Source organism: Odocoileus virginianus, chromosome 14 (genome assembly GCF_023699985.2).
Source record: "Odocoileus virginianus isolate 20LAN1187 ecotype Illinois chromosome 14, Ovbor_1.2, whole genome shotgun sequence".
NCBI lineage: Eukaryota > Metazoa > Chordata > Mammalia > Artiodactyla > Cervidae > Odocoileus > Odocoileus virginianus.
Genome location: NC_069687.1, coordinates 5,438,544 through 5,510,632, shown reverse-complemented (window position 1 = coordinate 5,510,632; position 72,089 = coordinate 5,438,544). Strand labels below are relative to the sequence as shown.

At 42.2% G+C, this 72,089-nt stretch overlaps 1 protein-coding gene across 5 annotated transcripts; it reads left to right on the top strand.

Moving 5' to 3' along the window:
- The first annotated feature begins 18,718 nt into the window (after window positions 1-18,718).
- On the top strand, window positions 18,719-70,072 carry LOC110143170 (odorant-binding protein-like). Of its 5 annotated transcripts, XM_070476463.1 has the most exons (11): window positions 18,719-19,361; window positions 39,019-39,113; window positions 50,988-51,070; window positions 51,665-51,765; window positions 62,087-62,185; window positions 62,983-63,122; window positions 66,056-66,126; window positions 66,888-67,004; window positions 68,070-68,171; window positions 68,378-68,425; window positions 69,900-70,072. In XM_070476463.1, coding segments are annotated over exons 5-11 (561 nt in total). In that variant the 5' UTR covers window positions 18,719-19,361; window positions 39,019-39,113; window positions 50,988-51,070; window positions 51,665-51,765; window positions 62,087-62,104; the 3' UTR covers window positions 69,902-70,072. The 5 variants fall into 5 exon arrangements, with proteins under 5 accessions (XP_070332564.1, XP_070332566.1, XP_070332563.1 ...); XM_070476465.1 differs by lacking the exons at window positions 18,719-19,361; window positions 39,019-39,113 and adding an exon at window positions 48,412-48,664 and having other exon boundaries at window positions 50,988-51,066; XM_070476462.1 differs by lacking the exons at window positions 18,719-19,361; window positions 39,019-39,113 and adding an exon at window positions 48,412-48,664.
- Window positions 70,073-72,089: the final 2,017 nt, after the last annotated feature.

Genomic DNA, 72,089 nt, shown 5'->3' with positions numbered 1-72,089 from the left:
TTTTAAAATCCCAATTTTAAGATCCTTACACAGAAACACTACTGCAGAATTCAGAAGTAAACCACTCCCTCATCCCAGCTGGGCCACCTCTTGCTGAACTCAGATTCCATCCCAGGTCAATATTCACTTCTCTATGTGGAATATCCTCACACACAAAGCTCCCCCTTCTCCAGGCTTTTGCCTGCCACCTGGACATTTCCCTAAACATCTATCCCTCTTGAACCCTTTTAGTCATTCCAAATTGCTTTATCAATATAGAAGCTTTGGATATTTCAAAGCTCACCTTCCTTTGGATACTTCAAAGCCCCCTCCTCACCTTCCTTCTATAAGGAATTCTCTGGGCACAAATCAGGTTTCCTTGCCCTCAGCCAGCACCTGAGAGCTCCGGAGAGACCACCCTCCTTCTCTTCACCACGGGCCAACCCAGTTATCCCTCAAATGCTAACCATCCCCAGTGCCATTGCCTTCTCTCCTGCCCTGATGACAGCACCATGGTTCCGTACTGTTGCTCAGAGGTCTTGGCTGCTTAGAGCCCATCTAGCCTCTCCTTGTCTCCCATTCCAGCTCATCCTGTTCTTGAGTCCAAGCTCCCTCTGCTAGCCACATGACAGGCCATTAAGTCGAGAAACGAGGTGTTGAGGCAAGAAACAATGACTTAATTTGGAAAGTAGGCAGATCAGGAAGATAGCAGACTCATGTCTCAAAATAGCCATCTTATCGGAGTCTGGATGCCAGTGTCTTTTATAGAACTGAGAAAGGGAGGAGATGGGGAAACAAAGTAAAAAAGCCATTAGTCTTGCAAATATCCCCTGAAAGACCAGACTCAGGGATAAGATGGACTAATTTCCTTCTTTCTTCTTGCAGCCATCCACAGGTGGACAAGGTCCAGATGTCTCCTTGAACAAAGGCACCTTGGTTTAAGACGCAGGCAGAGGGGCAGGGCTTCCCAAGGCAGGCCACTGTACATGGACAGTATCCTTTCAGTGAACAGAAGCCACGGGAAGCAAAGGTTAAAGCAAAAGAAGCAGATCCAACGCACAGTCAGATTTTGTCCTTCCCTGCAGCAATCCTCTATCATTTTTACCAACACAAAATCTTTAGAAAGTCCTTCAGAGAGATTCCATTGGTCCCATACAAATATTCCGGTCAGGGTCTTTCCTGATCTTTCCACACCCCTGACAGCTGCTCTGCTCCCCTGCCCAAGTGCGTGGATAGGTTCCCATCTCCCTGTCCTGGCCCAAGACGTTCCTATCCCCTTGGTCTGAAATATTCTTCCCCAGCCACTCAGCAGCAGTGGATCCCAATTTCCCCCAATTTTCCACTGAAACAACTCGTCGGGGAAACCGACTCCTTTGGAGCCTCAATGCACCGACATGACCTTCACACAGCACCCACCGCCCTGCACAGAGGTGATTCGTTTTATTTGTTTCCACCACTAAGGCCTTGCAAGGGGGCTTATCTGTCCATCTTCATTACCGTTTCTGAGATGACCATAAACATACGCCAAAGAGTTCTGTGAAATAAAGAAAGGAACACATGGTTCAAATAAGCATAGCTTTACAGCACTACTATACAGTCCGTGGAATTCTCCAGGCCTCAATACTGGAGTGGGCAGCCTTTCCCTTCTCCAGGGAATCTTCTTGACCCAGGGATCGAACCCAGGTCTCCCGCATTACAGGTGGATTCTTTACCAGCTGAGCCACAAGGGAAGCCCAAGAATACTGGAGTGGGGAGCCCACCCCTTTTCCAGCAGATGGTCCCAACCCAGGAATTGAACCAGGGTCTCCTGCATTGCAAGTGGATTCTTTACCATCTGAGCTATCAGGGAAGCCCAAGTGGTAAAGAAACCACTTGTCAATGCAGGAGACTTAAGAGACGTGGGTTTGATCCCTGGCTTGGGAAGATCCCCTGGAGAGGGAAATGACAACCCACTCCAGTATCCTTGCCTGGAGAATCCCATGGACAGAGGAGCCTGGCAGGCTCCAGCCCATAGGGTTGCAAAGAGTCAGACACCACCGAAGCGATTTAATATGCACACACACACAGATAAATCTCATCAGATCATGTCCCGTTTGTGTTTAAGGATAATGAGAAAATGAACCAAGTTAAAAATGATGACATGGTAAAGGGCAGAACGCGTGAGAAATGAGGCAAAAATAAAGAAGCATACTAACAAAAACGAGAAATATCAGACTCATTAAGAGGAGATTGTTAAGACGAAGAGGTCACTTTGTTCTGAAGGCAGTTTCTCTCTCTAGTCAGCGGCCAGAGCAGCATCCTCGATGTCTTCGTGTTAAATGCAAGAGACCGATCCTTGGAAATCAGCGGGAGGTCTGGGAGAGGCACAGTTTCCTCTCCCGAGCAGGTCAGATGACGTGTGCCTGGCTGCAGGCTTCTCACATGAAAGCCATTCTGCTCTTCCCCTAATTAAAAAGGACCCGACTTCCCTCTTGAGTATGCCAGATATACAGCATCCTGACTGCAGTGAATAAAAACGTGTGCTCTTTCCTCCCTCCACAGCCGAGCTGATGGAGAGGCGCCAGCAGGCGCCCAGCAGGCTCGGGAGACACAAGGCTGACAGCGGTTCGGGCAGCGAGAGGCTGCGTTCAACCTACTTTGTGAGCTGCTTGCTGCACTCGAAGCTTTCTCTGGGTTTAATGAGGAAAGGCTTCAAGGGTGAAAGCGTTCAGTTGGCTTGTTTTAACCCTTGCTTCTCATCTTTTTTTTTTTTTTAATGAAACTCACATTTTTTAAAATTTATTTTTATTTATTTATTTTTGGCCGTGCTGCACTGCGTGCGGGATGCTAGTTTCCCCACCGGGGATTGAACCCATGCCCCTGCAATGGAAGCACGCATTCTTAACTACTGGACTTCTGGGGAAGTCCCTGGCTTCTCATCTTTGATGGAGCTCTGTTTGCATTGTCTCACCCATGCCATTAATTTGGAACACAGATGGTTGCCACACACTGCTCTTAGTTATTCTAAGAATCTGCAGTTTATCCTCAAGATCCTAAAAGAAATGGGGCCCACTGGATGTGTCCCAGTGTCTCCTAGTGTATAGACTATGGGAGCTTCGTTGTGAAAATTGTATAAGTTTAATTATGTTGAACTGGTTCATGGTGCTTTTGAGGTCTACTCTATCCTTCTACTTTTCTGTATATTCATTCTATTAATTTTGGAGAGTTGGATACTGAAACTCCAACAGAAAATTTTATTTTTTCAACTTATAAAAAACAACTGTAATATATGGTGGAACTATATGTAACTTGTTCTGTATTTTCCAAGTCTCCTGTAAATGTGCTATCATACTTTTATAATTTAAAAAATAAAAAGGAAAGAGAAAAGGATCAATAAATAAGAGGAAAGAAATGGGGCACAGTATACAAGTGTACACTGAGGATTCTGCTTTAAACACGTAGTCAGCCTCTTCTGTCCACACTCCAGGGGTAGGTCCTGGGCCAGTTTGCATCACCCTCTGGGCAGGCAGTGGAGATTGCCCTTCCCATTCATTTAGGAGTAGAAAGAAAGAGGGCTTTGAGCAGAAAGCCGGTTCTGACAAGCTGCCATGACCCCACGCAGGTGAGCGTTTCCGTGGTGTGAGACGGATGTCCTCCCGTCACGTTATATTTCCAGTTGGTCCTTTTTGGCTGCCCTCATCTTTCTGTTATCCCTACACAACCGCTAATGCAATTTTCAAAATGTCTCCTTTGTTGAATCTTTCTTAGAAGATGGATACTGGCAAGTCAGTAAGTGGTGAACCCAATTTCTGAAATGGCCTGTATAAAGAAAAGGCTTACATTTCTGTCTGTCAGCTTTTCTTCAGTAGAATGTAAGCGATAATGAGAGCATGGGCCATCTCTCCTGCAGCAGCTGACGACAGACACCTGCATGGTTGAGACTCCTTTGCCCGCTTTCCAGAAAGTGCAGAAACCAGCCCCACGGAGACGACAGCCTTGTGCATGCTGTGGCTGTTCAGTTGCTCAGTCGTGTCCAACTCTCTGCGACCCCCTGGGCGGCAGCACGCCAGGCCTCCCTGTCCTTCACCATCTCCCTGAGTTTGCTCAAACTCATGTCCACTGAGTCGATGTTGGCATCCAACCATTTCGCCCCCTTCTCCTGCCCTCAATCTTCCCCAGCATCAGGGTTTTCCCAGTCACTCAACTCTTCACATCAGGTGGCCAAAGTATTGGAGCTCCAGCTTCAGCATCTGTCCTTCCAATAATTAATCAGAGTCAATTTCCTTTTCTCTTTGCAGCAATTTTGACCAACAAATTGCTCCATTATTAAGGTCCCTGCTCTTGTCTTAAGTGGTGATGGTTCTTTGGGGTTATTTAAGCGAATCATTTCACATAAAATGCACACAGCCACGCCTGGCACAGGAGAGCTGGTGGATTGAGAGAAGGCGGAGTCATTCTTTCTGGAAGGACAGAGAGTGACTTGTTAACAAGTCAGTAACATACCCCAAAGCACAGGGGTCCAAAAAGACTGGGTGCAAGCCAAGTTCAGAGAGAGATGGTCCCCAAAACTCCAGAAGCCCAGACATTATATCATCTCTCATAGCCCCAGTTTCTGCACCCACTCAAGATCCACAGCAGTAAGTGTAGCAACAGGAGGTCTTGAAGCTTCCTCTTGCAAAGACAGTTGAGGTTCATGCCACCGTCTGCAGGACTGAACATATCACCATTGTTTGCTCCCTTCCAGGCCATTGCAGAAGGATTATTGATATTCTAAATTAACTTCATAACACCACAGAGCAGAAAGGGCTAGTAAGAAAATTATTTTGTAGAAGGCTTCCCACTGAAGATGTTCTGCCTTGAGGACCCTGGAAGGTAAAAGAGACAGCTAGAAATTTAAACAGTATTTCACCTGAAGTTTAGAGTCTTCTTGCATTTTAATACCAGCATTTCTTTAAATGAAAACATTATTGCTACAAATACTTTTTTATTTTTCTACATTAGGCAATTTCTTAAAATGTATTGTGAATTATTGTTTTCCTTTTCTTCTGATATTAATAAATACCTAGGAATTGCCAGGACCTCAGTGTTCATAGTAGAATTATCAATAGTAGCCAAGATATAGAAGCAACCTAAATGCCCATCTATAAATGAATGGTTAAAGAAGTTGTGGTACATAAACACACACACACACACACACATGCACACACACTCACAATGGAATACTACTTAGACATAAAAAAGGATGAGATCTTGCCATTTGCAACAACTTGGATGGACCTGGAGGGCATTATGCAAAGTGAAATATGTCAGACCAAGAAAGACGAATACCATATGATTTCACTTATATGTGGAATTTAAAAAACAAAACAAATGAACAAATATGACAAAACAGAAACAGACTCACCGATCAGAAGGCAAAATAGTGTTTAAGAGGGGAGGAAGTTTGGGGGAAGAGGTGAAGCTGTTGAAAGGAATTCAGAACTACAAACTTCCAGCTATAAAATAAATGTCACCGGGATATAATGTACAGCAAAGGAAATATAATTACTGCTTTATAATAACTTTCTGTGGAGTGTAAGCTATACAAATATCAAATTACTACCTTGTACACCTGAAAGTAGCATAATATTGTAACTCAATTATATATTAATTAACAATGTATTTCGATATCTTGAAATGCTCTCAGAAATCTGGGCTAGTATTCTTTCCTTCATTAAGTCTTTTACAAAGAACAGCCATTCAAATTATGTGTGTGTACTCAGTTGTGTTCGAATCTCTGCAACCCCATGGACTGCAGCCCTCTAGGCTCCTCTGTCCGTGGAATTTTCCGGGCAAGAATACTGGAGTGGGTTGCCATCTCCTTCTCTAAGGGATCTTCCCAGCCCAGGGAATGAACTCGCGTCTCTCGTATCTCTTGCACTGACAGGAGGTTTCTTTACCACTGTGTCACCTGGGAAGGCCAGTATGCAAACGTGAAAATGAGGCCACACTATGTACTGGTTTTTACATTCATAAACCTTAGAAACAGCATCCCTAGCCCAGGTCGACTGAGTCACGAGGACATCCTCGGAAGTTGGGGGGCATGATTTTATTAGCCCTTTTCACAGAAATTGACTCATCTGCTGTCTCATAGAGATGGCATAATTAATTAAAATAGCTCTTAAGAACTTTGAAAGGAAGTCATGACAAAGACCAGCTATTTCAAAGAGATTCTTTGCTCCTGGCCACGATTCAGTAGAAATGTCACCTGAGTTTACTCCCTTTACTTCATAATTTAAAAGCAGAGTTTGCAAAATTTTTAGCAAATATGCAACCAACTTGTACTATTTTTAAAAAATGACAGAAGACGTTCAAACTGGGACAGGGCTTTTGGTGATAATGAGCTCTTTAAAACAAACAAACAAGCAAACCTTAAATAAAGATGTGTGTGTGCATGTGCTAATTTTGAAGGACTTCGAGCATATCAGTGAAAAAATGCTTGCAAGCCAGAGAATTTGGAATAGAAACAGACCCAGAATCTATTGGGTGCATTATCTGTTGCTAATAACCCATCCATCAAACTCTAGGACAAGAATCATGTGTCATGGATGGATGGTACCTTACATTTACCTTTTGTTTTCAGAAACATCTACCTCACCATGTCTACCTGTGGTGAAAGAGCCTTTCAGAACCAAAGACTTAACGGAAGCAAATGAGGCTTTTTTTACTGAGTTGGCCAAAAAGTTTGTTCAGGTTTCTCCATAAGCTGTTGTGGAAAACCCTAATGAACATTTTGATCAACCCAATACAATGAAACAGAACATGTTCCAAGAAATAGGAATGGTTTTTTACTTGGATTTTTTATTTAGTACCATAGGATAGAAGGTCCACTAGATCATACAATTACAAATATCTTCATGCAAATTATGTGAAAAAGTACAAAAGATGAGAAGGCAAGTTACAGTCAAGAAATCACATGTGGGGGCATGTCCCCAGCTCAAAAAAAGATTCACCCAAATACCCTAGTTGTTCACATGGATAGAACAACCCAGCAACTGATGTTCATAGTCACATCACAGAAGACAAAAGGAGTTAACTGCCTAAAGTATAGAATAATCAGCTTACAAAGTCAAGAAAATTTTTAACATGGTTCACAGAAGTTTCCATAACAGATGCAAAAAAAAGGAGGGAATGGCACATAAAAGGACTCTCAGATTTCAGAAACCCTGTTGTGTGATATGCTTTTTTATTTGGTTTCGCCAGATAACCCAGGAGTTCTTATTTTCATTGACAAGAAAATATTATTCATGGACATTGAAAGAATAAATAGGTGGCATATGAAAACACAATTTGGTGCCCAATCAAAGGTTATTCTTAAGCACCAACTTGAAAACATTTCCCCTCCTTAAATAATATCTGGTTCCCAGAATAAATGAGTGTACTATGTGGATATTGATAGGAGAAAAGATGATGCTTGTAAAATGCTATGACTGGTCCTTGGTGCATTTTCTTGCTGCATCTTTGGAACTTGAACTCCAGAGAGTTCTGCGGCTGCAAAGGGAGCGTGGTGGGAACCTGCCGGTGTGTGTTTTCAGTGTCCTGGGATTGCTAATATTTGAAGTGCCTGCTGCTAAGTGGAGAAATCCATGTGTTGCCTTATGCTTACCTGCTACTACTGCCGATGTGTACATCTGTGTATACTCAGTCGTGTCCAACTCTCTGCAACCCCATGGACTGTAGCCCACCAGGCTCCTCTGTCCATGGGATTCTCCAAGCAAGAATAACGGAATGGGTTGCCATGCCCTCCTCCAGGGGATCTTCCCTACCTGGGGTTTGAACCTGCATCTCTTATGTTTCCTGCATTGGCAGGCGTGTCTTTACCACTAGCGCCACCTGGGAAGCCCACTAATGCTGATAGAAAATCTCTAAACTCCTCTGGATTTTTTAAACATCTGAGATTACAAAATGGAGGCATTTTGCTCTAGTTGAAGAAGGAGTAGTCATGCAATCTCCATGTAACACTGCTCATATTTGCTTGGTAAGTTTCTTCCACTTTGTGAGTGTCTGACTCTGTTCAAATGAGTTCTGATCCAGCTGATGATTCCAGAGCTTTTAATTAAGCTAAGACTCAGGTCTTTACCTCTGACTAATTGAGGTTACTATACCCTTGAGGGCAATGCTTATTTAAATAAACAAGGCAATGCAAACTCAAAAGCCCATTTCCAAATATGATGCAAAAGAGCAGTCCCTAATTGAAGGATGACTGCTTCACATCGCCTAAATGGACATTTGAATTTCTATCATGGAGGCTAAGCACAAAGCAAATGGAGCATGAATAACGAAATGTGGTGAAATATCATGCAACCGAAAGGCAGGTTCTAGGGGAGAAATCAGCGGCTGTCATAGCAAATAGTGCTCAGTGGTAACATGAGAATTGATGCCTCTATGGAATCAACAGGTAACAAATGGTGATCTATTGATTAGGTCATAAATTCTGTCTTTATTATGCGGGCTTCAGTCAGCCTTATACCTCAAAATGAACATTTGTCCTCTTACCACCAGTAGATGATGTGATTACAAATGTCTTTGTGCAAACTTTCTGAAAAACTGCAAATGATGAGAAACTAAGGTGCTGTCAATAAATCACATTTGGTGGGAGGTCCCCAGTTCAGAAATGATTCAGCCAGCTATCCTAATCATCCACATAGACAAAACAACCCAACAAATGATGTTCGTAGTCACATCACAAAAGACAAGAGGAGATAATTGCTTTAAGTACAGAATCATCAGTTTACAAAGTCTAGAAAATATTTAATGCAGGTCACAAAGAATTCTATGCTAGGGACAAAACAACAAAAGAGAGAGAGAGAGAAGGGGATGGCACAGAAGAGGACCGCCTGCTGCTCAGAAACCTTACTGTCTGGTACCCCAGATCTTCCACTTCCTGTGTGGCCTTGGGCAAGTTTCTTTACTTCTTGGAATCTCAGCTTCCTCAACTATTCACTGGAACGACAAGCGCAAATGGAACCAAGACTAGACAGAGTGCTGGCCAGTCATATAAACTATTAGTATTAGTTTAAAAGTCCATTAAATTTTGTGTTTAAAAATCAAGCAGGTTCATCAATAAGTTTTTGTGTCTGTGTGTTTGCATACCTATCTTCATCAGGAAGGCGTAGGGAAGTTATAGTTGCATAGAACAGGTAAGCATATGACAGGTCAGACGTTCCCTTGAAAAGAAAAGAAGTCCTTTGGAAGGAACACATTCAATCTGGCCCTGTTCCCCTCTCTTAAGAAGCTGTCCACGCAGTCCACGCACTCTCACTGAGTTCTCACTCCATTTCTCCCACCCTCCAGTTCAGACGACAGGTCGACCTTCCACAACGTGCCAAGATCTGTGCACTTGATTTCACATTCAACATTTTTTCACTGCTCAGAGAAACGTTCAGGGTATAATAATTCAATGTTAAAACTGATTAAACAGCAACTCAGATCACTGGAGGGGCACCACCAAAGCTGCATCAGAGCAGAAAAAAAGCCAGTGTGGGATCGCATGTGACAACCTTGAAACCTATGGAAATATCCCACGTGGCTGAAGTCCCCAGGCACGAACTGGATGCTGGGGTTTGCATCAGCAACCCCAGGTGCACATGTGTGCACCTTCTCTTTCCCACAGAGGAGACAGTCACCTCTGAAAACCACAAGTCTGGCTGCTTCTCACTCTGCTGACCAGAGCTTTAAGAGCTGGCCACTGCACTCAGGTTGAAATCCCAAAGCTCAGCCCTTCATGGCCAAGCCAACTCTTGGGCCTCACCTTTGCCTACTCCCTCTGCCCCTACTCATCCAACCATCATCATCGCCAGCTTTTCCCTGCTTCTGCCTGAATCCTCCTTCACTTGACTCTCTGCCATACATATTTCAAATGAAATGAACATCAACGTCTTCTTCTCTGACTCATTCTGATTACCCCAGACCCCACCATGTTACTCTCTCATAATAACTCCTATGCTCAGAGTTCAGTTATGTCTGACTCTTTGGGACCCCATGGATTGTAGCCCGCCAGTCTCCTCTGTCCATGGGATTTTTTTTTTTTTCAGGCAAGAACACTGGAGTGGGTTGCCACTTTCTCCTCCAGGGGATCTTCCTGACCCAGGGATTGAACCTGCGTCTCCTGTGTCTCCTGCATTGGCAGGCAGATGCTGTACCACTGAGCCACTTGGGAAGTCCCCATAATATCTCATAATCTTTCTCAACTGCATATGGCACAATTTTTAATTATCTTTGTGTGTGAAAATTACTTAATAAGTCCTTCCACTAGCTGAAAAATATAGGAGCACAGAGTCCATTTCTGCTCACCCAACTGTTTACCTCCCTCTCTGGTCTGGCACATTCCTGGCATACAGTAGGGGCACCATATTGTGTTGAATGCTAGGATGACTGAATGGATGAATGACTGGTTTATTGTAGTGTGTACATGAATTGCAAAAGGCTTCAGAAGAGCTCACGTTTTCTAAATTTGACACATTTTCTTCTTACCTCAATGTTGACACGTCCCTACAACCAATTATACAAACCCAACCCTGGTAACTCAGCTGGTAAACTCAACCCTGGTAACCCTGGTTAATCCACCTACAATGTAGGAGACCTGGCTTTGATCCCTGGGTTGGGAAGATCCCCTGCAGGAGGGCATGGCAGCCCACTCCAGTATTCTGGCCTGGAGAATCCCCATGGACAGAGGAGCCTGGTGGGCGACAGTCCATGGGATGGCAAAGAGTCACACAGATGACTGAAGGTCTACGCACAGCCCAGCGCAGCGCAGCCTGGTGGAGAAATGAGGCAACAGGAACCCAGGAAACTTCACAGAAACCAGAGATGCTGACGTGCAGTTCTTTTTTGCATTTTTTTGCTTGGCTTCTTTATTGTCTCCAGTGCACAGATCTGTACCCTCCCCCCGCCTCAATCCTTTTAAAAGTCACCCAGAAACAGCTTCCAATTAGTGGAAATTTCATTTCCTCTTAACCCTTCTCACAGCTCTTTAGGGAAAATTCAGATAAGTAGCATAGGGCGCAAAGGGCCGGTTATATAATGGTTGATGAGTATCTAAATGTTAAGAGCTTCACAGCATCCCTGAAATTGAAAGCATATGATTTCTCTCATTTTATCTTTAAGGAAACTAAGGCTGAGAGGTTGATTAAAAGCTCAAGATCACAGAGTCAGAGGCGAGCTAGGGCAGGCAGGAGGCGGAGGTCATCATTGACTGAGAGACGCATCTGAGCGTGGTCCGCTGGTGCTCAGTGGTCTTGGGGTATGAGATGCTGCTGCTGCTGGGAAACCGCATCCCTACGGCGGCCACCCAGGCAGCCTGTGCCTGGAGAGCCTGATGCTGCGGCTGTAGCTCCCCACCCGTGTGACTCAGGTTTATATTTAAGAGGGCAGAAAGCATTTCCCTTCCCAACAAATCTCTCTGGGCTGATGACTTGCTCCTTGAACCATGCCAGGAGAAAGAGAACAAGGAGGGAATCTGGAGCTCTTCTGCTTTATTTCCCTTTTTTGTTGTTCTTTTAAAAAATTATTTATTTTTAATTGGAGGGTAATTGCTTTACAATGTTGGGTTGGTTTCTGCCATAAGTCAGCACGAATCAGCCATAGGTGTACACATATCTCCTCCGTCTTGAACCTCCCTCCCACCTCCCACCCCATCTCACCCGTCTGGGTCATCACAGAGCACCGGGCTGGGCCCCCTGTGCTATGCTCAAACTTACCATTGGCTGTCTATTTCACACTCAGCCACATGTACGTATTTTGATGCTGCTCTCTCGATCCGCCCTAGCCTCTTCTTCCCCTGCTATGTCCCTGTGTCTTTTCTCTACATCTGAGTCTATTTCCTCCTTGCTAATAGCTTCAGCAGTGCCAGTTTTTCTAGAGTCCATAAATATGGGTTCATATACAATGCTTGACTTTCTTTCTCTGACTGATTTCGTTCTGTATAACAGGTTCTAGGTTCATCCAGCTCACTAAAACTGACTCAAATTCCTTACTTTTTATCCTGAGTAACAGTCCCTTGTATATATGTCCCACATCTTCTTTATCCCGCCACCTGTCGATGGACAGATGGGAGGTCGCCTCCGTGTGTGGGCACTGTAAAGAGTACTGTAACAGTATCTCTTGCACTGTCTATTCTGGCATTCCCTTTGGAATGACCCGTTGCAGGCGTTCTCAGTCCTGAAAAAACTGTCTACACGAAAGCAAATTAATTGCACATTTGTATCCACATGACTCAGTACATCCTAAAGTCTCTGTTCGAAGCAAAACTGGTGTAATGACAAAAAAACCAAATCAGCCCAACAGATAAAAATGCTTACTTTGGGTCATAATTTAATCACTGTGCTGACCAACATTACATGTCAGCTTTGAGAGGCCAAGCTGTCTGCTGCTGGGTCAAGCACTGGTCTATATGTTGCTGTGAAGGTAGTTTTAGAGAAAATTGCCACTTGTCAGTGAGCTTGGAGTAAACCAGATTACCCTCCATAATGTGCAGGGACCCCATCCAGACACTTGAAGGCCTTAAGAGCAAAGACCAAGGATTCCCAGAGTAGAACAAACTCTCGTTCATGCCGGCAATACAGAAACTCTGCCTGAGTTTCCAGCCGGCTGGACTGCCTAAGGGTTTTGACTTGCCAGTCTTTCTAATGACACAAGGAAATCCCTTAAGATAAACAGATAGACAGACAGATAAAGAAATATGGGGTAGATATACTATAGATAGATATGATGCAGATGGACGATAGGTAGGGAATAGATGGTTTCTTTCTATTCTTTTCTTTTGGCTTATTTTGTTATCCTTCAGTTCAGTTCAGTTGCTCAGTCCTGTCCGATTCTTTTCAACTGCATGGACTGCACCATGTCTCTCGGTCCATCACCAACTCCTGGAGTTTACGCAAGCTCATGTCCATTGAGTCGGTGATGCCATCCAATCATCTCATCCTCTTTCATCCCCCGTCTCCTCCTGTCTTCAACCTTTCCCAGCATCACGGTCTTTTCCAATTAAAAAACTAAAAATAGAGCTACCATATGATCCAGCTATACCACTCTTCATCATATACCCAGAGAAAACCATGGTCTGGAAAGATCCATGCCCCTCAGTGTTCATTACTATACTGTTTGCAACAGCTAAGACGTGGAAGCAACCTCAGTGTTCATCAGCAGATGAAAGGATAAAGATGTGACATATACAATGGAATGTTACTCAGCCGTTACAGAGAATGACTTAATGCCAGCAACATAGATGGACCTGGAGATTATCATACTAAGTGAACAAAGTCAGACAGAGAAGGACAAATGCCATGTGATATTGCTTATATGGAGAATCTAAAAAATTGATACAAATGAATTATTGTACATATGAATATTTATGTACAATAAGAATGTACATACATAATATTGTACAATATTATGTACAATTATGAATACATATGAATTATTTCTAAAACAGAAACAGACTTATAGGCTTAGAGAACAAACTTATGGTTATAAGGGCAGGAGAGGCAAGGAGGGATCATTAGGGAATTTGGGACTGATATATACACACTGCTGTATTTAAAACAGATAACCAACAAGGCCCTACTGTATTGCACAGAGAACTCTGCTCAAGACTCTGTAAAAGCCTGAATGGGAAAAGAATCTGAAAAAGAATAGATACATGTATGAAAGTAAAAGTCGCTCAGTTGTGTCCGATTCTTTGTGATCCCATGGACTGTATAGTCCATGGAATTCTCCAGGCCAGAATACTGGAGTGAGTAGCCTTTCCCCTTTTCCAGGGGATCCTCCCAACCCAGGGATTGAACCCAGGACTCCTACATTGCAGGCAGATTCTTTACCAGCTGAGTCACAGAGGAAGCCCAAGAATACTGGAATGGATAGCCTATCCCTTCTCCAGTGGATCTTCCCTACCCAGGAATCGAACCAGGATCTCCTGCATTGCAGGTGAATTCTTAGCCGGCTGAGTTATTAACTGAATCACTTTGCTGTACAACTGAAACTATTACAACATCATCAATTAACTATCCCGCAATTAAAATAAAATTTTTTTTAAAATGAATTCCTATTTTGTACTTAGTTCATTCATTCTCAGTCTTTTTATCTAATAAATGCTTTTAAATTGATGAATTTCTGGGTTTCATATGTTTTGAATGTGGCATTATTATTATTTTTATTGAATTTTAAATATTTCCTAATTCTATTTTGATTTATTCTTTACATTAGGTTTTTAAAAAGTGTTTCTTAATGAAAATACAAAGGAATTTTTTATTATGTATTTTTATTGATCTCTAACTTACTTGAATTGTGGTCAAACTATTTACTGTGTAATTGTTATGAAGGGGTACCTCTTCAATTCTACTAATCTTTGCCTCAAAACTTACCTTTTTTGATACTACCATGATTATATCTGCTTTATTTTACCCTTTTAACTGTCAGTCTTTCTGTGCCCTTATATTTTAGGTGTTCAAGCAAATAGGTTTGGGTTTTTTAACACAGCCTCATTATCTTTGAATTTACTAAATTATGATATTTATTTGTCTATTTCATCAACCAATTGTGCAAAAGTTTTATTAAAATTTGGTTATTAAAAGATCCATGCTCTATAGTGTCAATTAATTTTTCTTACGCAGTAATCAGAATATGCACCCTTTTTGTGGCTGGCTTTTAACTCATCTCTCAGTGACTTTGAAGTTTCTTCTTCTATCTTAAAAATTCACATGACTTTTAAAATTTTTCACTTTATATTGGAGAATAGTGATGAACAATGCTGTGATAGTCTCAGGTGTACTGCAAAGTGATTCGATACATATACATATCTTTTTTTTTCAAATTCTTTTCCTTTTCAAATTCTTTTCCCTGTGTCTTGTTACATAATATTGATCAGGGTTCCCTGAACTATTCAGTAGGTCCTTGTTGGTTATCCATTCTAAATGTGGAAGTGTACATGGCAATCCCAGACTCGCTAACTATCCCTCCCCCCACCCTTTCCCTCTTCTAACCATCAGTCTGTTCTCTACAAATCTGTGTCTGTTTTTTACTTGCAAATAAGTTTATTTGTGTCATTTCTTTTAAATTCCACATATAAATGATATCATACTTGCTTTCTCTTTCTCTGACTTACTTACTTGGTATGACAATCTCTCAGTTCATCCACGTTGCTGCAAATGATGTTATCGCATGATTTTTAATGGCTGAGTAATAATCCATTGTTTAAATATCACATCTTCTTTCTCCACTCCTCTGTCAGTGGACATTTATTGCCTCCATGTCTTGGTGATTGTAAATAGTGCTGCAATGAATATTGGGGTGCGTGTATCTTTTCAAATTATTGTTTATTCCTGATACATGCCCAGGAGAGGGATTGCTGGATCATATGGTAGCTCTATTTTCAGTTTTGTGAGGCGTTTTCACACTGTTCTCCATAGTTACTGCAGTGATTTACATTCCCACCAACATGTAGGTGGTTCCTCTTAGAAGGCGCACTGTTTTTATGTGTTAAATAGGTTTAAAACCCACTGAAAGTCGTCATTTAGAATATTATTAAATGACAGAAATCGTTTACAACTTTTAAGTGTATGGACATGGATAATTTTAAAGAGGACAATAGCTTCGGCAATGCCATCATATGGCTCCAATTGCAATGAAGGAAACGTTTCCATATGTTTACTTCCCAGTGCTTTTGTCAGAGTGCACGTCTCTTCCAAAATGTAATTGCTTTCTCATGCTTTGCTAAAATGCCGTGTTCACCTGGGAGAAATATATTAGCAGCTTTTTAAAGTTGAAGTACAGTAATTTATCATGATATTAGTTTCAGGTGGACAGCATAGTGAGTCAATATTTTTCCAGATCATATTCCATTCAAAGTATTAAAAATGGCTATAATTTCCCATGCTAGTCAGTGTATCTTTGTTGCTTATTTATTTTATACATAGTTTGTGAAGAAGGAGGGACAAATTCGGGGTATGGGGTTAACAGATACATTAGCTGTTTTTTTTACATTTAGTCACTATCACTCCTGCCATCATTTCTCAGGAAGTAATCTTGTGGGAGGCAGTGGGAAGGCTCTTTCCCCTCTCGAGCCCCGTCCTCTCCCCCCCAACTGAAAAGACTGCGTGCTTTGCTGAAGCAGCCAACTTTTTCCAGGTGTTAGAACACCTGGAGAGAGTCCTCTGGCACAGCACAAAGCTTCCTTATGCTGTGTGGGGGCAGCAAATGTGAGTGCAGATATCCAGAGAAAGAGTTCTAGTTTATCACACCCCGAAGAGATGGATAAGCCCAAGGCCATGTAACACGGAAACTCTGCAGAAAAGATTGTCAGAAAACGTTTTCTCTCCCAAAGGTAAATTATAACTTCAATGGAACAGGTGTCCAAGATCCAGCAATCCATCTCATGAACACCAAAAATTCATTCCCTTTGGCCAGATGGCTGCATGAGCTCCGTCGGCAGAGATGGGGTGAGGGCAGAACCCCATTACAACAACCTGGCTGACAGGTAACGGACACATGGCCTGAGGTTAAGTCCAAATGTCTTCTTCAAGTGTCTGACACACCACAGAGAACTCAGGAATGTTACTGGTTCTTATTGCACCTTGATACCCAGAAAGCCACATGTATCTGAAGTTGAAATGCCATTTGTTGTGTGTTGAATGGTCCTAAGTGTCATCAGTATTCATATTATTTGCAAATAAGATAAATGACAAGCTTACTTTCTCTTTTGATAACTATATTATGCAAAAATGGTATCTACCTAGATTTGAAAATTTCTAAAATGGGGGAGGGGGAGATCGACAAATTCAATGATCTTAGAGTAGTTAAAAATAATGTGTATTCATTATGTGCAAATAAAACATTTTCTCTGGAGATCAGATTCAATTAAAGTATAATGTAAGTTGCTGAAGTTCTGTAAATTCAATTTGTTCTTTGCAAAATAATGCACGTCTGGTTTGAATATTCTCTCTTCCTACATCAGTGCGGCAAATGCTCACTTGGAAGCAGACAGGCTGCAGGTGATGGAAAAGATGAAAACAACTAACGCCCCCCATTCTACTTTAGTCGTGTGTTTCCTTGTCTGCCTTTCCTACTAGAAAATGAGTGCACTGGGGACAGAGCCTGTGGGATTCATGCCTACGTAGCACATGACATATCGTCCCGTGGTATCTCAGATATGCTGGTAGAATCAGCAAAAGAATCAATCCAATTACAGTTTTTTCTTAAACTCAACATCTTGGCTCCAAGTGAACAGTGGTTTCATTTTCATTGGGAGTCAGTGATTCTCAACAAACCCAACAGTTTCTACTCTAAAAGATGAGCCAATTAGCGGCGACACTCTTCTCAAAGTGCTTGCACTGTGATTTCTGTATTCCCAAAGGTGGAGAGCTGTTGTATCCCAGTGCTGACCTGCCTTCACCACGCTTATATGCATGGAATAGTCTCACAGGGTTACAAAAATGGCTTCGTTGTAAAAGATGAAACCCCAGTCTTTGATAATGCCATGTGTGGAATCTGACATTTGTCCCACCCATACCCACCACCAAGGAGTTTATAGAGGGGGACAGGGAACCAGGACAGATAAGCAAATATCCCAAGTGAGGCTGATGCCCTGTACGGCGATTGCCCAGGGAAAGCAGATGCTCTGGGAACACAGAGGAGGAGCAATCCCGCCTGAGCGTCCCGTGAGATGACGAAGGTACGCCGTTTTTGGTCACGCATTTTAGCAATTTGTTACAGCAGCGACGGGAAGCTAAGACGTTAGTCAAGAGAAGCAGATGAGCTCAGTGGGGTCGAATCCAAAACGCAGCTGCCGCCCTGGCTGCCTCCCGACACCAACGAGGTGAGCCAGGAGGCACACGGCGAGGTGTGTGCGTGTGTGTGTGTGTGTGTGTGTGTGTGCGCATGTGTGTGTGCATATGTGTGTGCGTGCGTGTGTGTACATGTGTGTGTGTGTGTGCATGTGTGCATATGTGTGTGGGTGTGGGTGTGTGAGTGTGGGTGTGTGCGTGTGCACATGCTTCAAAACGTGTGTGCCACATAGTGCCTGCCCTGCTCTTCTCAACGCAAAGAGCAAAATGATCACCGCTTCACCACCACCCTCCAAACTTCACACAAGAATGCCTCCCGTGGCTCACCACAAGTGAGAATATACCACGAACAGAATTCTAGGAAACACTTTCCAGCCTGGTCAACAGGACACCTTTGAGTCTGCCACAGTCCACCCCTTGCCCACTTGGCTCTCCTACATATCTCTCGGGCTTCCCTGGGGGCTCAGGCGGTAAAAAATCTGCCCGTGGTGCGGGAGCCCTGGGTTCCATCCCTGGGTCAGGAAGATCCCCTGGAGAAGGAAATGGGTACCCACTCCAGAATTCTTACCTTGAGAATCCCATGGACAGAGGAACCTGCTAGGCTACAGTCTATGGGGTCGCAAAGAGTCAGACAAGACTGAGTGGCTAACTCTCTTTCACACATCTCTCTAAACCTTCATTCATTTTCAAATAAAGATGATAACCAAGTCATGCTTTTCACTAATGTGCCACAATGATCTCATGTATTAATACAGCCGCAAGCACACGAATGCTTTCTGCAGAAGACAGTACACTCAGCTCATCTGTGGACTTAGGGACTATCCTGAACAGTCAGAAAGGAGACGAAAATCCCAAGATGGGTATTGTGGGAAGACTGACTCAGCATGTACGTGCCAGCTGAGAGTAGGTGGCTGCTGACGGCAGCCTCTCTCAAGTACAATCTTGAAAGACAGTGGAGAGGGAATGCCTCCACTGGGCAGAGCTGTGGGCAATGCACTTGGGCATCCACTGTGTATAAAGAGACGGGACCGCCAGGTGGAGGAGATACAGGATTGGTGGGGCCGTGATGAATGGCCTGACGGGCTGGCCAAAAGCCTGGAGAGCAGAATATTGACTGATGGTGTGAAATGAAATATCTCCTGTCACATCAGTGGGCAAAAAAATGTCACAGCTGTCACCAATTCCTGGCCTCCAAATGTGAATGAAGCTTCACTGAAAGGACTGATGTTAAAGCTGGAACTCCAATACTTTGGCCATCTGATGCAATGAACTGATTCATTGGAAAAGACCCTGATGTTGGGAAGGACTGAAGGCAGGAGAAGAGGACAACAGAGGTTGGATGGTATCACCGACTCAATGGACGTGAGTTTGAGCGAGCTCGGGGAGTTGGTGATGGACAGGGAAGCCTGGCGTGCTGCAGTCCATGGGGTCGCAAAGAGTCAGACACGACTGAGCGACTGAACTGAACTGAACTGAAAACAGACACAATGCCCGCAGTCCAGCAGATGCCACCCCCCTCCCACGGTGGCTGCTGAGGATCTCGGGGGGAATGCAAGAAGCAGCCATCTGCTCCATCTGCCACTCCTGAAGGTGAGCAAGGAAACAGGATTTGGCCCCAGAGAGCCAAAGTGCATTTGAAAGGAATGAATTCAGTGAGCCCAGAGGCTTGCATCTTCCTATACATAGACCGCTAAATTCCTTAACTTGATAGTCTGGTTTTCCTTACCTCACCATAAGCTTTGATGTTCAGACTGTCTGCCCCCTTTGTTGCGAACTTATATATAGCCTGACTCCCACTCCCGCCTCCTGGGAGCAGTTTTCTCAGAGCTACTGAGACAGTGTCTCCCAGGCTTGGGGTCCTAAACATTTCCACCAAATAGCTCTCTACTTTGAGGTTGTGACTGTATTTTTTAGTTGACAATGGACACGAAAAAGGTTGGACAGAAGCATGTGGCAGGACATGCAAGAGTGGCTGGGCATTAAGTAGAATAATGTTGTATCACAGAAGAGTGTCCACCACAGAAGATGCATTGAGTAGGCAAAATGGCTCAGCTAGTTGGCATCCGCCAGTCTCTGTCATTAACCTAGAATCACAATAGAGTGCCTTAGAATCTGAACTCCTACAGGGCAGGGACCTGATTGCATCAATTGACCTTTGTGTCCTTGGTATTTTGCACTGTATCATGGAAAAACGAGTGTCTTCATTTATTCAGCATCTTTCTTTGGGTTGTCATTTTATTCTTCCCTTTGCTACTTGGAAATAAGTGGGGGGGGTGGGGTGGGAATGACTCATATAAATCACTGTGCCTTGCACAAATCACTTTCACATCCAAGATCAAAAGAATTTGTCTTTTAAAAAATGTGACAAGAATGACGCTGGTGGTCTTTTCTGTAGCTACCAAGCTTCCCAGATGGCTCAGTAGGTAAAGAATCCTCCTGCAATGCAGGAGACACAGGTTTGATCCCCGGGTCAGGAAGATCCCCTGGAGGAGGAACTGGCAACCCACTCCAGTATTCTGGCCTGGAGAATCCCATGGACAGTGGAACCTGGCGGGCTGCAGTCCGCGGGGTTGCAAAGAGTCAGGCATGACTGAGCACACACACGTGCACGCCTAGTCCTTGAGTCCAGAGAAGTGACAAATGCCTGGCTTGCTTGGTGACAATAAGAGCAATAAATACCTATTTTTCCACAACCATAAACAAAGTTCAGAGACTCCAAGGTACTGAAGTGTGCCATAACAAATTTATACTTGTGCTTTAGCAGGAAGAAAACCTCAGTCTTTTTTTAGCTAATAATTATGTCAACCAGGTTTGCCAGCCCGAGGCTGTTTCTCTTCGCCCCAGACAAGGACTTTCCTACAGTAAGACATAAATAATGGTGCAACTTTTTTAGACCCAATAAGCCCACACACACTGTAAATTTATAGTTGTCCTCCATCTGTGAGGACAATAAGTGCATCTTAGTAAAGAGAAAAAAGAAAACTCGAATTTCTTCTGCTCTAAACCTAGTCTTTTATTAAAAATAAAAAGGTAAATCTTTTCAGTCCAAATAGGTTTAGCTTTACCCTAAAATCTGTACAAAAGTACATTTGAAATTGAGTTTACATTTTCATTGAATAGACCAAAAAAATCACTTCAGTCATACTATAAGTAGTATGGATAATAAACTGGACAGTTCCCATATATTTCTGTGGTTTGGAAAACAGGAAGCTTCAGATATCAGGGGGCAGGATGGAGTAGAGATTATGAGGGTCTCTTGATTGGCATCTATGATGGTAGGCCTTGTGTTGTATCCTTTCAGCCCATGTTGAATCACTTCATCCACACCTGATCCAGACAGATTCTACTGTGACTACCCCACAAGAACTCAGCCCAGTGTCTTGAGCAGTCAAAGGTTATTTGTTACTTGAGCAAATGAATAATAAATGGCATTTGCCACATTTCCATTTAAGTCCAAGGAACTGAACTGACATGTTTTAAAATCCCCTGGAAACACATTTTAATCAAGCAGAAAATCAGAGCTACTGAGAAGAGCAGTTGACCAGTTCACTGGCCATGTTTTCATGCATATGAAGTACCACAGTGATGGTTCCCGTCCACCAGACACATGGCTTGGCAAGTGTTGACATTCACGTTGGGGTATCACTATTCTACAGATCCTTGCAAGATGGGGAGACTGAGGTTAAGAGATGTGCAAGGACCGTAGGAGTCACAAGGCTGGTGATGGGAGAGCAGCCGCTCAAGACCTCATTGCCTGACTCCTGGAACCACACACACTTCAGCGGCTCCAGGGACACGGGTCTCAGGCTAAGTTGGCTAGGTTCTAGGAACCGGAAGAGAAGCCACCCCCACCATTTGCCCTGGAAGTGCCATTGGTGTAACAGCCACAGTCTCCATCACTGCGCAGTTCTTTTTTCATTTTTTATTTTGAGAATAATTGCTTTACGATGTTGTGCTGGCTTCTGCTCTGCAACAGCATAAATCAGCCATGGGTACACACACGTCCCCTCCCTCTTGAGCTTCCCTCCCACCCCCCATCAAACCCCTTTAGGTCATCAGAGCACTGATTACATAGCAACTTCCCCCCAGCTATCTATTTCACACCTGGTGGTGCGCGTCATTGCTAGTCTTCCAATTCATCCCACCCTCCACTTCCCCTGCTGTGTCTACAGGTTGGTTTTCCAATCTGTGTCTCTATTCTTGCCCTGCAAATAGGTTCATCTGTATCATTTTTCTTGATTTGCTATATGTGTGTGTGCATGTGTTAGTATATGATCTGTGCTTTTCTCTTTCTGACTTTCTTCACTCTGTATGACAGACTAGGTTCATCCACATCACCATAAATGACCCGATTTCACTCCTCTTTGTGGTTGAGTAATACTCCATTGTACATATACATACCACATCTTCTTTATCCATTCACCTGTCGATGTCTATCTCAGCTGCTTGCATGTCCTGGCTACTGTAAATAGTGCTGCAGGGAACACTGGGGTGCATGTGCCTTTTTGAATTATGATTTTCTCAGGGCATATGCCCAGGAGTGGGACTGCTGAGTCATGTAATAGTTTTATTCCCAGTTTCTTAAGAAATCTTCATAATATTCTCCACAGTGGTTGTATCAGTTTTCATTTCCACCAACAATGCAAGAGGGTTCCTTTTTCTCCACACCCTCTCTAGCATTTAATGTTTGTTGATTTTTTGATGATTTCCATTCTAGGAGAAAACATAGACAGAACACTCTTTGGGCAGTTTTTTTGATGGCCAAACTCATGCCTTTTTGATGCCCTAAATATATACATATAAATCTTCATTTTCTTATTAGTGAAGCTGGGCACCTAAGGATATGCTGCTTCACCATTTGTCATCCTTCTTTTCATGGCATTTGCCCATCTTTCTGTTGGCTCTTGTTCTCCTCCTTGTGGGCACAGACCGGTCCTTCTGTGTTACATGTCACGCACACTCTCCTGGCCTGTCACTGGCCTTCGACTCTGCCTATGCTGTGTTTTACTCAAAACTCTCTTTTTCCATGTAGTAAAGCAGTCAATTTGCATTATATTATTGCTTTTGGGTTTCATTAGTCAGAGCAAGATTTAAGGTCTCAAGTTATTTTATTAAATGAATCTGGAATTGAAAAAATTTTGGCTGCATTCCAGCAAGCACAACTGCAAATAACATCTCAGCTCAGCTGTCCTAAAGGTACTTATTTTCTCATTTTTAATGCGATGTCTCAGTCTTATTGTGAATGCTTTTGATGATCTGACTTTAACTGGAGAAGGAGTGGAGCATAGAGGTTAGAGCTGCATGAGTAGAACAGCTACCAGCCACATGTGTCTATTGAGGCTTAAATTCAATTAGAAGAGTCCCTCACTTGCACTAGTGACATTTCAAATGCTGAGTAACCATACGCTAGTGGCTACCAAGCAGGGCAGTGTGGATATGAAACAGCCCATTATCTCAGAACGCACCATTGACAATGTTGGGTCAGATCCTGGATTTCAGAGGCTCCTTGCTTTGAACAATATCTCGCCACCATGCTTTGCTAGTGTTTGACCTTGGGTAGGTTACTGAAACTCTGTGCCTCACTTCTCTCATCTGAAAAATGGGTACATAACAGAACTACACTTTCAGATAGTTGTGTGGATTACATTAGTTAATACTGTTAAGAACTGTTAATACATTTTAGAACTCTATCTATTTAGAACTTTGTCTGGAATATAGGTTCTTAGTGAATATTGGCTATTATAATAATCTTATTATATAAACAAATTAATATTATATTACTTATATTGCATATTAACAATACCAATTTTTTTATTCTTCCAGAACAGCTTGAAGCTAGAATATAATCACAATGCCAAAGAAGACCTTTTTCTCAAATCATGTTTAGACTAAAGCAATAAAAGTTCATGTCTATTATTATTAGTCATACTCTGAACAGGTTAACATTTGGACTCACATTAATGAGTTACATCCAATCAACCTAACTCCTTAAGTGTACACTGTATATAATAAACATAAAAGCAATTATGATTTGTTAAAATCTTACTATATAGAATGTTCCATGCTAGGCACTATCATACAATGCTATTTAATCTTCACCAAATTTTTTTACGACATGACTATTTTCATTTCTAATTTTTAACAAATAGGCAGCTCATCTTGGTGTTGTGTGATATCCAAGAGGGGTGGAATGGTGGCACGGGGCAGCCAGACATAAGAGGGAGGGATGTATATGCTTGTAGCTAATTCATGTTGTTGTAGAGCAGAAACTACCACAACATTGTAAACCAATTATCCTGCAATTTAAAAAAAAATAGAAACCAACACTTGGAGAGTAACCTAAATAACCAAGGCCCAAATTATCTGGAAGCCTGGCATGAGGCAGTCCGTGGGCTCGCAGAGTCAGATAAGACTCAGCAACTGAGCAAAAACAAGTTATCCAAGACAGCTATTAGGTGACAGGAAAGCATAGCTAAGATTTGAATACAGCACATCCTGTCTCTGTGAATGCTTATGCGCTTAGTCACTCAGTCCTCTGACTCTGTGTGACTCCATGGGCTGTAGCCTGCCAGGCTCCTGGTGACAGGAAATAGAACTCCTACGTGAAGGTCTATGATCTCAGAATATAAACAAAATTGCATTGTTGCTCCACAGGGGGGAAAAAGCGATATATGTGCCATTCCAGGTAATAATTTACAGTGGCAGCTCAATGTCAGAGAAACAAAGGATTATCAAGTAAAAACCACTGTTCACTCAACAGAAGTTAAAAATGGGATAGAAATAGTAAGAAGCTCATGGGAATAAAACCAGACAAACAATTGAGGCTACCACAGTACCTCAAACAGAGGAAAGTGAGAGTGAAAGTAACTCAGTTGTGTCCGACTCTTTGCAACCCCATGGACTACGCAGTCCATGGAATTCTCCAGGCCAGAATTCTAGAATGGGTAGCCTTTCTCCACTCCAGGGACTCTTCCCAACCCAGGGATCAAACCCAGGTCTCCCACAACGCGGGTAGGTTCTTTACGAGCTGAGCCACAAGGGAAGCCCAACAGAGCAAAGCATCCTAAATATCAGCTTTAAACCTCGTGAAGAGAAGGAAGAGAGGAAGAAAATGACAGAAATAGAGAAGAACAAATGAAGGAAAAGGGAGAAATTGATGATGAAAGAACTTCCTGAAAACACCTGTTTTTTCAGCCGCTATCCTTAAAAATGTTGTTGTTGTCACCAAGCCATGTCCAGCTCTTTGCAAACCATGAACTGCAGCACGCCAGGCTCCCTGTCCTTCACTGTCTTGCGGAGTTTGCTCAAGTTCATGTTCACTGAGTCAGTGATGCCATCCAACCATCTCATCCTCTGTCTCCTCCTGCCTGCCCTTCTCCACGTGCCCTCAGTCTTTCCCAGCATCAGTGTCTTTTCCAGGGAGTTGGCTCTTTGCATCAGGTGGCCGAAGTATTGGAGTTTCAACTTCAGGGTATGTTGGACTTATCCTCACAATAACCCTATGAACTAACACAAGAAGTATTTCCATTCTATAAGTGAATGCAGATTTTTCAAAGACGCGAACCGACCAATGTAGTCACAGTGGGATTAGAATGTAGATCTTTGCTACATCAGCATTGGTGGCAATCTTTTCCTGGTCAGAAAGGAGCTGTCTCCATCTCCCTGTGATTAACTACTGGATATTGATTGTTTACAGATTAAATTACACACCGTGCTTACTTGGGCAACCTGCAACCCTTCACTCATCTGCTCAACCACTGTTTGGTGAACTTTATAAGGGCCATGTCCTGAACTTGACACAAGGAACACAGAGGCAAATGAGGCAGACACAGACTTTGTCCTCATGAATCTTACAACCTGGTGAGAGCAAGTGGCATAAGCCAAGTAATGTTTAGTGTGATGAAAGATGATTCAACAGAAGCACTAACCCAATATATGGAAGAAGGAAATGCTTTCCTGAGAAGGGAATATTAGAGCTAATTATTATGTCCATGTTGGGGAGAAGGGGAGATGGGGAGAGAACTCACACAAAATCTGACAGAGTCACCCAGCCTTGGGGTGATTATATACTCCCCCTGTTGAGTTAAGTATGGTCCTAGGATGTCATCTAGCCAGTGGGATGGGAATGGCAATATCCTGAGTCACTAAGGCAAGAACGTTCGAAATCAGTGTGACGTTTGCTATGTTCTCCTTTGCTGGTTCCTGCAGTTATACAAGCACATGTTAAGATGGAACCTGTCAGTCCGGGTACCTGAGTCACTGTGATACACTGAGTCCCATTACTGACCAATCTGGACACAGGCAGAGAATATTTTTGAAGCATTAATTATGAACATCGGGTTTAGAAGATTCGAGATGTTTGTGATTTGGCCAAAAACAGAAGTAGAGGAGATAGGAAAGAATAGATGTGTTTGAGAGATATTTAGAAGAATTGTCAACTGGATTGGGACAGTGGGTGACACTGTGGAACTCAGAACTGAAAGGGATTAAGAATGTGTAGCTTAGGGAGCGACAGGCGATTTGATCACATTTAGATTGAGATTGCCAAGAAGCATTCAATGTAGAGTTGTTTTAGGTGGGGCTCAGCAGCAGGCTGGAGCTCACAATAAAAGGTCTTTTCTGGAGACATACCTTCAAGAACCATTCACACATGGGTGTTGATGAAGCCACTGCCTGGATGACCTCACTCAGGAAGAGAGTATAACTGTCAGGCGGATGAGGAGACCACGGCAAAGCCCAACGATCAGATGGGAAGGAAGGAAATCAACAGGACATCTTTGAAGGAGAAAAGACAACAGAATCAAATGATTCATATGTTCAAGAAAGTCAAGGACTGAAAATATCCATTGAATGTGGAGTTGGTTGGTGACTTTATACAGGGATGTTCTGGTGGAGGGATAGTGGGAAAACTCAGAATGGGGTGGGTTTAAGAATGAATAGAGGGTGGGCTAGAAAATTTTAACTAAAAGTAACCCTGAGAGCAATCAGAAACCATGGACATGGTCTAAAATGTCTGCTGGACGATATTAGAGCTAATAAGGTTGTGATACATTCAGAAGTTAGATCCAAGAGAAGAAAATTTGTGGTGCAATTTCATTTAATCATCTTCCAAATTCTGGAAAGTATGGAAAAAAGACTAAAATCATGAGTGGTACTTCTGACAGCTTAATAGGACAATGGGGAAAGAATGGACCTCGGGTCCTACAAATAGCAGAATGAGATCCTACTAATTTTTTCTGTTGTTGTTGCTGTTTAGTTGTTAAGTCATGTCTGACTCTGCAGCCTCATGCATGCCAGGCTCACTGTCCTTCACTATCTCCCAGAACTTGCTTAAACTCATGTACGTTGAGTCAGTGATGCCATCCAACCACCCCATTCTCTGCAGCCCCCATTCTCCTTTTGCCCTCACTTTTTCCCAGCATCACGGTCTTTTCCATGAGTCAGCTCTTTGCATCAGGTGGCCAAAGTATTGGAGTTTCAGCTTCAGCATCAGTCCTTCCAATGAATATTCAGAACTGATTTCCTTTAGGATGGACTGGTTGGATCTCCTTGTTGTCCAAGGGACTCTCAAGAGTCTTCTCCAACACCACAGTTCAAAAGCATCAATTCTTTGGCACTCAACTTTCTTTACAGTCCAACTCTCACATCCATACATGACTAATGGAATAGCTTTAACTAGACGGACCTTTGTTGGCAAAGTAATGTCTCTGCTTTTTAATATGCTCTCTAGGTTGGTCATAACTTTTCTTCCAAGGAGTAAGCTTCTTTTAATTTCATGGCTGCAGTCACCATCTGCAGTGATTTTGGAGCACAAAAAAATAAAGTCTGTCACTGTTTCCCCATCTATTTGCCATGAAGTGATGTGGCCAGATGCCATGATCTTAGTTTTCTGAATGTTGAGCTTTAAGCCAACACCTTCACTCTCCTCTTTCACTTTCATCAAGAGACTCTTTAGTTCTTCTTCGCTTTCTGCCATAACGGTGGTGTCATCTGCATATCTGAGGTTATTGATATTTCTCCCGGCAATCTTGATTCCAGCCTGTGCTTTATCCAGCCCAGCATTTCTCATGATGTACTCTGCATGTAAGTTAAATAAGCAGGGTGACAATATACAGCCTTGACATACTTCTTTCCCAATTTGGAACCAGTTGTAGTTCCATGTCCAGTTCCAACTGTTCCTTCTCGACCTGAACACAGATTTTGCAAGAGGCAGATCAGGTGGTCTGACCTCAACTTTAAGAATTTCCATCTCTTTCAGATTTTTCCAGATTTGTTGTGATCAACAGAGTCAAAGGCTTTGGCATAGTCAATAAAGCAGAAATACATGTTTTTCTGGAACTCTCTTGTTTTTTTGATGATCCAGTGGATGTTGGCAATTTGATCTCTGATTGCTCTGCCTTCTCTAAATCCAGCATAAACATCTCGAAATTCACAGTTCACACACTGTTGAAGCCTGGCTTGGAGAATTTTGAGCATTACTTTACTAGCACGTGAGATGAGTGTAGTTGTGTGGTAGTTTGAGCATTCTTTGGCATTGCCTTTCTTTGGGATTGGAATGAAAACTGACCTTTTCCAGTCCTGTGGCCACTGCTGAGATTTCCATATTTTCTGGCACATTGATTGTGGCACTTTCACAGCATCATCTTTCAGGATTTGAAATAGCTCAACTGGAATTCCATCACCTCCTCTAGTTTTGTTTGTAGTGATGCTTCCTAAGGCCCACTTGACTTCACATTCCAGGATGTCTGGCTCTAGGTGAGTGATCACCCCATCATGATTATCTGGGTGTGAAGATCTTTTTTGTATTGTTCTTCTGTATTCTTGCCACTTCTTCTTAATATCTTCTGCTTCTGTTAGATCCCTACCATTTCTGTCGTTTATTGAGCCCATTTTTGCGTGACATGTTCCCTTGGTATTTCTAATTTTCTGGAAGAGATCTCTAGTCATTCTATTGTTTTCCTCTATTTCTTTGCACTGATCACTGAGGAAGGCTTTCTTGTCTCTCCTTGCTATTTTTTGGAACTCTGCATTCAAATGGGTATATCTTTCCTTTTTTCCTTTGCTTTTCACATCTCTTCTTTTCACAGCTATTTGTAAGGCCTCCTTAGACAGCCATTTTGCTTTTTGCATTTATTTTCTTGGGGATGGTGTTGATCCCTGTCTCCTGTACAGTGTCATGAATCTCCATCCATAGTTCTTCAGGCACTCTATCTATCAGATTTAATCCCTTCAATGTCTACTGTATAATCATAAAGGATTTTATTTAGGTCATACCTGAATGGTCTAGGGGTTTTCCCTACTTTCTCAATTTAAGTCTGAATTTTGTAATAAGGAGTTCATGATCTGAGCCACAGTCAGCTCCCGGTCTTGTTTTTGCTGACTGTATAGAGCTTCTCCAGTTTTGGCTGCAAAGAATATAATCAATCTGATTTCAGTATTGACCATCTGGTGACGCCCATGTGCAGAGTCTTCTCTTGTGTTGTTGGAAGAGTCTGTTTGCTATGACCAGTGCGTTCTCTTGGCAGAACTCTATTAACCTTTGCCCTGCTTCATTCCATACCCCAAGGCCAAATTTGCCTGTTACTCCAGGGGTTTCTTGACTTCCTACTTTTACATTCCAGTTCCCTATAATGAAGAGGATATCCTTTGGGGTGTTAGTTTTAGAAGATCTTATAGGTCTTCATAGAACCATTCAACTTGAGCTTCTTCAGCTTAAAGGAAAGAAAAAAACAAGCTTTATCCATACATAGCAAAGTGAATCATCTCAGACCCTGAGACAGGATTAACATGATGCCAAAATCTAGTGCCAATGTCTGCCAAAAGTAAAATTCAATTTAAATTAAATACTCTCTGGAGGATGGAACCATTATTCTAGGCTTTAAGGGTATTCAATTCTGTATACAATGCACTCAATCAAAAATGAACAACATGCAGTCAGACAAGCAACATGAATTAAAATGAAGGAAAAACAAACAAATAATAGGAAAAGACCTGCATCTTTAAAGATCTAAACCAGAAGAATGAGGACTAAAAACAAACTGGAAACCTTAAAATGAAAAAATAAAAATTATAGTTATGAAAATTAGAAGGACTCAATAACTGATTAAGCAGTTTGTATTGTCAGCAGGTTGTGTGTGTGTGTGTGTGTGTGTTAGTCACTCAATCTTGTCCAACTCTTTGCGACCCCAAGGACTTTAGCCCACCAAGCTCCTCTGTCCATGAAATTCTCCAGGCAAAAATACTGGAGTGGGTTTCCATTCCCTTCTCCAGGGGATCTTACTGACCCAGGGATCAAACCTGGGTCTCCTGCATTGCAGGCAGATTCCTTATCATCTGAGACACCAGGGAAGCTCATAGACACAGATAAATAGAAAGTGAGTGAACTAAAAGATGAGACAGAAAAAAAAAATCCAAAATGAAGCACAGAATTTAAGAAATAGAAAAAAAGGAGAGGGTAAGTGAAAATATCTAACATAATGTATAATTGTCCAGGAAGAGAGAAGATGTAATACAAAGGAGAAAAAATGCCTGAAGAGAGAACAGATGATAATTTTCAAAAATTACTGAAAGCTGTGAAGACACAAATTGAAAAGGCCCCTGAATTCCCAAGCCAGACAAATAAGTGGAAGGTCACAAATTTCAGAGTAAAGTTGAAGAAAATTACAAATGCACACCAAAAAATTATTAAAGTAGGCCAGAAAAAAAAAAATGATTACCTTCCAAGAAGAACAATAAGATGGAACTCACTGCATAACAGGAACAAAGAAAAATGGAAGAAAATGCAATAATATATTCATATTATTGAAAATAAGAATAAAAAATTAAATTAGAAATGTAATTCAAAAATAAATTTTTTCCACTTTGAAGTATATAGCTCAGAAAACAGCAGCAAATTTTAAAAGATAAATATTTACTAACAGATCTACAAGACAGGATATATTTTAAAGGGCCTTCTGGTAGAAGAAAATTATTTAAGTTGAGAGGTAAAGATGATGAAAAGACTACAAATAAAAACTAAGAAAAAGGTAAACATCTGAGTCAGAATAAAGAAATATTGAATAATGAAGACTATTAATAACATCTCGGAGTTTAAGTATGTTCAAAAACAGAAGAAGCAATGGAATTAAAGTTATAAGACAATGACTTTGAGAGAAAGCATTCTAAAGTCTTTGCATCATCAAATAAGAGGGTGAAGCACTAAAGAATATCCAAAGTTTCAAGGGTAAAGTTTGCAATCTCTGAGGAAACAACTGAAAAAATACTCAAACAGTATATATTTCTAAACTTGCAGAGGGACAAGAAAAAATCTATCATCTACTCAGTGGCAATAATGTGCCCCTGATAATTAGAAGTTCTGTATGAGAAAAACGCTAATGATGAGTCTATCTCTAATTATTTTTAATGGGAAAATTACAATGCATTACACCCTAACCAAATCCCCTAAGCAATGCCCTAAACTGTAGCTAAGACATAGTAAAACAGACATACATTAAAGTGCACCTAACTCATTGCTGAACAATTGCTAGCCTGCTGAATTCAGCAACATAATCTCTCTACGGCCAGCTACACAGCACATATACATCTTTGTTTACAAACGATTTGCTTTTCAAAAAGTTCACAAACACATGCACCATATTCTTTTGTTATACAAGTTGTATGAATTTTACATAACAACTTTACTGAAATATAATTTATAATTTCTTCTGAATTTTCTGGTTTTAGCTCTTGCATCCTGAGCCTATGACTCATTTCAAACAAATGTTTGTGTATAGTGTCAAGTAGCTGTCCAAATTTATTCTTTTACACGTGGACATCCTGTTGTTGTAACACCATTTTTGAAAAGACTATTGTTTCCCCATTGAATGGTCTAGATAAACTCATAAAAAATCAATTGACCATGAATGTGAAAGTTTGTTTATGGACTCTCAGTTCTATCCCATTGTTCTATATATCATTTGGTCAATCTTATTTTAGTACCACACCTTCAAGAATACTGTAGCTTTGCAGTAAGTTTTGAAATCAATTAGTGTTAGTCTTTCATGTGTTTCATGTATAGTTATATCAATAATAGAAAAAATTAAAAATAAGTGTCAGACACTTTGCCAAAGAAGACATCAAAATGGTTTGGTTCAGTTCAGTCACTCAGTCGTGTCTGACTCTGCAATCCCATGGACTGCAGCATGCCAGGCTTCCCTGTTCATCGCCAGCTTCCAGAGCCTACTCAAACTCATGTCCATTGAGTCAGCGATGCCATCCAACCATCTCATTCTCTGTCATCCCCTTCTCCCCCTGCCTTCAATCTTTCCCAGCATCAGGGTCCTTTCCAGTGAGTCAATTATTTGCATCAGGTGGCCAAAGTATTGGAGTTTCAGCTTCAGCATCAGTCCTTCCAATGAATATGCAGGACTGATCTCCTTCAGGATGGACTGATTGGATCTCCTTGCTGTCCAAGGGTCTCTCAAGAGTCTTCTCCAACACCACAGTTCAAAAGCAAAATTCTTTGGCGCTCAGCTTTCTTTAAAGTCCAACTCTCACATCCATACACGACTAATGGAAAAACCATAGCTTTGAATAAGATGGACCTTTGTTGGCAAAGTAACGTCTCTGCTTTTTAATATGCTGTCTAGGTTGGTCATAACTTTCTTCCAAGGAGTAAGTGTCTTCTAACTTCATGGCTGCAGTCACCTTCCACAGTGATTTTGGTTCATGCACATTTAAACCATGTTCAACCCAAATTACAATTAGGAAGATGCAAATTAAACCCACAATGAACTGCCACTCTAGCTAGCAGAAGAGCTAAAAATCAAAATACCAGGATATCATGTTTCTGTGATGGTTTAGAGCAACTGAAACTCTCATACAGTGCTAGTGGAAGTGTAAATTGACCTTGTTACTGCTGCTACTGCTAAGTCACTTCAGTCGTGTCCGACTCTGTGCGACCCCATCCCTGGGATTCTCCAGGCAAGAACACTGGAGTGGGTTGCCATTTCCTTCTCCAATGCATAAAAGTGAAAAGTGGAAGTGAAATCACTCAGTCATGTCTGACTCTTCGCGATCCCATGGACTGCAGCCCACCAGGCTCCTCTGTCCATGGGATTTTCCAGGCAAGAGTACTGGAGTGGGGTGTCATTGCCTTCTCCGACCTTAGCGCTTGCAATTCCCTACTTCAGTTGTGCAATTCCCTACTCCAATTGAAAACATACCTATTCTACAGTACAGCAATCATACTACTATGAACTGTAAGTCTTTGCAATGAAGAGACATGAACAAATTGGTTACAGTAATAGCAGCAGTTAGCCTCAAATTAGAATAAAGCAAGTATCCTTCAGTGATGCATTGGATAAATGAGATTGTCATCTGTCCTTACAATGGTTAGTATTGAGAACCAGAGACAGATCACATACTGTGTGATCTCATTTACAAAAAGTCGAAACACAGATAAAGCTAGAAGTCAAGACAGTAATGAAGTTTGAAGGGAGGGAGGGTGGGGAAGAGGGCCAAGTGGCTATCTGGGATGCTGACAAAATTACATGTCATCATCTGAGATGGTTGGATGGGATCACTGACTCAATGGACATGAGTTAGAGCAAGCTCAGGGAGATAGTGAAGGGCAGGGAAGCCTAGTGTGCTGCACTCCATGGCGTCTCAAAGAGTCAGAGATGACTTAGTGACTGAACAAAAACAACAAATCTGAGCAGTAATTATACAGGCATTGTGTTTTAGCTTATTGAGCTGGCCATAACTATTTGATGCAATTTTATCCATATGTACAGAATGGAGTACAGAAGAGTAGACAAAGTAGCTCTGTAGTTTATTCGTTCAGCAAATACTCAATGAGAACACCGTACGCAGGCACTGGACTACCCACTCAATACGGATAACCACTGAATATGAAATAAGACAGACAGCCGTGCTCTCATGGAATTCATCGGGCCCATCTGTGAGGGGATGGAGACAAAGGAGGAGCAGGATGAGGATGTATTTATTTACTGTAGGAAAACTAGGAAATGTTTACATGTCTTTGGGGAGGAGCCAGTAGCCAAGGATAAGCATGTACCTCCTTGGATGCAAATCTTCAAAATTAACATAAAGTACTCTGTACATGCACCCCAATTACTATTTTTTAAATGGCCAAAATCTCCCCAGAACACAATATTTTGTTGTTTCAAAGAAAAAAGAGGTGAACAAGGAGGAGAAAAAGTACAAAGAGAAAGGAATACCAGATTTGCCCACTCTGGGGCTTGGCATTTTGCCGTGTAGTATAATCTATCTTGGAAAAGGCCAGAAAGGAAGAGTGATATTTTATTGGAATCAGAAAACTTTTCCCCAGTTGCTGTCATCAGACAATGTTGACTTAAATCACTCACAATGTGATTGACTATTATTTAAATCCAATAGCTCGACCTTCTCTTGCATTTTGATTGCAAGATGGAAGGAAAACATATTTGACATCCTCACATGTCATGTCTCTTGTTTCTCTCAGTCTCTTACTGGCAGGGCTAGACAGAGGCTCAAACTTCTTTGACCTCTTCCATTAATATTCCTGAAAGACAAACAAGACAAAAAGCTCACCAGGGCCAGGGCTCAGCTGGCCCCCTGATTCTCTAATCCCCATGCCAACCAAAGGATGCTGAGGACCAGACCATCAAATCCTGTCACCCAGCAGGTCCCATGGTGGTCCCCACACCCAGCAGCTTATTGAAATATCCCTTTTCTTTCACTTCTAATACACTCTGAGAAGAGCTCTGGTAAAGCAGTCTCTCTGTGCGCCTACAGTTATGGGAAACAATGGAAACAGTGAGAGACTTTATTTTCTTGGGCTCCAAAATCACTGCAGATGGAGACTGCAGCCATAAAATTAAAAGAAGTTTGCTCCTTGGGAGAAAAGCTATGACCAACCTAGACAGCATATTAAAAAGCAGAGACATTACTTTGCCAACAAATGTTCATCTGGTCAAAGCTATGGTTTTTCCAGTAATCACGTATGAATGTGAGAGTTGGACCATAAAGAAAGATAATCACCAAAGAATTGATGCTTTTGAACTGTGGTGTTGGAGAAGACTCTTGAGAGTCCCTTGCACTGCAAGGAGATCAAACCAGTCAATCCTAAAGGAAATCAACTCTGAATATTCATTGGAAGGACTGATGCTGAAGCTGAAACTCCAATACTTTGGCCACCTGATGCGAAGAACTGACTCATTGGAAAAGACCCTTATGTTGCAAAAGATTGAAGGTGGGAGGAGAAGGGGCCGACAGAAGATGAGACGGTTGGATGGCATCACTGACTCAATGGACATGAGTTTGAGTAGGCTCTGGAAGCTGGTGACGAACAGGGAAGCCTGGTGTGCTGGTCCATGGGGTTGCAAAGAGTCGGACACGACTGAATGACTGAACTGAACTGAAAGCAGGCTCTCTGTGCTCCTACAGTTATGGAATATCCTCCACCCTATTGGAAGTTCGGCTCCTTTATATTGTCTCCATAGACCTTATCGGTCTATCCACTCAAGAAGTACACAAGCCTGTATACAAGTCATGACCTGAGTGTCACCGTAGGTCTTACAGATAACAAGGCCCACACTGTTCCCGCACACAATTGGTGTTCCTCATGGGCCTTTAGAATTTGTTGTTGTTTAGTCACTAAGTCCTGTCCAACTCTGTGCAAACTCATAGACTGCCATATACCAGGCTCCTCTGTCCTCCACTATCTCCCAGAGTTTGCTCAAATTCATGCCCATTGAGTCAGTGATGCCATCCAACCATCTCATCCTCTGCCACCCCTTCTGCTTTTGCCTTCAATCCTTCCCAGCATCAGGGTCTTTTCCAATGACTCAGCTCTTCACATCCAAGGCCTTTAGGGTCTTGTCTTAAAGGGTCAAGTCTTAAAGGCCTATTGTCTTAAAAATACATGTGTATTACTTGGTATGAGTTATACATGGAAGTGTGACCTTTCATAAGCATGATATCCCAATTAATATTTTGATTAGTTAGTCCATCAAAAAACATTTAACACTTACCACCAGCCCCAAGAGAACTGGACGTAAGACAGATGTGTTTTAAAAGGAAGAGGAGGAGAGTGTGAGGGACACCCTGCCAACAGGTTCTGTGTCCACAGGACAGCAGTGGAAATAGTGTGAAGAGGGGATCGTGGCGGGGCAGGTGGTAGGGAAATTAAAAACTAGACGAGTCCCGATGGCAAATTATGGAGGACCGAATCCACCGAGGGCTAACTATTCATTACTCACAGCTTTCTAGATCCAAAACAGATAATCAAGCTTGGTGCGTTCCGTTTTTCAGAAAAATGAAGTACTGGTTCAGTACTCACCCCCGTCTCTACACGGTTTTCACCTTGCTGTGCCAAAATCACAGGTTTTGTGTAAAAAGCAATTAACTTGATATCACTACCTTGGATTTCAGATAGGATTTATGAGGAAAGAGTTTAAGTTTTTTTTTTTAAACAGGAGTTATATGAAAAACATAATTCTAGGATGCAGTCTTTCACAATTAGGTCACAAGTTGTATCTTTCAGGGGAAAAAATTCAACTCTCCACGTTGGTACTTTTCCACTTAAATAAGGCCACTTCTCTGGTTCATATTTGCAATAGAGCTGGCAGGATAAAGTTTCCTTTTCTCACAATATTTCATACTGGGAACTTGAAATATTGACAGGATTTTTTACCTGCAATGTCTTCAGACAAGTGTACTGGCACTTTGCTTAGTTTTCATAAAAGTGTCCCCAGAAAAGGCTGATCTAAGTTGTCTTACGGCAAATTGGAATTTACTCAGCCGTGAATGCTTAAGTCCAATTGGATAAAAATAATCCATTTTCACCTGCTTTTTTCCAGCGAGAGGTGTTTAATGTTTATCTCTCCCGTCATGCCCTTGGAAAGGGCTCTGGGGAGAGGAGTGGTTTGCAGTACCTTCCCTCACCCTCACCACCAGAAGGGTAAGTTTTCTTAAGGCTCCTGGAGTTGTGTGAAGACCCAGCCTAAAAGGACCAGAAGCAAGTCAGCTTCTGGTGATCCAGACCCCGGGGAGGCAGTGGCCATCTGGCCATCTGACTTCAGAAGCCCCAGCGGCCCAGGCCGGACCGGATGGCGCCCCTGGACAGCCAGCCCAGCTCCCACACACGACCTGACCGGTCCTGCCCAGACAGGAGCTGCCTCTGCTGCTGAAGTTCTGATGCTGCGAGTTCTGCTCTTTCCAGCCTAGTGGGGGCAGGGGTGGGGGGCATCCAGTGAGGCTTGCGGCCAAGGGCAAACAGGCTGGCTCCACCTGCTGACACGAGGCCTCTAACACTCCTGGGAAAACGGTGGCATCTCAAGACGACAGACTGTCTGTGATGGTCAGGCCACTGGGCTATTCAGGCGCCACGTGAGGTTTCTCTCTTGTAGGTGGGGTTGCCCTCTCAGGGGACTGCAGTCAACCCCCAGTCCTGCCCAGAGGGTGCCAGGCTCCCCTGCCTCCCTCTTTACTCCAGCCTCCATGCCAGACTCTCCCAACTCCAAACACACTCACCTTCCTTCTCTTTTCTCATCTCTCAAAGATAGGAGAGTGTTATTGAAGGTAAACGCGTGCACACATGTGCGTGCATGTGAATGCACGCACACACATATGCATACATGCCCACACGCCCTTGTTGAGCAGGAGAAGGAACCAGAGAAGGAAGCACAGAGGAGGAGTCTGCACCGGACGGGCCGGCAGAGGAATGCTGTCAGCTGCAAGAGACAGGAAGCCTTAAGTGGGTCAGCGTATGTTTCTCTCCTCTAACAAGGAATCTGGTGGGTAGAGTGTAAAGAGTCCACCTGCAGTGCAGGAGATGCAGGTTTGATCCCTGGGTCGGAAAGATCCTCTACAGAAGGAAATGGCAACCCACTCCAGTATTCTTGCCTGGAAAATCCCACGGACAGAGGAACCTGGCGGGCTATAGCCCATGGGGTCGCAAAGAGTTGGACATGACTTAGCAACTAAACACAAAAGTAACAACAACCACTAAATAAAGTCAAGGACATTTAGTTCTTCCCCAAAGGCTAGAGATAATCTTCTGAACCATATCCTTTGAGCAACTTTACAGACACTGAAACCCCCACCAGGTGGAAGAAGTTAACTGTTTGCTGCCCACAACACAGAGGCCGCAGACCAGTTAGAACAGGTTGGTGAGGCTGACTCCTAATTATGTCACCAGCAACCAATCAGAAGGATCGTCCGTGAGCTGGTCATGCACCCCACGATCCCCCTCTGGTTCCCTGAAAGCCATGGGGAAGTTGGGGCCTTTTAAGCCCCAACAGGTCTAGCTCCCCTGAACCTGTTCCTTGGCGCCTGCGATAAATCCTGCACTTTCCTTCACCATCACCCAGTGTCAGCTGACTGGCTTTCCTGTGTGAGGACACGGGCACCCGAGTTTGGTTCAGTAACAGAATAGGAGGATGGGTGGCAGGCAACCAGCCTGTCGGATGAGCACTCCTGTTCCACATCCTCTCCTCCTTGCCTCCCTAGTTGTCCTCAGCTCCCCCACTCAGGAGTTTCTGATTCCTGCTAGCCTGTATGGCGTGGGCTTATCTAGGTTGACCTCACAAGCCAACCATTAGGTATTAGAAAAACTCCAATTCAAACTTTTGGAATACAATCTGTTTGCACGTTTTGAAATGTCTGCCTTTCAGATTATGAGACAGGAGTCCGGAGTCTATTTCAAAGAAGCAAATGCCTTTTCATTCTCTTCTTTCACCCTCATGAAGTGGCCCTTTAGTTCCTATTTGCCTTAGGTACTTGTCCATAGTTAAGAATCTATAATTTGTGAATGCCCTAGGATTGATTTTCTTATGATTGTGCAAAAGTTTATCAATAGTCATTGTAAAAACTATTTTAATAGTAGAGAAAAAAATAAAACTAACAATACACAAAATTGAATCATTAGGAAAAAATACAAGTTACTCAAATAGACTTACTGATTTGAAAAACATGAGCCATTTTATTGCCTGTTTTGATTGTCTTGAATTTGTAATGCAAAGTGCTTATGAGTTTTCTTCTTAGTTAAGAAAGTATCAGTATTAAAACTGACTTCTTAAAATGGCAGAACTATATTTAATGGTTCTGAAAGATAAATCTGCAGATAAGACTGTCTTCACCAGGAAGGGGAAAATCTCTGAACCAGAAAGAGGGGTCCTGGTCATTTTCAGTTCTATTCATTTCTTCATGAAATTAAGAAAACTTAAAAATGAATAAAATCTCTCTATAACTCTTTCCTCCACAGATGTGTTTCCTGAAGAAAGGACAGCTCAAGTGACAGGAGACGGCTCCTTTTCTCACATCTTTACCTTGCCAGTCTTCATTTTGCATGGTTGTTGGGTCAGTGATCTCCTCATCTCTGTGTAGTTAATCAATAGTTAAATCGTAGTCAAGAGGACATTATATTTGGCAATTGTCCAAACTCACACCAAGATTTATTAGATGTCCCTAGCAGTTTAAAAGGTTCATTTCCTATGGATGGACTTATGGATGGACTCATTTGCCTACAGTCTTCAAACACATAATAATACTTGGTATATGTGGCAAATGTATTCACTGGAGTGTTCTCAAAACCCAAATTACACTATTCATATAGACTAAATTTATAATAATGGATATTCTTCAATTTCACTCCCTGATGAAAATCTGGTTAGTCAAAGCCAAGAGAATATTAAAAGTCATTAAAGGAAAACCTCTACGGAGATATCAACTATATATGGGTACCCATTTGCTTCTGGAAACCTAATATTTCTTACTAGTAAGTCATTACCTTTAAATTTAAAATTACTTTAGCATAAGTCATATTTGGTGTGTAGTATTCATAATTATTTTCTCTAAATGTGTAGTCCAAAAGACATTATTCACAGTGAGAACGTTAACAATAATAATGACAATAATGAGGAAACAGCAAGAGAAATATGAAGGAATATAATAGATTATTTATTGTGAAACTTTATATGATTAATATTTGATTAGTGTGATAGTCGCTCAGTCATGTCTGCAACCCCATGGGCTGCACCCTGCCAGGCTCCTCTGGCCATGGGATTCTCCAGGCAAGAATACTGGAGAGGGTTGCCATTTCCTTCTCCAGGGATCTTCCCTACCCAGGGATCAAACCTGCATCTCCTGCATTGGTGGGTGGATTTTTTACCATCTTAGCTCCCAGGGAAGCAAATACTTAATTAATCAAATATTAATTGATAGTTAGGATACTTTTGTAAGCTAGAAGCAGTCACATCCTTGATGTATTAGAATCTTAAATACATAATTATTTTTATGATTTAGTACATCTTCCCTGTTTTTCCTTTAAAATGAAGGAACTCATTTTTTGTGATAATTATCATTTTTACACAAAAACAGTATACATAACTTTAAAGATGGGAAGTGCAAAAAATTAACACTAATCAAAATAACTGTTAATGTACAGGTGTATTCAGTCCTCACTCTCGGCCACCTTTTGGACTGCAGCCCACCAAGCTCCTCTGTCCGTGGGATTTTCCAGGCAAGAACACTGGAGTGGGTTGCCATTTCCTCCTCCAAGGGATCTTCCAGACCCCGGAATCTAATCCTCTTCTCCTGCATCTCCTGCATTGCCAGGTGGATTCTTTACCCACTGAGTCATCAGGGAAGCCCTTTATCTTAACGGTCTGTCATTAGTACAGGACAATTGAGTCCGTGAGGCTCATTTTCCTATCCATAATGTGAGGATACTAGTATTTTTTACATAGTTGTTGGATGATAAAATGCAATAATGTAGAAAAATTGCCATGTGAAATTCTTCACAGTTCATAGTAGACACCTCTTAACAAAAGCAGATACTACTGGTTGAATCCAGTGTAGGGTTACTAGAAATTGTAATTTTCTTCTTTACTAGCTTTTTATAAGTATTACTTTATAATCATAAAAAGTTGACATACTTTCATTTTGAAATACACATTCACACACAAACACATGAAAAGAGTTACAACTGTTATTTATGTTAAAATTTCCAATTTAAAAGTGGACATAATGGAAGGAAGTTTCAAAAGGCAGGGGATATATGTATACCTATGGCTGAATCGTGTTGAGGTTTGACAGAAAACATAAAAATTCTGTAAAGCAATTATCCTTCAATAAAAAATAAATACATTTTTTAAAAAGTGGAAGCAGGGGAAAAAAATAATAAAAGTGGACATAGCGACCAAGGGAACAGAATAAAGAAACAAGAAATACACTCATGCATTTACAGTCCACTGATCTTTGATCAAAGAGTCGGACACGACTGAGCGACTAAACTGAACTGAGCTGATCTTTGACAACTGTGCCAGGAATGCATAATGAGGAAGAGATAGTCTTATCAACCAATGGTGTTGGGAAAACTGGATATAACTTCCAAAAGAATGAAACTGGATACTTTTCTTGCACCATATGCAAAAATCAACTCAAAATGAATGAAAGATATAATTTTATGACATAAAATTATGAAATTTCTAGAAGAAAATATAGGGTTAAATCTTTGTGACATAGATCTTTTCAATGATTTCCTGGATTTGGCATGAAAAAGCACAAGCAACTAATTACAAGCAAAACTACATCAAACTGAAAAGTTTCTGCATAGTATTATTTACAATTCTCAGGATATGGAAGCATCTAAGTGTCCATCAATAGATGAATGGATAAAGAAGATGCAATATATATACATATTGATGTGATATCATATATATATGTATCACATCACATATTCAGTTCAGTTTAATTCAGTCATTCGATCATGTCCAACTCTTTGCAACCCCATGGACTGAAGCACAAGAGGCTTAGCTGTCCATCACCCAACTCCTAGAGCTTGATCAAATTCATGTCCATCTAGTCGGTAATGTCATCCAATCATCTGATCCTCTGTCGTCCCCTTTTCCCCCACCTTCAATCTTTCCCAGCATTAGGGTCTTTTCCAATGAGTCAGTTCTTCACATCAAGTGGCCAATGTATTGGAGTTTCAGCTTCAGGATCAGTCCTTCCAATGAATATTCAGAACTGATTTCCTTTAGGATGGACTGGTTGGATCTCCTTTCTGTCCAAGGGACTCTCAAGAGTCTTCTCCAACACCACAGTTCAAAAGCATCAATTATTTGGTGGTCAGCTTTCTTTATGGTCCAACTCTCACATCCATTCATGACTACTGGGAAAACCATAGCTTTGACTAGACAGACTTTTGTCAGCAAAGTAATGTCTCTGCTTTTTAATATGCTATCTAGGTTTTTCATAGCTTTTCTTCCAAAGAGCAAGCATCTTTTAATTTCATGGCTTCAGTCACCATCTGTAGTGATTTTAGAACCCAAGAAAATAAAGCCTCTCACTGTTTCCACTCTTTCTCCATCTATTTGCTATGAAGTGATGGGACTGGATGCCATGATCTTTGTTTTTTGCATGTTGAGTTTTAACTCAGCTTTTTCACTCTCCTTTCACTTTCATCACAAGGTTCTTTAGTTCCTCTTTGCTTTATGCCATAAGTGTGGTATCATCTGCATATCTGAAGTTATTGATATTTCTCCCAGCAATCTTGATTCCAGCTTGTGCTTCATCCAGTCTGGCATTTCACATGATATACTCTACATGTAAATTAAATAAGCAGGGTGACAATATACAGCCTTGACGTACTCCTCAGTCATAAAATACTACTCCACCATCACATACTACTCAGCCATGAAAAAAGAATAAAATTTTACCACTGGCAACAACATGGATGGACTTGGAGGTTATTATGCTAAGTGAAATAGGTCAGACACAGAAAAACAAACTATATGATATCACTTATATGTGTAATCTAAAAAATACAACAGACTAGAGAATTTTTTTTAAAAAAAGCTTTTGCACAAAAAAGGAAACACAATCAACAAAGTGAAAAGGTAACTGACAGAATAGAAGAAAATGTTCATAAACCACGTGTTTGATGAGAGGCTAATCTTCAAAATATATAAGGAACTGCTACAACTGAATAATGCTATTTTTAAAAAGAGGCAAAGGACTTGAATAGACAATTCTCCAAAGATGATATGTAAATGGCTAACAGGCAGATGAGAAGAAGCACATTATTACCAATTATCAGGGAAATACAAATCAAAACCAAAATAGTATATCACCTCATACTTTCTAGGATGGGAATTTCTAAGATAACAAGTGTTGGCAAAAACGCAGAGAAATTAGAACCATTGTGTTGGTTCACTGAATTGCATACAGTTCATGGGGACGTGAAATGGCGCAAACAGTAAGTGGAGGTTCCTCAAAAAATTAAATATAGAGTTGCCATAGATTCAGCGATCTCATTTCTGTGTAGACATCCAAAAGCACAGAAATCAGGAATGAAAGAGCAGTTCATAGTCTCACATTCGTTGTAGAATCATTCACAACAGCTAAGATATGGAAACAGCCCAAATGCCCTGCAACAGATTGATGCACAAGGAAAATGTGGTCTAAACATACATGCATATATATATACACACAATGCAATGTTACATAATTATTTAAATTTAGAAGAGAAGGAAATTGTGCCATATGTGAGAACACTGGTGAACCTGGACAATATTATGAAGTGAATATGAAGTGAAACCAGCCAGTAACCAAAGATCAAATTCTGCCTGGTTCCATTTACACGAGCTCTCTTGAAAGTCAAATTCATAGAACAGAAAGGAAAGTTGTGGTTTCCAGGAGCTGGGGGGAGAGGGGAATCTGGAGTTGGTGTGCAGTGGGTGTGTTGTTGCTCATCATTAATTCATGTCCAGCTGTTTGCAAGCCCATGGACGGTAACACGTTAGACTTCTCTGTCCTTTACCATCTCGGAGAGTGCTCAAACTCATGTCTATTGAGTCGGTGATGCCATCCAACCATCTCATTCTCTGTCACCCCCTTCTCCTCCTGCCCTCAGTCTTTCCCAGCCTCAAAGTCTTTTCCAGTGAGTCTGCTCTTTACATCAGGTAGCCAAGGTACTGGGCTTCAGCTTCAGCATCACACCTTCCAATGAATATTCAGCATTGATTTCCTTTAGGATGGACTGGTTGGATCTCCTTACAGTCCAAGGGAGTCTCAAGCATCTTCTCCAGCACCACAGTTCAAACACATCAATTCTTCGGTGCTCAGCCTGCTTTACACTTTGGTTGTGTATGATGAATGACTTCTAGAGATCCGCTGTACCTCACAGAGCCTCGATTTAACACAGCACTTGCTGTGCGCTAGAAGCTGAGCAGGTCGGTCTCATGCTATGCATTCTTACAGTTAATAACTGTGTAACTCTCTGCTCCTCTTATCCTTCAGTCCATGGTTCTGAACCATAAAACCTGTTTATGAGAATCATGACCTGCTCTAAAATGTATATATATTTGTCAATTGAAGCCAAACGTTTTAATCATAAAATACCTAATTTAAACCTTGGTTCTTAAGTTTATGAATTTCATATTCAGAGCACTTGTTTGGTCTTCTTTTTTTTCTTTCTTTCTTTTTTTCATTTATTTTTATTAGTTGGAGGCTAATTACTTTACAATATTGTAGTGGTTTTTGCCATACATTGACATGAATCAGCCATGGATTTACATGTGTTCCCCATCCTGAACCCCCCTTCCACCTCCCTCCCCATCCCATCCCTCTGGGTCATCTCTCTGTGTTTCTAAACTTCTCAATTTCTGTGATTTTACTGTTGAGGATTTATGCCTCCCTGAGCCCAAGAAAGGGAGAATACAGTATTTACCAATGTGACCTCGGGAATTGAAAGGGCCAGGTAAGACATTGAGTAAGCTGCTTACCATCCTCATGGGAAATTTGCATAATAATAGTTTTATATCATAGGTATGATCATTAAATAAAATCTACATGGAGTGTATTCTTTTCCTCTTCTGACACATATTAATTTCCCTACCACCTCCTGTGAAATTAACCTTGTGAGCCACAGTCTGGTCTTCCCTTTCCCTCTGGGGTGTGTGGACAAAAAATGGAATGGAATGGAACCACATAGGGTTGGTACTGTCAGGAAAAGCAGTGGAGACCAAGTTGTCCTTTTTGGATTGCTTTCAGGATCCAGACTCCAGAGTATTAGAGTGTCAGTGGTACCCTTTCATCTTCAAATAAATAGGTGCCTCCCCCCATGGAAGATGGAATGGGCCTTCCATGAAAGGACCTCAGGAAATCTGATTAATCAAGTGAACTTCTCATCCTGAATTTGGACAGATGAGATGGAAGCCTTCAAGGATCACACACAGTCCAAACTAGCCCTCCAGTTGAGAGCAGAGCCCAAGCTAGTGATGGAGAATGAGTTTAGCTTGATGGCCTTGTGTATCCTATGCCTAAGGAATTCTAAGTTCTGAGGCCATGGGAGCCAACAATTGGTGAAAAATTAAAAGAACCTCAGCATCCAGGACACTCAACCATCCAAGTCAGTTATTGCACTTTTCCCAGGTTTGTCTCCCAGGTGGAGCCCCTCCCATATCCTAGAAACTCTAGTCTGATCATGGATGAGCCTTATGAGTCATCCTCTTCTTCACATGTGCAACCCAGCCTTCCCAGGAGGGTTTACATCCTGAGACCTGTCTTCGAATGGTGATAATTGATACTGAACTGCACTTGACTTCTCCATCTCAGTTAAGGAGGATTGGATTGTTCTTGCCACACTTGTCAAACTTGAAACACTCTCTAGGGTGACTTTCATAATCTTTTGCCACTTATTTGAAAGCAATCATTCCTCATTTTCAAAGGGAAAGAAAATGTACATAAAAGTTCTGCAAAATAGGCAAAAGTGAAGTCCTGTTATAGCTTAATTGCTGATAAAGTTAATTTGGAAAATGACCAATGGTATTTCCCATGGCTTTCTAAGTGTTTCAACAAAATTGACTTAGGTAGTCATACTCAAGGGCTTCCCAGGTATCTCAGTGGCAAAGAATCCTCCTGCCAATGCCGGAGATGTAGGAGACATGGGTTGGACCGGTGGGTCTGGAAGATCCCCTGGATGAGGAAATGGCAACCCACTCCAGTTTTCTTGCCTGGAAAATCCCAGGGACAAAGGAACCTGGCGGGCTACAGTCCATGGGGTCACAAAGAGTCGGACATGACTGAGAGACAAAATAACAACAACAATCACACTCAAGAACACAAAGATAATGACAAGGATCCGTGGGAACTGATGACATTTTCAAAGTCATCCGTAGAATAATGAGAAAAAGTCTAGGAGCCAATTCCTTGCCACTGTCTAGGACCTAGGTCTCAGTGAGCCCCTCCAGCCGCTTCTTTAAACTTCCTCCCTTTGGATGTCTCCCTGCCTCCCTTCTGTTATTCAAAGAAGCCCAGTCCCTTCCCATTTCAGAAGCTTGTCATGTGCTGTACATCACACGGCTCTATCTGGGGTTCTTTTTTCCAGTCTCTTCACCTCTCTTGTGGTCCTCACCCTTCATCCTGCTTCTGCAGAGGTCTTTCCTGTCTGCTGTATACATATAGCCCTCAGCACCTCCAATTACTGTCATCTCTTCTTTTGAATTCTCTTCATATCTTTGAGGATAAAGGGTCAATATGATTTATTTTTATTTTATAACTATGACTGTGTACCACCTCTCTCCTTGTCCTAGAATCAGTTTTATTAGGTTTTCTTTATTCCCCTTTCATGTTTCAGCACCTACCACAGTGCCTGAACCACAGCTAGTACTAACAGATATTTGTGGAATGAAGAAATAAATGAATAAGTCAATGAACTCCACGTTCACAGTTTACATTTACAACCTATGATTTTTTTTAACTTTTAATTGGAGGCTATTGTTGCTCAGTGGCTAAGCCATGTCTGACTCTTTGTGACCCCATGAACTGCAGCACGGCAGGCTTCCCCGTTTTGTCGGCTTCTGCCATTCAACAGCATGAATCAGTCACAGGTACACGTATGTCCCTTCCCTCCTAAGCCTCCCTCCTCCCCCGAGCCCCATCCCACCTCTCTAGGTTATCACAGAACACCAGGTTGAGCTCCCTGAGTTGGAGATGGACAGGGAGGCCTGGCATGCTGCGGTCCATGGGGTCGCAAAGAGTCGGACACAACTGAGCAACTGAACTGAACAGAACTGAATGTATATGCTGCTGCTGCTAAGTCGCTTCAGTCGTGTCCGACTCTGTGTGACCCCATAGACAGCAGCCCACCAGGCTCCCCCGTCCCTGGGATTCTCCAGGCAAGAACCCTGGAGTGGGTTGCCATTTCCTTCCCCAGTGGATAAAAGTGAAAAGTGAAAGTGAAGTCACTCAGTTGTGTCCATTCTTTGCGACCCCATGGACAGCAGCCCACCAGGCTCCTCTGTCCATGGGATTCTCCAGGCAAGAGTACTGGAGTGGGGTGCCATGCCCTCCTCCAAGGGATATTTTTCACTCAGAGTCAAACCCGCATCTCCTGCAGCTCATGCATTGCAGGCAGATTCTTCACCCCTGAGTCACCAGAGTAGCCCACTATACATGCATAAACACATGCAAATATGTGTAAACATTTATTAGGAAAAATATTCTTTGCATACCAGTGACACATTTAGACTCATTAAATAAATACTAGTCTCTCTATCTGGCTCATTTTAATTTACAAAATAAAGTTCAAAATTTCCTATAATCTCAACAGAGGCTTTCCAGTTAGTGATCAGCGCCCCATTCACGGAGCCCTGTTGTCTGGGTTTGAATCCTAGACCTCTCTCTCTCTTAGAAGTATGATCTTGGATCATCTTTGTGTCTTGGTGTCCTTTAAACTGAAGATAACGACAGTGCCTACCACATAGCTTTTTTCTTTTTTTTAGATTTAAATGGCTAGCATTTGTATAGTTTGTAGCACATAGTCATCTTCACAGATGAATTTGACAAGTAAATAAGACATATTTCTAAACTGGGGACTGTTGCCCATGTGCACGTGCTAATGTGCCCTGGGGTAATTGGCTCCACAGGATGCAACTCCAGAATCTTCCTCATGTATCTATTTCAGTCAACTATAAGCAATAGAAAACAGCTTTTAAATTTTAAAATTAAGACAGATACATTATGAAGCAGACATTTTAAGACAAAACATGAGCTGTCCGGAGGCTTACTTTCTGTAGCTGACTCCTGAAGCTCTAAGCGCAAGGCTCTCCCTCCCCGTCCACTGTCTCTTCCAGGCGTTCTCTGTAGTAATCTGAACTCTCATTCGACTATCATTGTTCTGGCACCATTCCATACTTTTCCCGTGTCTGGGATTTTTGTCCTCTCTGCCCACAACAACTGCCTTCTCCCAATATAGCCACACACAGAAGTCCAGCCTTCACATTTTATTTTCTGTGAAGACTGTCTTGAGTCTACTGCCATAGGTGATCTCCCCCGCCACAAACGGCCAGAACTCTATGTGAGTGAGATCTCATGATGGGTGCCACATCCTGTATAACAAGTGACATCGGCCTGCACATTGACCTGCCCCGATTCTCCGTAAGACTGTGAACAACTCGAGCTTGAATGCTATTCCCGCCCTTTCACACCTTCTCTCTCCCCCACAAACAGCTAGCACAGTGCCTTTCCCTTCACTCAATGCTCGTGGAGGCCTCTCCAGCACATTCCTCCATCCAGCATAGCCTGCCACAGGGCAGTTAGAATGCGTTCATCTACTGCCACTATGACATTCCCAGAATTCCCAGACATTCCCATCGACTACAGTTCCATGAAAGGAACAAGACCAAGTGCTCTCACTCATCACCTGACCACAAACTCTAACTTTCAGGTGAGGCCAATCTGTTTCCCCCCAGGGAGCCTGTTAGCTTTGCTCAGCATCTGCAAAGAGAAGTGATTCAATAAAGTAAGCAACACCTTTAATAAGAAGACTGCTTGCAACAAGCTCTAATCCATATCTCAGCATGAAAAGAAAAACTCAGTTGTCTTCCTGGGATATAAATTGACAGGTAATTTTATATTTAGCTGTGCCCTTGGAGATTCAACCTGCCTTATTTTTGTCTTGCCAACTTTCTTTGGAGATGGCTGCTGTCCGGATTTATAGAAAAGCAACCTAATAGCATTAATTAGTTTTCTTAAAACAATTTCCTGAGTGTACTATATACTGGGCTCTAAGGTAGAATATGAAAACAAAAGTGATCAAGATAGAGCTTATTCAGAGTCAGCAATGACATTCAGACAAATAACAGGAAATTAAATACAAGGTGATGTAGGTTATGATAGTGGAAAATACATTCTGGCAGAAGAATACATAGGAACTAGACCAATAAGATTTGGCTATGGCTTGTAGGGTCTCAGAGAAACCAAGAATGAAGTCAAGGTTTTCGTCCTGATTACTCAGGGGCTAGTAGAAGAAAAGCAGATTCAGTTGAGGAAAAAGATGGTGAAGATGATGTTGGGCAGGTTGAGAAGAAGTCATCAGGACATCTAAGCAGAAATGCACAACAAATGGCTGAATAATAGTTCAGAAATTCAGGACAGAGATCCCAATACAGATAGAGATTTCTTAGACACAAAGCAATTCAAGGTAATTTGAAACAATAGAAATGCTTGAGATTAATAAGAGAAGATGAGCTTTAGAGAAATGAGAGCAAAGGATAAGCCCAAGAGGTGGGATAAAATGCAACAGTGACATCTTGGGTGTTAGGGAGGAGATTCATGGAGAAGGGACAGATAATGCACATCTAATTAATGAGAGAGCAAAAAAGGTGGGGACGGTAGAGGGGTGTTTGTGTGTGTGCTCAGTCGTGCCTGACTCCTTGTGACCCCATAGACTGTAGCCCACCAGGCTCCCCTGTCCATGAGATTTTATAGGCCAGAATACTGGAGTGGGTTGCCATTTCCTTCTCCAGGGGATCCTCCCAACCTGGGGATCGAACTCACATCTCTTGTGTCTCCTGCATTGGCAGGCAGATTATTTACCACTGAGCCACCTGGTAAGCCCAAAAGCGGTATTGGATTTTGGCAAAAGAAGGCTATGGTGACTCAGAGAAAGTGACGTCAGTGCGGTAGTAGGGATAAAGTCCAGCAAACATTCAATGGGAAGTGCAAAGAACGTGATCAAAACAGAAATGAAAGTGTAGACAGTTCTTCTCTGGAGCTTGACTGCAGAGAAAGAGGCCATGTCACCCCAGAAGAAGACTTTTGAGCAAGGAAGGAATTTAAAATGCTATATGGACCTTAGGTAATCTAATACGTTTAGAAGAAACATCCAGTAGTGAGCAGAGTTCCTCACTCTTCAAAAGTCTGGTCCTCAGCTCAGCAACATCAGCTGAGAGCAGAATCTCAGGTCATCCTGAACCTACTGCATCAGGACCTGCATTTTGACATGACTGTGTCCACAAGGACTAAAGTCCTCAAGGCATCACTGTAACAAAGTTAACTTGTGCACATACTATGGGTGCATAAGCTCTTCCAGTTGTGCTGTGCCTACTGGAGAATGACAGTAATTAAGCAGCTCTGACTCAGAGTCTCTGAAGAAGGAATTGAGAAATAAGGAGACGAGATCCCCAAGCACCTGCTAAGAAGCAGTAGAGGTTCAGACTCGATCCGTTCACTCTTTCCCACCTGGTCTCCCCTGCACCCTGTTTCCGGCTTTATGTTACAATATCGCACTGGGCATCCTTGACGAAATATCCCTGATGCTCAAATTAGAGGCACAACATAAAAGTTACCAAAATAGTTCCTTTAACTGTCCCCTGAATTTCAAGCATTAAATCAGATAGAAAAAAAATTACTTTCTCTAAAAACATTTCTGTATGTGCTAACAGTGGGATCCCACACTAACACTTACAAGCTTCACACACGAAATTAAAAGCTGTATTTGACTTATCTTCTGGAGATGAAATGACCCCTAGAGTCTGACCTTGGATGAATGTAGCCCAGCTGACAAATCAGTCTCATTACAGCAAGCGATGAGGGAGACCCTTCTCTGCATCCTGAGCAGCTGAAATATGTATAGCTGTCTCTTGAACATATTTTAATTAAAGATTCTTATTTTTTCTGTGCCCAGAGGCTTTTGGTGAGGGTATGTTTCTTAAGTCTCATGATAGAAATGATGCTTTTTCATGGTGCAAATTTATGCAACTGAACACAGGTGTTGAAATTTTCTATGTATCTGTGTCACCAGTGAAGGATGACTGGTTGTCAAGCCTGAAAGTTAGGGAGGAAAGTGGACCAAAGGAAGTGAAAAGGAAGCAGCAGGCCTTTGGAATTTCAGAAATGCTATCACAACCTCTAATACCTAAACATTTCCTTTCTTTTTCTACTCAGAGTCGTGAGAAGACAGCATGGAAGAGGAGACTCTCGTCCATTTAGAGTTGGCCACCAGCTCTATGTTGCAGAGATTTATGTAGGTAAATTCCAAGATTTTACGATGTGAATTCCCCTGGGCAGGAGGTTAGTGCATGTGAATTTATCTTCGTTTCCCTCTGTCACCCCATGCCATCTTCCCTTTTGTGAAAGGACATTCAGTAAATGTTCTCTTCCCAGAACACTGCCATCCATCCGTGTACAAAAGCCTCACTCCCTTTCCTATCACTGAAATGCTTCTTTGGAGCACAGTCCTCCCCAGCACCACCTCCTCATCCCTCACACACACACATTCAAACACTCAAAAACATAGTCAAATGCTGGGCGGATATGCTTACTGTTTGTATTAACCTTCAGAACTGAATTGAAAGGACAGTCATAGCTGAATCTTCTTTTTTCCATTCATTAGCCTCGGAGGTCAGGAGGAAAGAGAGAAGAGTCAGAATGGGTCTTGATCTGAAATAACATTTGTAACCAAATCCTGAGTCACTCTATGCCTTTGATCCCAAATTCTCTTGTCCCACTCCTATTCTTTATTATACACAAAAATCTACCCAGTTCACAGATTCTTTCATTGAAGATTGTGAACACTCAGACATTAATGTTTTTTATCTCTTTTACTCCATGTGGCTCCTAAGACAAGAACTGAAAAGCTAGAAGGAAGGAATAAGTTGGTCGTTGTATTTCTCTGAGATCAACTGAAGCACTGCAGCATCTTTAAGAGCATTCAGAGACCCAGGTAACGATCCTTCAAGAGACTGAGTTTGAGTTGGGAAGGGTCGCTCTGTACTAATACCTGATTTGTGATCAGAAGAAGGGTTTCATTCCCTGTTGACAGTGCATGGGCCCTGCCTGAATCATGGATTTCACACCCCTATCCCCAAAACTGTTGACTCTGGGCAACTTTTTAGCATTCAACTATAACATCTTTTGTATGAAATTTGAAGATATAACCCTGCCCTGATATATCTATTTTAAAAGTGTCACTTTTTCAAAGGTACGTTTGGCTTGTATTAGGGTGATTGTTGCTAAATGCTTAAACATATGCCCTCCAGATCATGGGAGATGAACACAACACATGTTCATTTCTCTTACAGGTAAAGCTAAAGACTGGGAGGGTTTCTCTCACGATTACAATCACCAGCCCAGACTGCTCGTTCTTGCGACACCCACATCTTGAACATACGCCCGCCATGTTCAGCATCTGAGGAGAGTAAACCATGGAGAGCCCTGTGGGTGACCTTGGGGCCAGGCCAGCCATGGTCTGCATCACTGCCCTCCTCAAGCCCTGGGTGGGACTCAGGACTGGGCTCCAACCACCGGAAGGGAAACAGAAACCATCTCCTGCATGGTTTCTGTTAGGAAGGAAAGGAGGAAGGAAAGAAGGAAGGAAACAGGTTTTCCCTTTCAGCACGCATGCTCTCTGTTAGGGGTCTCAACTTCTTCTGTGTCTGTGCACCACAGTTTTTTATCAAGTGGTAAATATTGTTGTTCAGTCGCTAAGTGCTGTTTCACTTTGTGACCTCATGGACTGCAGCACGCCAGGCTCCTCTGTCCTTCACCATCTCCCAGAGTTTGCTCCAACTTAGTAATGACCAACCTAGACAGCATATTAAAAAGCAGAGACATTGCCGACAAAAGTCTGTCTAGTCAAGGCTATGGTTTTTCCAGTAGTCATGTATGGGTGTGAGAGTTGGACTATAAAGAAAGCTGAGTGCTGAAAAATTGATGCTTTTGAACTGTGGTGTTGGAGAAGACTCTTGAGAGTCCCTTGGATTGCAGGGAGATCCAAGCAGTCCATCCTAAAAGAGATCAGTCCTGAATATACTTTGGAAGGACTGATGCTGAAGCTGAAACTCCAATCCTTTGGCCACCTGATGAGAAGAACTGACTCATTTGAAAAGACCCTGATGCTGGGAAAGATTGAAGTCTGGAGTAGAAGGGGACGACAGAGGATGAGATGGTTGGATGGCATCACTGACTCAATGGATTTGAGTTTGAGCAAGCTCTGGGAGCTGGTGATGGACTGGGAGGCCTAGCGTGCCGCAGTCACAGCAGTCGCAAAGAGTCGGACATGACCGAGTAACTGAACTGAACTGATGTCCTTTGAGTTTGACGCCCCTTAACTGGACCTTGCTCCCCAACCTGGCTTTACAGAAAATTGTCTGTATATCTCATAAAAAGCAAACACTTGAGTAAATCCCAACCCAAGGCATGGTAATAAATTTGACATCCTAAAAATTTTAAACTTGAACATTAGAAATATAGAGAAAATCATCTGCTGATTATTTACCATTTTTTCCATGATTAAATACTTTACAATGCAGGAAAGCTACATGCTATAAATAACACAAAAGATAAACTGTGAATTTTTAAAAACAGTTTTTTAATATTTTGTTTATTATTTTTGGCTGCACTGGGTCTTTGTTGCTGCACGTGGGCTTTCTTCAGTTGCAGCATGTGAGGGCTCCTCTCTAGTTGTGGGCTCGAGCTTCTCATTGCGCCGGCTTCTCTTGCAGAGCGCAGGCTCTAGGGCCCGCAGGCTTCAGGAACCGAGGCACACGGGCTCAATAGTTGCAGCCCCTGGGCTCTAGACTGTGGGCTCAGTAGTTGTGGCACTCAGGCTTAGTTGCCCCAAGGGATGTGGGGTCTTCCCCGACCGGGAATGGCACCCGTGTCCTCTGCACTGGCAGATGGATTCTTGACACTGGACCACCGGGGAAGTCCTGTGAATGTTTTTGAACAAGCACTGAAGAAAGAGGAGTCTGAAGGAACCACCTCGCCAGCACCTTCGTCTCGGACTTCCGGCCTCTGGGATTGTGTGAAAATAAACTTCTGATGTTAAGCCATCTGGTGGGTGCCCAGTGATGACTGATGACGGACTAACTAGAGAACAGGAGTCTGAGAAGCATCTGGGGAACAATTTCCAAAGCAAACGGTGACCGAACAGGGTTCACTCTTTCCTTCATATCCAGGCTAAGAAATGACTTTTGTACATCATCAATTCTGTTTCGATAACTGGGGAATCACACAGAGCTAGGAAGCACCTCCTCTGGACAGAACAAGCTGGAATAGTTTCAATGACGCAGTAGACCCTGACCATCAGGGTGAAACTGCGTAAGCCCTGGAGCCACCCCTGCCTCCCAGCATTGACCCCGCCCATAGTGGTCCATGCCTGGCTGCTGCTCAGGCACAGAAGGGACCATGACGGCGTTCATGCCCACCTGTCAGAGGGATGACCTTCTGTTTGGAAGCAAGAGGAGGACAGGAACCCCAAGTGACTGGATGAGACGGAAAGAATGGTTTCTACCCTTTGGGCTCATGAATATGTTATGGAAAAGGCAAAATTACACAAATTGAAAGCAAGAAGTCACAAGTCATACATGGTCAGTTGTGTCCAAATCTTTGCAACCTCATGGACTGTAGCCCACCAGGCTCCGCTGTTTGTGGGATTCTCCAGGCAAGAATACCGCTGGAGTAAGTAGCCATTCCCTTCTCCAGGGGATCTTCTTTTCCTGACCCAGGAATCAAATCCATGTCTCCTTCACTACAGGCAGATTCTTTACCATTTGAGCCGCCAGGGAAGCCCTCTATATGCATGTACATGCTTTTTCATTAATGCAGAAAAACACTAACATAATGAAGAGCAGCCTTTGTTTTACACATACATGGGAATTAAAATATAAAGACAAACATATTTCTCTTTAAACATTAATATTTTTATAGATTCAGTTGATTCATAGAGATCTAGTTTATGAATCCAATTTCTTGCATGTTTCACTATGTGTCATAGCTAATTGACAGTTAAAGTTATTTCTAAATATTTCAATACCATAATCAACAAACCAGTTAATGGCTTTTAGGTGTATCAATTATTTCATAATTTCTTTAAATGGAATGCATTACCAAAGTGAATTCATTTATATGGACTTCCCTGGTGATCCAGTGTTTAGGACTTCACCTTCCCTGGTTGGGGAACTAAGATCCTACATGCCTCACTGACAAAAAAAAAAAACAAAAAAAAATCAAAAACATAAAATGGAAGCACTATTGTAACAAATTCAGTAAAGACTTTTAAAAGGAAAATGGAGATCTCTAATGAAGCTGCTGGCTAATTCATTTCAATGTATAACAAAAACTACTGTAATGATGTAAAGTAATTAGCCTCCAACTAATAAAAAAAAAAAAAGCAAAATAAAAAAAAAAACTGCTTGGAAGGTTAAAAAAAAATCTTTTAAAAAGTGAACAGACTTGCAGAATCTTGATATATACAACCAACCAAGGGGACCTTTCAAAACACAATTTTACTTTCTGTCTCAAGTCGTATTTTTTTCCTCTCACAGATACACACAACAACTCACTTTCCCAACTATACTCAGAGTACCACTCAAGACACTTTCCTATGGAAATATTCTCTGTTTCCAAAATGAGACCCCCAAGACACTCTAAGTCCCCACCTTTCTTTATTCTTCATTCTACAACTTGGGAAGAGGGATTTACTTGGAAATTGTTTGTTAGCTTGTATATATGTTTCCTTTAGTGGGTGATGCACTGAGTCTGTTTGGTTCCTGCTAGGCTTTGACACTTGGACTTTCATTGGAATTAAATCCGTATTTACTGAATTAAGGTTAAAGTGTCCATGGGAGCAATCTTACAGACACACGTTCTTTGTGAAGCACATGTAAGTAAAAGTCTACAGCACGTGGTACTGAAATTACTTTCTAGTCTGTTACTGTCAGATAAAGGAGAAATCAAGACATTCTGTAGAGAATGAACGTTTTCCCTCACTCTCTGCACACACCTCCAGAAGGGCGGCTCTGGGGTTTTCCGTTGTTGATGTTGGCTTTTGTTTCCAACTTGGCAGTAGCTAACAGTCACCAATTACTGGGGTAGAGCGGAGGGGTCGAAAAATCCAATTCCTACTTAATTGATAATAAAACACTTTGAAAAAGGACTACATCCAGAAGCAGACTGACTGAAATATCCACAAAGGAATTAAGTGTCCATAGTTTAAAAATAAACACCCATGATGAAAAGAAAACAGACACTGACAGACAAATACCAATACCAGAACATAACAACAAAGGTGCCCAGTGCTGAGACACAACGGGACCTTTCTCTATGGGACCATCCTCAATTTGTAGGAAATTTCCTACTGTCCACGTCAACAGTTCAGTTCAGTTGCTCAGTCATGTCCAACTCTTTGCCACCCCATGGACTGCAGCACACCAGGCTTCCCAGTCCATCACCAACTCCCAGAACTTGCTCAAACTCATGTTCATTGAGTCAGTGATGCCATCCAACCATCTCATCCTCTGTTGTCTCCTTCTAATCCTGCCTTCAATCTTTCCCAACATCAGGGTCTTTTCCAATGAGTCTGTTCTGTGCATCAGGTAGCCAAAGTATTGGAGCTTCAATTTCAGCATCTGTCCTTCCAAATAATATTCATTTTCTTTAGGATTGACTGGTTTGATCTCCTTGCAGTCTAAGGGACTCTCAAGAGTCTTCTCCAATGCCACAGTTCAAAAGCATCCTTTCTTCAGCACTCAGCTTTCTTTATAGTCCAACTCTCACACTTATACATGACTACTGGAAAAACCATAGCTTTGACTAAATGGACATTTGTCAGCAAAGTGATGTCTCTGCTTTTTAATATGCTGTCTAGGTTGGTGGTAGCTTTTCTTCCGAAGAGCAAGTGTCTTCTAAATTCATGGCTGCAATCACCATCTACAGTGATTTTGGAGACCTCCCCACCCCCCAAAAAAATAGTCTCTCTCTGTTTCTATTGTTTCCCCATCTATTTGCCACAAAGTGATAGGACCAGATGCCATGATCTTAGTTTTTTGAATGTTGAGTTTTAAGCCACCTTTTTCACTCTCCTCTTTCACTTGTATCAAGAAGATCTTCAGTTCCTCTTCACTTTCTGCCATAACGGTGGTGTCATCTGCATATCTGAAGATACTGATACTTTTCCTGGTAATCTTGATTCCAGTTTCAATCTTGACTCCAGCTTGTGCTTCATCCAGCCCGGCATTTTGCAGGATGTACTCTGCATATAAGTTAAAGAAGCAGGGTGACAATGTACAGCCTTAACCTTCTCCTTTCCCAATTTGAAAACAGTCTGTTGTTCCAGGTCCAGCTCTCACTGTTGCTTCTTGACCTGCACACAGGTTTCTCAGGAGGCAGGTCAGGTGGTCTCGCATTCCCATCTCTCGAAGAATGTTCCACACTTTGTTGTGATCTACACAGTCAACGTCTTTGTCATAATCCATAAGCAGAAGTAGATTTTTTTCTGGAACTTTCTTGCTTTTTCAATGATTCAACAGATGCTGGCAATTTGATCTCTGGTTCCTCTGCCTTGTCTAAATCCAGAAGAACATCTGGAAGTCCACGGTTCACATACTGCTGAAGCCCGGCTTGAAAAATTTTAAACATTACTCTGCTAGTGTGTGAGATGAGTACAATTGTGCGGTAGTTTGAACATTCTTTGGCATTACCCTTCTTTGGGGTTGGAATGAAAACTGACCTTTTCCAGTCCTGTGGCCACGGCTGAGTTTTCCAAATTTGCTGGCATATTGAGTGCAGCACTTTCACAGCATCATCTTTTAAGATTTGAAATAGCTCAACTGGAATTCCATCATCTCCACTAGCTTTGTTCATAGCAATGCTTCCTAAGGCCCACTTGACTTCACATTCCAGGATATCTGGCTCTAGGTGAGTGATCATACCATCATGATTATCTGGGTCATGAAGATCTTTTTTGTACAGTTCTGTGTATTCTTGCCACCTCTTCCTAATATCTTCTGCTGCTGTTAGGTCCATATCATTTCTGCTTTTTATTGTGCCCATCTTTGCATGAAATGTTCCCTTGGTATCTCTAATTTTCTTGAAGAGATCTCTAGTCTTTCCTGTTCTATTGTTTTCCTCTATTTCTTTGCATTGATCACTGAGGAAGGCTTTCTTATCTCTCCTTGCTATTCTTTGAACTCTGCATTTAGATGGGTGTATCTTTACTCTTCTTCTTTGCATTTTGTTTTTCTGCTTTCCTCATCTATTTGTAAGGCCTCCTCAAACAGCCATTTTGCCTTTTTGCATTTCTTTTTCTTGGGGATGGTCTTGGTCACCGCCTCCTGTACGAAATCACAAACCTCCATCCATAGTTCTTCAGGCACTCTGTCTATCAGATCTAATACCTTGAATCTATTTGTCAACTCCACTGTATAATTGTAAGGGATGTGATTTAGGTCATACCTGAATGGTCTGGTAGTTTTCCCTACTTTCTCAGTGTAAGTCTGAATTTCACAAGAAGGAGTTTATGATTTGAGCCACAGTCAGCTCCCAGTCTTGTTTTTGCTGACTGTATAGAGCTTCTCCATCTTTGACTTCAAAGAATATAATCAATCTGATTTCAGTATTGACCATCTGGTGGTGACCATGTGTAGAGTCTTCTCTTGTGCTGTTGGAAGAAAGTGTTTGCTGTCACCAGTGCGTTCTCTTGGCAAAACTGTTAGACTTTGTCCCTGCTTTCATTTTGCATTCCAAGGCCAACTTTTTCTGTTAGTCCAGGTATCTCTTGATTTCCTACTTTTGCATTCCAGTCCCCTATGATGAACAGGACATTTTTTGGGGGGTTTCAGTTCTAGAAAGTCTTATAGGTCTTCATAGAACCATTCAACTTCAGCTCCTTCAGCATTAGTGGTTGGGACTTAGATTTGGATTACTGTGATATGGAATGGTTTGCCTTGGAAACGAACAGAGATCATTCTGTCATCTTTGAGATTGCACCCAAGTACTGCATTTCCGGCTCTTTTGTTGACTATGAGAACTTCTCCATTTCTTCTAAGGGATTCTTGCCCTCAGTAGTAAATATAATGGTCATCTACTTTAAATTCACCTACTCCAGTCCATTTTAGTTCACTGATTCCTAAAATGCTGATGTTCACTCTTGCCATCTCCTGCTTGACCACTTCTAATTTACCTTCATTCATAGACCTAACATTCCAGGTTCCTATGCAATATTGCTCTTTACAGAATTGAACTTTATTTCCATCACCATTCACGCCCACAACTGGGCGTTGCCTCATTCGCTTTGCCTCATTCTCTTCATTCTTTCTGGAGTTATTTCTCCACTCTTCTCCAGTAACATGTTGGGCATCTGCCAGCCTGGGGAGTTCATCTTTCAGTGTCCTATCTTTTTGCCTTTTCACACTGTTCATACTGTCCACATCAACAAGCAAGCCTCAAAGTTTCCACAAGTATTAGGAAGGTCATGGATATATCACTTTTCTTTCTTTTCACATCTCTGTTTTCCTCTCTTCCTGGAGAGATTTGAGAGATTTGTTTTTCATTCACTCAGTTGTATCCAACTTTCTACGACCCCATGGACTGCAGCACACCAGGCTTCCCTGTCTTTCACCATCTCCCAGAGCGTGCTGAAACTCATGTCCATTGAGTCGGTGATGCCATCCAACCATCTCATCCTCTGCTGTCCTCTCTCCTCCTGCCTTCAGTCTTTCCCAGCATCAGGGTCTTCTCCAATGTGTCGGCTCTTCACATCAGGTGGCCAAAGTATTGGAGCTTTAATGTCAGTCTTTTCAGTGAATATTCAGGGTTGATTTCCTTTAGGATCAACTGGTTTGATCTCCTTGCAGTCCAAGGGGCTCTCAAGAGTCTTCTCTGATCTCTTCTCTTCTTCAAGAGGTCCTCAGTGGCAAATACAAGCTCAAAGGAGGTGCTGAGTGGTGAGGAATTTTAGTAGGAGACTTGAGATAACACATGGCTGTCACCTCCTCTACTCACACGGACAGTCGACCTGTCCTCTGCTTGGGCTGTGCACACCTCAAAGTGCTTCCCTGACACCTGGTGGAAGAATGATAGATCTTTCCTGAGTCAGACTAATGGGGCCGCCTTGGAAACTGTGCTGAAATCTACAACCTGGGTAACTATTTCAGAGGAACCCCTACTCTGTGTTAACCAGGTTCTAGGTGGGGATTCCCTAGAGAACAGTGTGCATGTCTTCCTCTGTCTTTGTCCATTCCTGTTTATCTAACTGAACACTCATGGCTGTCTTTCCCTGAGGTCACAGGTCTCAGGGACAAACAGTCACAGGTTGGGGTGTTGGGTGATTTCTAGACACACCTGGCCAGTGCCCCTGGCCTTCTAGAGCCTTTTACCTTGTCCACTAGACGGTGCTGACCTGGGCCACTTCTACTAAATCCATACACCCATGTGTGTGACTGAATGACCCTTGGATGTGACTCTGGATTCTAGTCCTTAACAGGTCCTTTGATGTTTCTTTTCACCAAGAAATGCCCCTGATATACACATGTAGGCCCAAACTGGAAAATCAAAACCCAAATCCCAGGAAACACCCTGACTTACTCATTCACCAGCTCTAGCACTGGGGACTCAGCTACCCCAAAGTCCAGGACCTGGCAATGTGGAAATAACTCATCAGGGAATGAAGACTGCTTATTAGAAGAACAAGAGATGATAAAGCGGGAAGGAGAAGGAGTTAGGGAGCGTGGGGCTGTGAGTCTGTAGGAGAGCACACCCTGGAGAAATCTGCAGGTTCCTCCAAGGACTGAGACTTCATGCTGGGTCAGAGGAGCAGGTTAACTCATGTCATCCAGGATTTCTCAGTCTCCCCATGGTGGACCTGACTGGGTAATTCTCAGTGTTGAAGTGCTGTCCTTGCATTATAGGCTTCACCTCTAATGATGAGATGGAAGGTGTCACCAACCTCCTCTCACACTGTGACACCCGGAAATGCCAGCACACATGGCAAGTCTCTCCCTGGGAGGCACAGAGTCCCCTGAATCAATTAGTTGCCTACATTTTTGTCAACATTCATGAGAAAGTTTGGAATCAAGGTCCTATGACTTCCTTTAGTTATAAAATAATAAGATTGCCACAGCCTGTTGCAATCATCCCTTAAAGTAACTATGTTAATTTCCCCCTGATTGTCAGTAAGAAAGGTCTTCCTAAAACGGGATAGTCCTAGGACACATTCCCAGGGGACACATGTTGGTAAGAATCCAAAAGGAAAACCTGGGAGTGTTGAAGAGGCCTAAGGAGAGACAGAAGGATGATGAGGGGTGGATAAAGGGTGTCAGTGGAGATAACGCTCCTGTCAGCATTATCTGAATCAGGACTACCCTGGTGGCCAAGTGGGTAAGACTCCACATTCCTGCTGCAGGAGGTTGCTGGTTCCATCCCTGGGTGGGGAACTGAGATCCCTGCTTGAGAAAAAAAATACAGTGAAGAGATTCTTAGACAGTTTGAGACCTTCAAAATAACTAGACATTTAGAGTTAGGTAATTTGGGTTTTTTCCCCTCAAAATTCTAGAAATGACAAGAACTACTGTAATGCTTTCTTGCTTGCCTGAGAAACAATGGAGTCAGTGAGTGAATGGTATATTACAGATTAGAAGGGTAAAAGGATGTCTGGAAGAGGAGTGATGGAAATGAATTCCTGACATGCCTTCTTTAGCGGAGCTCAAGGGGCATTTGAACAGATCTCCCATTGGTTATAGGAGGGACAGGTTTCCTGCTGTGGTGCAGGATGAAGTGATAAACATGATTTGTGCTGATGTGCTCCACAACTCAGAGAAATTGGAGGCTTTTCAGGGGTCTCTGAGAAAATCATTTAATTGTACTAACCATACACTGAATTTTAAACCATCTCCTCAATGTTTAGGAAACAATACAGGAGTGAGGGAACACATGTCCTGGACAGTTTATCCCATTTTGGATCTCAAGCTATCAAGGAAAATAAATGTTCCTGACCTTGAAATATGGGGTGTGCTGTGATTTCTCACTCACTCTAAAGGTCAGATGTCCAGATTCACTTAAGCGTCTCCTGAAACAGTCCTTGTTTAAAGGACAAAATGCCAGAAAAGCTCATTCCTGCCAAGCAGGATATTGAAGATGACTTCTGTGCAACCTTGGGGGAACAACCATTGGTTCACGACGTGTCACGCCAACATAATGATCCTACAAGAAGTGGCACCAATTCGCATCCTCTCCAATAACTGGAACCCTCTCACCCTCTCCAAAAGGACTACGAGGGCCACAAGATGAAGGTTCTGGTGCTGAGTCTTCTCCTTGGTCTGGTTTGTGATGCCCAAGAAGCGGATGATCAGAAAGGTCTCTCACAGGTACCAGGGATGCTCTGACCTGGGAGGAGGTCTTGGGGGGTCGGGGGGTGCTGTGTGCATATGTGTCCCTTTTGTGGTTTTGTTATGTGGATCCATAAGCCGAGCCACCTCCCTCCAGCTCCATCGCTCCATTTGCTGGCTGTATACTTGTCCTATTGGGTCTCTATTATCTCTACTGTGTATTAGATGTGACTCACACATTTGTCAGGGCTTCCCTGATAGCTCAGTTGGTAAAAAATCTACCTGCAATGCAGGAGACCCCGGTTTGATTCCTGGGTCGGGCAGATCCGCTGGAGAAGGGATAGGATATCCACTCCAGTATTCTTGGGCTTCCCTTGTGGCCCAGCTGGTGAAGAATCCACCAGCAATGTGGGAGACCTGGGTTGGATCCCTGGGTTGGGAAGATCCCCTGGAGGAGGGAAAGGCTGCCCACTGCAGTATTCTGGCTCGGAGAAGACAATCCATGGGGTCGCAAAGAATCGGACACGACTGAGCGACTCTCACTCACTCGCACATTTTTACTGCTCTTGTTACAGAGATAGAGGATCAGTCAAATAAGTGTTGGATTGTAGTTCTTGCACTTGACAACAGACCTTAAGCTGTTTCAGAAATGTCTTCATTTCTTCCCTTCTTTGACTTCATTTTTTTTTTTTTTTTACTATTTTATAAACCCTGCTTTGTTCAGGTGTTAGATAATGTGTGCTGGTGAGCACGAGGGATGGGGAACTCATGAGCGTGATGCTAGATGAAATAAATAAGACAAAGATGCAAATTTCTAAAAGGAATTTTACCCTTAGCTTTCAGGAAAATGGAGAACTGTGTACATCGCCTCCACCAGCCCAGAGAAGATTGCTGAGAACGGGCCATTCAGAGCTTACTTGTGTTACCTTGTCTTTGATGATGAACAAGGCACAGTAGACTTCTACTTTTATGTCAAGTAAGTAAAAATAACCCAGAAGGAAAACACATATAAACCTCAAGCCTGAGGGAGGCTGTGGCTTCCACGTCTGCAGGGAACTCTCAGGATTATGTTGATAGCCAGACCCCCTGAGCTGTGTGGCTGAGCAGGGTCTCTGAGCTGGAGGGATTGGGTGGGGGGGGGGGGCAGTTCCCCTAAGAGCCTCCAGGGAATGTTCTGGAGCCCTTGCTTAGATGGGAGAGTCCCCGAAACTCCACTGGCATCAGCTCATTAAAGGAAAGAGGGACACAGCAGAGAGAAGAGGTCCGTGCCTCACACCCCACAGTTCCAACCAGAGGCTTGAACCCTTCCTGCGGAATTTGCAAGAGAAAGTTCCCACTGAGCCCGAGAAGCTGAGGGCAGGGGGAGAGCACACGGTGACCTCTGCCCTGCGGGGCTTCCTTGAGGGATGACTCATCATCACTGAGTTTACTAAAGCTGTCATAGCCCCAGGGACCACTCAGAGAAGGTCCACTAGACAGCAGATGGTTTATAAGGAACGTGCAAACTCAGATATGTATTTTGAGGAATAAAAGCATTAAGAAAAAAACACCTAAGGATTTTATGCTTGGAGAGGTTGGTTTATAGATATAAATGTTTATATATTATATATCGCACATGTATATATTTGATAGTGTGTGTGTGTGTGTTAGCTCATTCATGTCTGACTCTTTGTGGTCCCATAGACCATAGCCAGCCAGGCTCCTCTGTCCATGCAGTTTTCCAGGCAAGTATACTGGAGCAGCTTGAGATTTCCTTCTCCAGGGAATCTTCCCAGGCCAGGGATCGAACCCCATCTCCCAGTCTCCTACACTGGTAGGGGAGTTCTTTACCACTGTCCCAGCTGGGAAGCCCGTGTGATAATATGGGTGCGTTAGCGCTCAGTCACTTTGGCTGTGTACAGCTACTCCTGATCTTAGGAACTGTAGCCAGTCAGACTCCTCCATCCACGGGATTTTCTAGGGATGAACGCTGGAGTGGGTTGCCATACCCTCCTCCAGGGGATCTTCCTGACCCAGGGATCGAACACAAGTCTCCTGTGTCTCCTGCATTGCAGGCAGATTCTTTACCTCTGAGCCACCAGAGAAGCCCTCTTTGATAGCATTCTTACAATCAAATTACAACCACATAAAGATACAGACTCACAGACACATACACACACATATGTATATATTATATCCTAGGAGGATATATTATAACTGTATTCTGTCTGTTTTCACTAATTTTTTAAGAATATTATATTATCTTCCTCTATGCCATTTTTATATTTGAGTTCTATGTTTGAATTTTCATGTGGCTAATCTTTCTGAAACCAACTTTGCAGAAGTGTGAAAGTGAAGTGAAAGTGAGAGTCACTCAGTCATGTCCGACTCTTTGCGACCCCATGGACTATATAGTCCATGGAGTTCTCCAGGCCAGAATACTGGAGTGGGTAGCCTTTCCCTTCTCCAGGGGATCTTCCCAACCCAGGGATCAAACCCAGGTCTTCCACATTGCAGGTGGATTCTTTACCAGCTGAGCTACCAGGGAAACAGAAGTGTATTTATGGGTAATTATATGCATCTTTGCACGCATGCATGCTGTCGCTTCAGTCGTGTCCGACTCTGCAACCGCATAGACGGCAGCCCACCTGGCTCCTCTGTCCCTGGGGTTCTCCAGGCAAGCATACTGGAGTGGGTTGCCATTTCCTTCTCCTACATGCATCTTAGTGTAGGGCATAGTTCAGTGTGTTTTGACCGGTACACACATTTTTCACGACCTCCACGTACAGATATAAAAATTCTATTCTTCACCATTCAACGTCTACCCTTTAAGCCACAGATAAGAACAGATCTGTTCATCTCACCTCTTCTAGAACTTCAGAGGCCACCTTTATGCACCCTGCATCATTTTCCCCAGCTTCTATCACTTAGCATAATGTTTTAAAATTTTACCTCACTGTCTGCATATGCAGGGAGTCACATTTTTCAAGCCAAGTGAGAGGATATGGTTTACATAAAAAATTTATTATATCTTGCAGATATTGGAAAATGGTTTTGTTCCCACTTTGTGGTTATTTTGAGTAACTGCAGTGCATTTTCCTAGTGACTAAGAACACTTAGCCCAATTCATTGTGGGCATTCTTTCCCAAGGTGTCTGTTCAAGAACTAATTCTTGTTGAGTTATTTCCCTTTTAATATTTATTTTGTGTGTGTGCTTCCTATAGGCCATATACCCCTATTTCACACATGACATATATGAAGACATTCACAGTATTTGGTTATATAGTTGACAATATGTACTTTCATATATTACATATACATATATAATTTCCTTATGTCATATAAGCATAACGTGTACTTGTGGGTTTACTTGTGTGTGTATATGTTTCAATGGGCATGTATACATGCATGTGTCTTTCACTGATCAACCCTCTTACATTGTTGTGATGGAAGAATAGTGTGTGTTTTGATAAAATTAATCATTTCTTTCTCTAATTTTTTAAAATTTTTTTCCCTATCATATTATCTAACGAGTCATTGCCAGGGTAGTGAGAATCCCCAAGGTCTGCCATGATGGCAACACGTCTCTGTTTCCAGGAAGCATTTTTTTTTTTAAGCTATATTCATTTAATTTTCCCTAAAAGTTTAGATCTGTCCATGTTTATTCTCCTTTCAACATGACTTGCTTTCTATTTGCAGTTTAACCTTGGAACTACTGCTCAGATTTAATGTGTAGACAAGCCATCCTCGTCACTTGATAGTTACTTGGCCTTAGAGGATATGTTTCTTCTCTTTTGAAGGTCACATTGCTCACAGGCACTAAGGTTACAGCTCACACTTAATCTTTGGGGAGAAACAAAGAAAATCCTAATTATATGTTAATTTTTTCATTATTTTAATCAACCACCCTGAATATGTTTTATTTTTAAGGTTGAACGGAGAATGGGTAGCAAAACATGTCACAGGGACAAAGAAAGAAAACAACACTTATGTTGTGGAGTGTAAGTATGACTGTTTCACTGGTCAGAGTATGTTTGGGTGGAAATCTTGGTCTCAACTTCCTTCAATTATCCCACACACCTGAATTCTACTCCAGTGAACAGTTAGAGGTGTGGGCAGGCTGCAGCCCCCAAGATGTCCAAGCACTTTATTTTGTCATGAGCAAAGGGTTCACACACACACATTAGGTCTCCTCCTAATTATGAGTGCTTCTCTTGAGAATAACATGTGCAGACGTGTAATTCACAACAGCCTTACAAACTGACATCTCAATGGTCTATTTGAGTTTGCACATCATCATTCAATTTTTATAAACAGTCTTAAAATATCTTAATTCACCCAAGGTACGATGGATGAACTTAAATGCAAGGAAATCATCCTGAATTCAATCATAAAAGCAGCTTCTATTCAAAGCACTGGAGATGCTGCTAAGATTTATATCTGTAAGCTCTTAGTAATGGCAGTAAACAACATTCCTAATTTTACATGGCTTAAGGGATACCTATTTGACTAAAATTTAAATTTGTCAGGTCAATTGTAAGGAAAGTAGGAATAAAAAAGCCTTGCCTGCTTTCCTTGACTGCCGTCATAACAACTGTAGCATTCAGCGCACCCTTGGAGTGAGACACACATCAGGACAGGATGTACCATTGCTAATGCTCTCAATTGGCCATAATAAATCTAATTGAAAATAAATTAAGATTGGGTTGTATATATGTATATATATACACATGTATGTATCTGTCTTTTCTCTCTCTCACAGATGAGGGTGAAAATAAACTTGAAGTTATTTATGCATCTGACACTGTTCTGGTAATAAGTGTTGTCAACAAGGATAAGAATAGAAAATGTGGGGAGATACAGTTGGCTGGAATATTTGGTATGTGTGATACCCTCATATCCACATTGACATGGTCATGAAGCATTTCCATTGTCAGTACTTTTATTCAGAAAACCTGTATGTGGTGACAGTATCCATTATTCAGTCTATAAGGCCTGCCTCTTTGTTCAGTGAGTTAAGGACCCTGGAACAAAATCTACCAAAAAAGAGGAGATGGTAGGGATGGGAAGTATCAGGTCATCAAATATTTCTACATAATTCCCACCTGTTGACATTTTTTAAAAATTGAGTTTTACTAGAAGTAGTTTGTTTTTAATTGGAGGAAAATTATAATATCATGTTGGTTCCTAGATTTTTTAAAAAAACGTATCAATTAATTTCAATCCATTACTTTAATGGGGCTACTCTCAATTTCTTCAGCATACCATGTTCTCGATGAACTCTAAGCCTTATTTAAAATTTTTATTAATTAATTAGTTTATTTATTTTACTTTACAACATTGTATTGGTTTTGCCATACATTGACTTGAATCCATTATGGGTCTTTTATACTAAATCTTTGTTCTGCTCAGTTTTCAAATGCACTGTTCTGTGAGCATCAACATCATCCCCAAATAACCACACAGAAGCACTGAGAGATGTGTACCATCGGGACATCAGGGGTAGTGGGTGGACTAGTGGGTTAATTAACGAATACATCGCCTCCCATTTTCATGTGTGACGTGACAAATGTGTCTCTGTCAGGACAGAACTGTGTTTCCTATTTATCTGGATCCAGAACAAGATCTGAGTGGCAGGTATGGGTTCCAGAGTGTTGATAAAGGAACAAGTAGGTTCCATACAGTGATGGGTTGAGCCCCAAATTCATGGAGTTCCTGCGAGTCTTTGGGGTCCTCTTGCTGATGCTAGTGGTGTCCTAGTTAGAAAGTTGCACTGTGATTAATTCTTAAGACAGACATCTGTGTCATGGGAAATGATAACTCCTTGAGGCTTAATTTATAACAAGGGAAGAGCTGATTTGCACATTCTACTTCTTGTTCTGCTTTCAGAAATTTCTCTGAGTTGTAAGGGGCAAAATTCTGCTTTGTGTATGGTGTTTTTCAGTTAAAGTAAATGATATTGAAGAGAAAGCCTTGGAGATATTCAAGGAGCTGTTGAAACTGAAAGGGATTGAAGAAAAACATATTGTGAATTTCTTCGAAAGTGGTAATTGAATTACAGTTTTTCCTAAATATATCATTTACCTGATACATAAATATACTATCAGGAAGCAAATCAATTTTTTTGACATTTCTTTCTCCATAAATAATCTTTTATATATTTAATTACTTTAAAAAAAAACTTGAAAATACTGGGGAAGGGTAGTAATCAGTGGATCATTTTTTCTTGTTGTTGTTTTGATCTTCCCCCAGATGACTGTCCTCCCTGCGCAAAACTATGGAGTTCAACAAAAGCTCAGTGTAAGTGAAAATATTTGTTACTAACGTCTTTCCATTAAATCAATCAGTAAGGACTCATGGTGATTTCATACGTGCCAAACTTGGCAGGTAATGATTTTTTGTCCCAATAATTTATATTCTATAGCCAGATAATTTTTCTGTTACATTAGGTAATTTCTCTTCTCTTGAGCCATGTTAAATTGCAGATGGGTTGGTTGATTAATGCTGAGCAGTTTTGGTGAAAAAGCCTTATCCTGCAGGAATCTTGCAAATCAGCGTCATCAGGGAGAAGCAGTGACTGCCACAAGCTGGTAGAAACTAGTGTTCCCATCAGTCCTGACTTTGTGGTTGTCAATACAAGTCCCTACACCTGGAGAACTGGGATTAAAGAGAGCTCATGTTTTCTGCAAGACCAGTGTTTAACCTCACATGATTCCGATAGAACTAGTAAAGACATTCCAACCACGCTGCCTGAAACATGCATTTGGTTTACATTCCCCCTCAGAAGATTTTCTTCAAGTGAGATCTTTAACTTTCTACACTAAGACAGCCTCAGAAAATGAAACTGTTCTAGGCTAAAATGTGGCTTTTGACTTTCTGTTGAGGAAAAAAAGTGGAAAAACAAGCAAAGAAAAACACTAGCTTCCTGGTGAATATGGTAAGAAAGATGTGGTGCATATAGTCAGTGGAATATTACTCAGCCACAAAAAATGAAATCATGCCATTTGTGGCAACATGAATGGACTATATACTAAGTAAAGTAGGTCAGATGGAGAAAGACAAAGACCACATGATATCACTTATATGTGGAATCTAAAATATGACCCTATGGAACTTCTTTACAAAACAGAAACACTCTCACAGATAGAGAAAACAGACTTGTGCTTGCCAAGTGGAGGAGGATTGGGGACAAGAAGGACTGGGAGTTTGGGGTTAGCAGATGCAAACTATTATTTACAGGATGGCCAGACAAGATCCAACCGTATAGCATAGGAAACTATACTCAATACTCTGTACAAACCTAAGTGGGAAAGGAATCTGAAAAAGAATAGATATTAATATATGCATGCATAAACTAATTGTGCTGCTGAGCACCTGAAACTAATACACCATTGTTAGTCAAGTATACTCCCAAATAAAATTAAAATTAACTCTTGAAGACCCCAAACACAAAGCTTGTGGAATTAGAGGCAAGTACTCCAATCACAGAGCCTGTAAATGACCTTTAGATGAACCATCCCAGTGAACATGCAATCGGAAATCTCCTAGAATGAATTCCAAATGGGAAAGGTCACCCTATATGAACATCTTTGGGAAAATTCCACCTGGACCAGCATATCACAGAGATGTGGAGTATTGAGGTCCACCAGGAATCTGCCCATTGGATCGGCTACCAGCTCCTGTAGCTTGGACAGCCTACTGCCTGAGGCTCACCCTTGTCAGCCACCACACTGTCGACCCTACTAAACTTTGGTCCTGTTTTATTCACCTACAGAAACAGTCACTGAGACCAGACACATCTTCTTATGCATGGATTCAAGATCCACCAAATGAAGATGACTTTCCTAATTAACATGGTCCTTCTCTCCTCACACTCCCTTTCCCATCTCATCTCTCCTGGTCACTAATCATGTCCTGCTTGGTGGTATTTGATTTCTGAGGGTTTAAATAAATTGGCTTAATACACAACCGACTTACATGTGTCTGTACAAAAGTCCCCTATTTTAAAAGACACAAATATGCATGCTAAATTTAACTCTCCAGAAAAATAAGCCTTTAATAAGATAAGTGTTCATCAGAGACAATTCTGATGAGGAGTAAATAGAGATGTCCAAGAGGTGTTTAGCGGAGAAGGAGAAAAATGACTAAATCACCAGGGGACAGGGTTATGGATCCTCTTATTGTAGGGAAGGGGGCAGTCTGGTCATGAAAGACATCCCTAGAAAGCATCTTATTCATTACGGGGCAAGGAACTTGCGTTCCACTCACTGAAATGCATAAAGAGAAAGTGCAGTATGCCATGGGCCATAACTGAGGGGAAAAAATGCATATTCTGAGAGCACCAAAACTTCTGCAATTGAGCTGAAGGACTGATATTTCTTAATGGCTTTATCTCTAGTGATCAGTGGTGGCCAGCTTATAAGCCTTGGTCAATCCATCACACCATGAAGCCAGTGCAGCGGGGTGGGGACAAGATGACTGACAGTTCAGTCAGGAAGTTGTCATTGTTCACAGCATCTAAGGATGGTCTTCCACTCTCCCATGCGTCAAAGAACAGTAGACGCTAGTATTTTGAAGGAGAGGCGATTCCCACTGTCCTGGGCAGGGCACCTGATCAACCCCTTTACAATCCGAAAGATCTAGCACCCTCAAAACATAGAACTTACAGGGCTTCCCTGATGGTCAAGTGATGAAGAAACCGCAGGGTTACCTTGCCAATGCAGGATACATGGGGCTTGACCCCTGGTCTGGGAAGATCCCACACGCCTCAGGGAAGCTAACCTGTGCACCACAACTCCTGAGTCCACACGCCTAGAGCCCACGCGCCAAAGAGAAGCCGCTGCGATGAGAAGCCTGAGCACTGCCACCAGAGTCGCCCCACTCACTGCTGCGCGAGGAAGCCCGTGCCGCAAAGAAGACCCAGCACAGCCCAAAACAAGTCAGTAAGTCTTTGGGGAAAAAAGGGAGAAAAAGTATAAAATCTATTTGAAAGGTTGGGCCAAAATTTAGAAATCTAGTCCAAGTTCTGGGAAAACAGTACTAGGCCAGCTGCTGCCAAGTCGCTTCAGTCGTGTCCGACCCCGTGCGACCCCATAGACGGCAGCCCACCAGGCTCCCCCGCCCCTGGGATTCTCCAGGCAAGAACACTGGAGTGGGTTGCCATTGCCTTCTCCAATGTGTGAAAGAGAAAAGTGAAAGTGAAGTCGCTCAGTCGGGTCCGACTCTTGGCAACCCCATGGACTGCAGCCCACCTAAGTGATACTTAACAGAATAAGTGTTTTAGCTCCTACATAGACATGTCCTCCAAATGGGCTACAGCTGGCAAATTTGAAAGGCACAAGGAGCGAATATTTATGGTTTAGCTGGTAGTAGCAGAGGTCAAGGGCGGTGTTTAAATCCTCCCGCTTGTATAGCACAGTGCCTACAGCTGGGGTCCTTACTCCGGTCTTCACAGCTGGTGTGGAAATGCTGGATTCAACGGGTGGATACACATATGCAGCTGAATACAGAGTAAGGGGATGACTCTCTTAAGAGATGTTGGAAGACAAGACCTGGCTTGGCAAGTCAAAAATTGTGAGATTTCATATAGACACAGACATGTACACACAGACATATGTATGCATGTATTAATACATACATGTGTGTACCTGTATTTTTTATATCAATATTAATAAGGGAAAAACCAAATTATCACCACAAATCCAACAGTTAAAGAGCCCAAGGAAACCATGAACAGATTTATGTTACTAGGATTAACACTCCTGATGAAATGAACACATTACTTGAAAAATGTGTGACTAAAATTGATACATGATGAAACAAAAAAATTTCTACTGTCCTCTACCTATTAAAGAAACCGAATACAATTTTCCACAAAGTTGAAGGTCAAGAAGATTTAACTGAAATTTTTCCAAGAAGTAAGAAGAAATATCACTAAACTTAGAAAAAGTCATCCATAGATACG

Coding starts and splice junctions, on each gene's coding strand:
- LOC110143170 (XM_070476463.1), top strand. CDS start 62,105: ATGAAGGTTCTGGTGCTGAGTCTTCTCCTTGGTCTGGTTTGTGATGCC. Junction 66,127..66,887: donor CAACACTTATGTTGTGGAGT/GTAAGTATGACT, acceptor TCTCTCTCACAG/ATGAGGGTGAAAATAAACTT. Junction 68,172..68,377: donor TGTGAATTTCTTCGAAAGTG/GTAATTGAATTA, acceptor ATCTTCCCCCAG/ATGACTGTCCTCCCTGCGCA.